Source organism: Phocoena phocoena, chromosome 1 (genome assembly GCF_963924675.1).
Source record: "Phocoena phocoena chromosome 1, mPhoPho1.1, whole genome shotgun sequence".
NCBI lineage: Eukaryota > Metazoa > Chordata > Mammalia > Artiodactyla > Phocoenidae > Phocoena > Phocoena phocoena.
In genome coordinates this window covers 103,000,879-103,072,306 of record NC_089219.1, presented here as the reverse complement: position 1 = coordinate 103,072,306, position 71,428 = coordinate 103,000,879, and the positions used below count along the sequence as shown (strand labels likewise).

Sequence of the window (71,428 nt, the reverse complement as noted above, 5' to 3'; positions counted from 1 at the left end):
GTAACTCTCTCAAGTTCTGTTTTTTTTTTTTAACTACAGATCCTATGACACACTCTCTAAGTCTCCATTCCAGATGTTGATTAGCTTAGGGCCAGGAGGGCAGTGCCAAGAGACCCTCTCTAGTTCAAGATAATCGTGCCAAAACTCATCCACTCCAGCCTTTAAAAAACAAATCTTAAATTACTTATAAACTCCTTATATGTAAAGCCACAAATTGAGCTTCTAACAACCATCTGTTAGCTCCACACCACGATCTGAGTACTGGATCAGTTCTTTGGCGGCAAACTGCCTCCATTTCCTCACCTCGAATAAGACTGGTCATTCCAGCGTCGCAGCATTGCTGTGAAGATGATGGAGAAATGGGTAACAGTGCCTCCTGCAGTCCTTGGCAGGTAGATGGCTCTCAGTACACATTCATTCATTCAAGCCCGCTTCTCCTCCTTCTTCATTCAGCAGGTTGGGAATGTGGACGCAGAGCTGAACCAGCCCTGAGCCCTGCCCACCCTGTGGGGAGCTACTGGTTACTGTGGAAACCTCAGCAGGGAAGAAGAGCCCAGATTTGAGCGCTTTCAGCACCTGATTTTTCTATCAAAAAAGGCAGGCTCCTTTATACCCTGCAAGTCAAGGAGGGAGGCACGGGTGAGAGATAAAGGAAGTGGTGAAGAAAGAAGTGCTATCCTGATGAAGAGAATATCTTGTCCTGTATGGTGATTTTTGGCTTTGAGTTAGTCAATAACTTTTTTTTTTGGTAGGGATGGGAAAATGATCTTTATTGAATATATGTACTTCAAAGGCAAGGAGTGTTTTACAATTCAAATTAATAGTCCTTTTTAAGAGTAATTACTGCCCGTGGAGACTTAGAACATGCTAAGATCACAATCTCTTCAGCAGTTATATTTTTTGAAAAACGGAGTGGGTTGTTTCCTAAAGGAAGATGCTCTTGTACCCATGTAGGTAAATTCTTCTTCCAGTGGTACCCCCTCCTTCCCCGCTTCTTGCCACCAACACCCCTGAGTAATACTTACTGTCCTTGAAGTGGTTGGAGGGACAGGGACAAAGCAGAATCCCTAGAGGTGGTGTCTTAAGGAAATGCCAGAATCACTCATTCACTCAACAGAGACCTTGAAGGTAGACACTTTTCTTTGTCTTAGAGAGCTTTGTCTTTGTCTTAATGAACAACACCACCTATAACCTCGCACTCACTGGGAACCCACCTTCCGGTGGGAAGAGGCCGACAACTAACACATGATAAAGAGGACAATTTCAGAAGGTCAAAAACGCCATGAAGGGGAGAAAATGAGGCTTTGATGGATTAAATAATGTGCTCAAGTTCATGTATTAGTAGGGGACAAAGTCAGGACACAACTTCATATTTGTACCAAAATTCACGTTTCTGATTCTGTGCTACACAGGCTGTCCTGCATAGCTAGTCCTTCCATCACAACTGAACGAGGATTAGAGCTCACCTTTGCATAGCATTTTATCCTCCTCCAAGCTATTTCTAGCACATCACCTCATTTCACCTTGGGACATTATTATTTCCAGCTTCTCCTCTGAGGCCTGCCACGAATGCAAAGGAAAATGGCAGGAGCCGATCCTCTAGCAGAGGAGCCAATTAAGCTTCCCGCAAATGTAGAACAGTGAAATTCCCATGATGTGTAGGACCAAGAAAAGCCTTGAGTTGGCCATGTGTAGAGCAAACCCTTGTGGACCTGGATTTAAATAGGAGAAGGCCTTTCCTTTCTCCTCCTGCAATTCACAGAAACTGGATCTTATGCAGTCTCCTCAATGTTGAAAGAAGGTGCTCATGGGAAGTTTGGGCAGAGGTTCTCAGGTGCTGTGGGAACAGGAGACAATGGCAGACATGCTCCACTTTTCCCTGCATCTCCGGGGAATTACACCTTCCACTCTCAGAGCTGTGCTTATTCCTTCAAGCTCCCAGTCTTAGCAATAAGGTCAGCAGTTGACTGTTTACAAAGTACTTGATCTTGATTGGGGTTCACACGAACCCTCCTGGGTGGGTTCTAATATTCCTCTTAATTACAAAGGAGGAAAGTGAGGGCCAGAGAAGGCAACTGATTCCGTGTGTTTCGGTGAGGTGGGCCTTGAGACTTCTGATGCCACTTGTTCCACTGTGCCGCCACTTGCTTCGGTGAAGGCTTTGGAAGGAACTCTTTCTAAAACGTATTACATACTTGCCTGCCTTTTGAAGCAGAGGATGCTGGGGGTGGGGAATGTGTGCTGTGGTGTAACATTTTCTTGATGAATAAAGGTACCTTGGTGAGCACATGTCTTTCTGTTCCGCTCAGTAATGGACCTGTGTTATCAGTTTTTCTTACTCTGCCTTTTGATGTCACTGGGCCTTCTCATTGCAGTCCTTGTCTTCTTTTTGTATCTTGAAGCTTCCAATCAGAAGTCAAGCTTATTACAAGTTGCTGTAGGCAAACCTAGTAGTAAGCTGATATAACCCTCCTGAGGGACAATTATGCAGCGAGTTAAAGAAGCTATTAAAATGTTCATAATTTTTGATCCTTTCTAGACATGTAGCCTAAGAAAATATTCAGGAATGTGCAAAAATATTTCTGTACAAGATTATTTATCATGGAATTCCCTGGTGGTCCAGTGGTTAGGCCTCAGCGTTTTCACTGTGGAGGGCCCTGGGTTCCATCCCTGGTCGGGGAACTAAGATCCCACAAGCTGCATGTCGCGTCCAAAAAAAAAAAAATTATTTATCATGACACCATTTTATAAATTTACAAATTGAAAGTAGTTGATAGAAGGAAGAATTGGGCGTTAATTAAATAAAATATATTAAGTCCATGTGATAGACTATTATACGTACAAGCCATTGAAATTGCAAAAAATTATCTCATGGCATTATGATATATTCATAACATGTTGAGCAGGTTGTAAAACAACATGTACATTGTGACGACAATCTTGAAAAAAGTAATAAACATAAACAGAAAAATAGGAGGAGAATATATATCAACATTTCTCAGGAGTTACTTACTTCTGTGTGTGGGTTATATATGGGTTTTTTATTTCTGTATGATTTTCTTATTTTCTACATTGAGCAAGTGTTGTTTTTAAAATAAAACACTTAAATCCTATTTCCGCCTGAAATATTGGCTACATGTTAAATATCCAGGGAGGCCCTGAGTAAGGGCCAGGCTTGTGGATATGATATTAGACATGACCATGATTTCATAAGGCAGAGAAAATATTTCTGCTGATTTCTGAATCGTGGGCTGTGTTCTGAAGGTTTCAGGAAAGCTGTTATGGAAAAATACTCTCTTCCTCAAGCATTTTCATCTGACTGGGGAGAAAAGACCACATCGAAGCATGAGAGAACAGGGAAAAAGGAGGGCGTGTCGGCGTGAGTCCAACAGTGATGAGGTGGCAAGATGCCGCCAGTGGGCAGCTGGGCCTTGAAGCGTAGTCAGAAAGCCGGGGGAGGCAGGAAGGGGTGAGCAAATAGCCTAGGTGGGAAGAGGTGTTTCCTCCTGCTTCTGTCCTAGATAGCCAAGCCGCCTGTTGTAACTCTGCTCAGACCAGTGAACCCTGTACAGCTGTGTCCTTGGTTGTGAGACCACCTGTGAGAAACCTGACCTGGGTGGGCGTGCTATCGGGGCACCCTGCAGGAGAGCACGGCCCTGCCTAGCACCAGCTGGGAGGGCACCTGCCCACTGCCCTTAACGAATCTGGGTTATACCTGCCAAAGCATTTGGCCCTGTACTTGTGCTGTTGGCTGAGCTGCCCAGTGTCAGCCAGGGCAAGAGCGTGGGTGGTGCACGAGGTATGGGTGGAGGCGGAGGCCTCAGACGCTGAGGCATCTGACATCAGGATGAGAGCTCCAAATCCCTGCGTGGCTCTTTATTACCGATAATACACTCGGGTTACGGGCAACATGTTCATTGGAATACTAAGTGCACATGGGATGCATGAGCCCCAGGCTACCACCCCACACCTGCCTGCCCCCCAATACATTTACATTCAGGCCCTGTACTCCTCACTGCCGAGCATCCCTTAGATTGATGTGTCAATGGAATGCAGCCCCTCTCCCCTCCCACCCCCCCGGTTGGTTCTGCAGCCGAGCTCACAGGAGCCGTCCTTGTGAGGCCCCATCTTGTCTGATGGGCTCCTGGCAGCTCCATCTTCTGGAGTGAGTCAGCCAGACTGTAGGGCCTTCACTGCTCTGAGAATCTACAGAGTCAAGATAAGCCTTTTTTTCTTGGATGACTTGGGGAGGCGCACACTCATTCTGTCCACCCACCCCAGCTTCCTCAGCTTCCCAGGAAGGTTGGGGCAGGTGAGCTGATGGACCCTACGCTTACCTCAACCTAAATAAGCCACTAAGAGAACTGTGGTCAGGTTTAACTGCCAGTAGTGGTTGTTAAATTTGGTGTATTTTGAGGTAACCCGGAAAACACCTTCTAAGAAAATGAGATGCTTTTATTCATTCAATTTTTCAACAAATATTCATTCATTCAACAGATATTTATTCATTTTAGTTGCTAGGAGAAATGGAGATGAATAGTAAAAGATTTAGCCATTTCACATCTTGGTATGTACCCAAGATAATTGAAAACACACATCCATACAAAAAGTTGTATGTGAGCGCTCACAGAAGCCTTATTCATCATAGCCCAAAAGTTGTAACAAACCAAATGTCCTACATGTGTTGAATGTATAGATAAAATGGGGTATATCTGTAATGGAATATTATTGGGCCATAAAAAAGGAATGAAGTACTGATAATACTACAGAATGGATGAACCTTGAAGATATTATGCTAAGTGAAAGAATGAGACAAAATGTCTCACTCATTGCATGACTCCATTTACATGTGATGCCCAGCCAGGCAAATCTCTAAAGATTTCTATAGGCAGAAAGTAGATTAGTGGTTGCCTAGGGTTGAAGAGGTAATAGGAAGGGCTGGAAGGTGACGGCTAAGGGGAGCAGAATTTCTTTTGGGGCGTGATAAAATGTTCTAAACTCAATCATGGTGCAGAGGTGAATGGGGTTCTACCTCTAAGAACCCAGCTCCAGATTGGGGGTGAGGAGGGGGAGGTAGTAGGAGCGTCACTCGGTTGGCTGGGCTCTGACTTTATTGTTCCCTTTGGTGGTCCACGGGGTGGCCTGACTCCAAGCAGGTCCATTGCAGTGGTTGCTAGACCACAACAAAACCTTAGTTCCTGAAGACGAAGGCTAAAACTTAAGGTCAGACCACACACAGGGCAACGATTCCTCTAATTGTTAGAAAACCAGGCTACAACAGGCATTCGTTCCTCCCTCTGCAGGGTCCTTGAAGTATGGGACTAGAGGCAAGGACAGATGATGTGACCTGATAGGATATCCCTCTGCTTCACAGCTACCCAGAGTCCACAGTGCTGCAGCAACATCTGGGCCCCCATCTCAACCCAGCCCCAGCCTCCCTTTTTCTAGCACTATAATTCCAAGCAACTCACCCTTCCTCCAAACACCCCGTTATTTTCTGGTCTTCATCCATTTGTTCATACTCTTTCCTCTGCCCTGATGCCCCTTCTCCATCATTTCCTGTTAAGACCCCACTCCTCCTTCAAGATGGGGACCAAATGCATCTTCCTCCACCTACTGTGTGTTCCTACACTGTTTGCTTCCCTCCTCACGTCAAGCATCAGAACGTATCTCCCCCTCTTTTATGACTCCCACCCAACCCCATGATCCTCTGTGGCTGGGTGACAGCACCACCCCATCTGCCTGTCATGGACATTTCAGGAAGGTGATGCCAATCTGTATCCTCCCTGGTGCCCAATGCAATGTCTTGCCCATAGTATGCCTTCAGGAAACGTCTGCTGGTATGGCATTTTTCTAACTGGATGGGCTGTGCTCTGCAGAAACTCAGTGTACAGGAATTCACTGTTAGCGAGTCTGACACTCAGGGAACTGATTTCACAGATGGAAACTGTTTGCAGAATTTTCAGCTCCCTCGGCCCATGTGTTGACTTAGGGCTATGTTCAGTGGTCACTTCTGCATCTCCGTATCTCCCTGTACCTTCCCTCAGATCAGCAAGTACGTTGCCAAATGCCAGCAGCTTCTGCAGAGCGCCCTGGGAACAGGGTTTGAAACTGTTGTTTTTCCTCTGTGTGATTTTCAAAGGTCTGTTGTCCTTTTGCACAGAATTTTATCATGTGTTGGTGCCAATTTGTTTTCCAGAGGAGCCCATCTCCAAATTTATAATGGAAGTCAAGCAAAGTGGGACTTCACGGCCTTGGCTGGACACCAAGTATTTGCTAATTTTTGCAGCAAGGAAGACAAAACAACAAGTCCCTGAATTGCGATTTGAGTTTCTCCTTCTGTTCCCAAACAAAATGGTTTAAATAACAAACGCCTGCCTTAATCATGCTGATTAGTTAATGAAAGTATGTCTGTATTTCAAAAGTATAGTTTTGTTTTTTAGATCTTAAATGCCATCCTGAGATGGGCAAATCCTTGGGGGCTGTTACCTTTGATTAAGGCAGAGGACTCTGGTTAAATGAATTAACAGTTCATTTAACTTAATGGGCTGGAAGAGCAAACAGATACCCAGTTTACTAATTTTCACTCTTTACGGTTGATATCAGCTGTCGTTCAGCCTTTAGCCAGTACACAAAAATGACAGTATGTCCATTTTATAGAAGGAAGGAGTAAGATTTATGCTTGAAACTATATATTTTATACGTACTTGATTACTTACAGACTCTGAAATAAGGAATGTCATTGTAACACAAACCCTATGAATCATTTTGGAATCTTATTTGCTTCTAAGAACAAATGAAGATATTAATTTACTTAATTTCTTATGTCAGGGTAGAAACTTTATATAGCCCTAGAGAACCCCTCCGTGCCCCCATCCCCTTGCCTCTCATGGTTGTTCTTGGTTGCTCAGGCCCCTCTGCATACTGTGGAGACTACCTTGCACACACACGTACACACACAGGTGCACACACATGCACACAAACTCCTATTTATACACACAGAGTCTTTCCTGTTCTTCTCTCCCTTGACTAAGTTCCTCTCTGAAGTGGTCTATTCTTTGTGCATTCTGATCTCTGCTTCAGCCTCCAAGAGGACTAATGGCCTAATTTATTTTGCATCTTCCAAGTCCCATACCATATTTGCTCAAATCTAAGATGTCATCGATTGCAAGATGCTCCATTTGTTTGTGTGCCGTTAAGAAAAAACAATCATACTTGCAAGACTCTAGAGATCTGAAGTTATGTCCTGATTTTAAAGATGTTTAAATATGGCACTATCTGAGCCTTAGACTCCATGATATATGGTAATTGAATTTTTTTTTTTTTGGCCCCGTTGGGTCTTTGTTGCTGCGCACGGGCTTTCTCTAGTTGCGGCGAGCGGGGGCTACTCTTTGTTGTGGTGCACGGGCTTCTCATTGCGGTGGCTTCTCTTGTTGCGGAGCACAGAATCTAGGCGCACAGGCTTCAGTAGCTGTGGCTCGCGGACTCTAGAGCACGGGCTCAGTAGTTGTGGCGCACAGGCTTAGCTGCTCCGCGGCATCTGGGATCTTCCCGGACGAGGGATCGAACCTGTGTCCCCTGCGTTGGCAGGTGGATTCTTAACCGCTGCGCTACCAGAGAAACCCCTGGTAATTGAATTTTGAAGGGAGCCTTCCTGAGGCAATGCCGTGGTGACTCCCATGGTGGAGTGTCAGGCTCCTTGGCAGGTGGGGGGAGAAAGGTTGGAGTCAGTTGGTACTTTTGTTGCCCACATGAATCACACCATGTAGTAAGCTGCCTGTCCCATGTACAGGGGGGCCATGAGTGAGAAGACCCGGTACATAACAACAAAAGAAAACATGAACCAAACTATGAAAATAAAGAGGTAGATCTGCCTGTAGGAAATTCACAGATGTTCTGCTACATAAATCTCATTGATTGGAGGCAGCAGGGAAAGTCTGTCCATACGGAATATTCTTAGAAGGGCTCACAGTAAATTTCTCTGCTTAGACTTCAGACCTGAGTTCTTGTTTTTGCTTTGCTGCTCTCAGGGGCCCAGTGACCTAGGTCTGTGGCTTCCAAACTTCATCCTCATTTCTGGAGCCCCTCAGGTGAGGGGAAAGAAAAGGAACCTTGGACTTCAATCAGAACAGCTCCACTTTTACCTGACTTGGATATTAAATGTCATTATTTCCTACTTGAGAAAAGAAGAGTTCCTCTGATAAAAGCAAGCTTGAAAATGATTAAGAGAGATGAACCCTACACTCTCCTCTACTGCTAAAGTTCTCAGATTTCGTATTTCACTCCAAGAAGTAGGTTATAGAGAAATACTAAAATCTCTCTCATTGGATAATAGTACCAAGACAAGAACGCTGTCTTAATCAGTTTGGGCTGCTATAACAAAGTACCATAAACTGGGTGGCGTGGCTTTATTTCTTACAGTTTTGGAGGCTGGAAGTTCAAGGTCAGGGTACCAGCATGGTCAGGTTCTGGTGAGACTTGCTGACTGCCATCTTCTCATACATTCACATGGCAGGAAGAGGATGAGGGATCTCTCTGGAATCTCTTTTATAAGAACACTAATCCCATTCATGAGGGCTCTACCTTCGTGGTCTAATAACCTCCCAAAGGCCCCACGTCCAAAGCTTCCCTGGTGGCGCAGTGGTTGAGTCTGCCTGCCGATGCAGGGGACACGGGTTCGTGCCCCGGTCCGGAAGATCCCACATGCCGCGGAGCAGCTGGGCCCGTGAGCCATGGCCGCTGAGCCTGCGCGTATGGAGCCTGTGCTCGGCAACGGCAGAGGCCACAACAGTGAGAGGCCCGCGTACCGCAAAAAAACAAACAAACAAACAAAAAAAACCCCAAAGGCCCCATGTCCAAATACCATCACATTGGAGCTTAGGATTTCAACATATGAATGGGGGGTGGGAGGGACACAAACATTCAATCTATAAGAAGGACCAAGGGTAATTCCTGTGAGAATTGTACCAGCTGCTTTCTTCTCATTGGTCCTGCTGAGGCCTCCTTCCCCTATAAGTGACCCCTTGGGATCACTAAAGAAATGGAATTGCTTAGTGTGTTAGTTTCCCATTGTTGCTGTACAAATTACAGCAAGTGTAATGGCTTTTACAGCAAAGTACAAATTGATTATTTGACCGTTTTATAGGCTGGAAATCTGACCCAGGCTTCACTGGGCTAAAAATAAGGTACGGCAGGGCTGGATTCCTTTCAGGAGGCTCTATGGGAGAAGCCATTTGCTTACCTTTTCCAGTTTCTGGAGGCCATCTGTATTCCTGGGCTTGCAGCCCCTTCCTTCATCTTCAGAGCCAGCTATGGTGAATAGAGTACTTCTCAAATTGCATCTTTCTGACCCTCTTCTGTAGTCATATCTCACTCTGACTCTCTTCTTCTGCCTCCCTATTCTACTTGAAAGGATCCTTGTGATTACATTAAGCCCAGTATAATTTTCATGTTTTTAGATCACCTAATTATCAACCTTAATTCCATCTGCAATCTTAATTCCCCTTTGCTATGTAATTAACATATTCACAGGTCCTAGGTATTAGCACACAGACATCTTTGGGGGCCATTATTCTGTCTACCATACCTAGAAACAGGTATCACAACGTGGCAGGTCATGGGAGAAAAGAGAAGTGACACAAAAGAAGCTACAGAGACATAAATAAGCCTATTTTGATTTATGACTTATCCTCATATTATTTCTAGATAATGTTAACTGAAGAGGGACCTAGAGAGTAGTAAGTGAATATTTCATGTGGGATTCGGTCACAGGTTGGATTCCCCCAGATGATGGTGATTTCCATGCAGGATATTTATTAGGTAGCACTCTTGGGATCAGCCTTTGGAAGGGACGGGAAAAGAGAAAGGTGGTTTGGGCAGTGAACGATGTTGGACTACAAAGCAATCTCAACAAAGGCCACAGCTGATCCCCTGGAGAGCTCTGAAGCTGAGGTAAGGGTACCAGAGCTTTATACCCACGTTGGGTGTGGACTGCCCTAGGAAGAGGGTGTGACCTTGAAGAGGCCTCTCGCTCTGCAGAGAGACTTCCTAGAGAACACTGACAACCTAGGGCTATCTGCTAGGCACCCCCAGTAGCTAGGGGGTAAATCCATCAGTTCTGGAGTGGTGCATTCTTCCCATGCAAAGCCATGTGGCAAGAATACTGAAAAAGCCCTTACAAACGTTCATACCCTCTGACCTAGTAATTCTACTCCTGTGTATATAACCTAAGAAAATTGGTCTAAATACTGAGAGGACTTTGTTCACAAGAACGTTTATCACAAAAGAATTCATAATGGTGTAACTCTGGAAACCACTTGAATGTTAAACGTTTGGAAAACGCTCAGGTAAATACTAGCATATGCACCCAATGAAAAAATATCCTGTCGTTAAATATTATAGTTAGCGTCTGTAATAATATAACAAAAACATTTGTTATAAAAGTGAAAACAAGCCTTGATTCACATTAGTAGGTGCATTATCACAGCTGTGTAAAAATAAATCCATATACATAGGATGAAGCGAAAATATATGTAAACGGCAACAGTGATTTGCTTAGTGGTAGAATTAGGTGAGCTCGTAAAATCATTTTATTGTTCTCAGTATTTTCCAAGATGTGATGAGTGGAATGCTTCTGTGCCGCACTATGGTTTTAAGCCTGGTGCATAAGCACACAGAACTCTCCCGCCAGTGGGTTCCCAGCACGACTCCTGGAGCGGGTAACAGATTCTCTAGGGGGAGGCGACCAAAGTCAAGTGGCGGCCGTGGGCGCAGGAGCCCTGGCGAGGGATCTGAGGGCCCGGAGCGGGGACAAAGGACCCTTTGCATTCCCCGCTGGCCGAGGCCGGGGTGGCTTTGGAGACCTAGGTCGGCGTTCCCGCGGCCATGGCCAGGGCCGGAGGAGCCGCCGCGAAGCTCTGGGCTCTGCGGCAGGACCCTCGGCGGCCGCCGTAGCGCGGAGCCGACCCCGCGCATCCCGAGCGCTGCTGTTGCTACGCTGTCGGACCGACCCGGGGAACTCGGGCGCATCGTTAGAGCCTAGGGACCTTGCTTTCCTCACCTGCAAAATGGCTTCCTACTTCCTGGGCCGTGTGAGGACCGAATGAGGTAATGCATATGCAGTAGTAAAGTGCTTTTCACAGTGCCCAAGCCCGATGTGGGCAGCCAGCCTAAAGAGGAGCTTCCAGATGCACCCCTGTTAGGGACACTCCCGGCACTAGCCCAGGGGATAGTGTGGGCTCTCCAAAGAAACACCAAATTCCTTTACCCTAGAATAAGGATGATACTTCTGGAGTGTGAAAAGGAATAAACGAGATTATATCTAAAGGGGTTAGCCCCGTGGCTGATGCTAAAATAAATCATTTTCTCTGCTGCCACTGCCGCTTACAACTGGACGTCTGCAACAGCCTCCTGGTGAGTCTCCTCATTTGTAAGCTGGAGTCAATAGATGTGCTGTGAAAATTAAGTGAGAAAATACACATACAGAACCTGCATTTAATTAGGCCTTAGGAAATGGTAGCAGTTCTTTTTTCACTACACAAGCGGCACCATTGGAAACACCCACCCTTAGCAGCTGCTTCTCGTGAGTTGGGAGCTGGGGCAGAGAGAAGGCAGATGCTGTGAGAATTGAGAGAGCCAGAGGGGAGACAGGCACGCCCAGGCAGCCAGCAGTGAGTCTGCTCTCTGCCGGGCCCTGCCTGCTGTTTGCATGTTCCCACACCTGTTCTCTGAGGCAGGGAGCACGAGGGAGTGTAGCACACACCCACGGCAGTATCCCTCAAAGTCAGCAGGTGAAGGTCCTGTAAGCTCCAGGTCAGTGAGGCCCTCCAGGTTAGCTACTTGGAAATACGCAGCTCAGGGGCCTGCCAAGGTCAGTCCCTCCTTTTCTGCAGTAAATCAGACTTTACAGGGTACTGGAGAAAAGAAAATCGGCATGCCTTTATTCCACTGTCCAAAGGAAAGACGTTTCACTTGCCTTTAAAGTGAACTGTAGTACCAGCTACTTTCATAGAACCCTTTCTCTTTGTAGTCATTGTACTAAGTGCTCTGTAATCTCATTTGACTCTCATAACCACCCTCACAATGTCCTATCCAGTTTACATATTGGAAAACTAAGACTCAGAGATCGAGAGACTTGTTGAAGGTCACAGCTGGCAAATAGCAGAGCCAGAATGTGAATTGGGCTGATTTATAAACAGTGTGTTCTTAACAACTACACTACTCTAAATGTATACCCATATTCTCCACTTTAAATAAAATGCTTTCGGTATCTTCATTTTCGGGGCCTCTAATAAAGTCTTTTGCAGAACACATTTTCTAGATTCTCCTTCACCCGCTGAAACCAGGCTTCCTTCACTAACCTTTTGTTCATTGTAAGCACATAATACACGCATGCTGAATCGGTAAGCCTAGCACCATGATTGATCACCCATGCTAAGCAGGGTTTGGTTAGGGAATTCAGCTGCAAACCACCGGCTGCCCAGCCGAGTCCTCAGAGCGAAATCCAGGGGTACAAGGCCCCTCGGCTCCGCGGTTGCAATGACACCCTGATATGGCCTCCCTGGGTCCTGCCTCAGAGGTCCCTCCATCCACCTGTTAAGTGAATGCACTTCCCCTTCCCCACCAGTTATTGGGACAAAATGTCCTATGCTTTCACCTTTATGTGGCTCCAGATGTTAGATTTAATTTTTTAAAAAATTCTGCAGCAGAAGTGTGGTGGTGAGCCTGGGATGCGTGCGTATGTGTGTGCTCCTCTGTGTGTGAAGCCAGTCTCTCAGCAGCAGCTAAAAATGTGAAGCAGCCAGTCTGTGCTGGGAATTGAGGACACCGTATGCTTGCATTTCTAGGTCTTCCTAAGGGTTATATAACTGCCCCCCGAAGCCAGGGGGCAGGAGCAGGGCCAGCTGTGGGAGATATCTCCAAAGAGGAATGCTGAGGAAGGACTGACCTTGAGAAGATGGGGAGTTGGCCAAGCCATGGAATGTTCCCAGCCTTGGGGCTTAAACAAAAACTGTATTCAGATAGTGAGGGCTCTGTTGAGAACAAACCCTGTCTGTCTCCCTGCTTTGTCTTGGGGGCTTATCAAGGTGAACCCTTACCCTGTGGGGCACTGGATATTGAATTTAGAGCTGGGCACAGCTGCCAGAACAGAGCCCTGGTAATCCTCCCAGCCATCTCTAATTAGCGGGCTTCAGGGCATCTTGAGGGCCCCACAGAAGTGAGATAAGAGCTCCAGCCTCATCTATTCACAGAATTCTTGGGGGAGGAGAGCCGTGGGAGGGAACACAGCTAATGAGCAAAGGCTTATCAAGGGCTCACTCTGTGGTCATCCTTCGGGGAGGGAGGTATCTGATTGGCCCCTTCCCCTTGGGGGCCTTGTAGAAAAAACTCTGTCTGCCACTCTCCCTGCCCACTGTCTTACTTGACTAATGCTTATTTTTCAGGTCTCAGCTCAGAGGGCTGAGACCTAGAGCAGCGTTTTTCAATCTGTGGGTCGCTTATGTAATCAATTTAGTGGGTCACACCCAGCATTAAAAGGACTAGCATAGACCATCTGAGCACATCAGATGTAATAAGGATACCTGTTGTTTCAGTTACGCGTATGAAATGAATTCTCATTGGTCATTTCAAAAAATTGAAAGCCTTTGGCTTAGAGGCTATATCTGTCCGTATCCTTCTCACTACAGGCATCAGAAACCCTGGCTCAATCTAGTTTGGACAAGAAGGATATTCATTATTTCACTTAAAAGGAAGTCAAAGGTGGGGCAGGCCTCAGGATACAGGATCCACTTTGATTCGGGCTCCTCTATGCCACCAAGGATGGCGAGCCTTCATGAGGGGTTGGTTGTCCTCAGGCTGGTAGCAACATGGCTACGGAAGCTTCATGTCGCATCACGAGAACATCACGGAAAGCAGAGACTGGCTCTTGTGGCTCTGAAGAGTGAGGAAATCTGGCTGACTTCTCTAGCTCAGTGGGGAATTGGTCACAACCGTATTCCTAAATGTATCACTGACAAGAAGTATATGACTCCCATGAAGAGAGAGACTGAGCAGGATATCACCCTGGAGCTGGAGATGGGAGGGAAGGGGGGCTACCTAATCAAAGTAGCATTCTGATCATGGACCAGAGGACAGAATGGGTGAAGATGCTTGCAATATCGAAACTGATTTCTAGGATATATAAGAAATTCCTACACACCCAGGAAAAAAGAGAGCAAGAGAAAAATGAGCAAAAGATATGAACAGGGCTTCCCCGGTGGCACAGTGGTTGACAGTCTGCCTGCCGATGCAGGGGACACGGGTTCGTGCCCTGGTCCAGGAAGATCCCACATGCCATGGAGCGGCTGGGCCCGTGAGTCATGGCCGCTGAGTCTGCACGTCCGGAGCCTATGCTCCGCAGCAGGAGAGGCCACAGCAGTGAGAGGCCCGTGTAACGCAAAAAAAAAAAAAAAAAAGATATGAACATGCAATTTTCAGAAGAGGTAACAGAGGAAACAGATGACAAGATATTCAAAATCATTGCTAATCACCAAAGAAATGAATTCAAATGAATTTTTATATACATTAGATTAACAATTAAAAAGCTGGGCAATTCCAGTTGTTGATGTGGGGACATGGGAACCCATACACGCTGCCTGTACGAGTGTGGACCGGTGCAGCCATTCTGGAGGGCAGTCTGGTCTTCTTGGTCAAATTATGTAAATGTACATACCACGTGACCAGCAATTCCACTCCCAGGCAAGTTCTCACAAAGGCCACTTTGCAAGAGGGGACATGTGAGGGTATTCCCTGCAGCTTTACTTGTGGTGGAGGGACATTGTCCACAACCCCATGTCCATCACTGAGAGAAGGAAGAGGTCAAATGTGGGTGCACCAACAAGGCCCTAGGCAGCAGTTAGAAGTGATGGACCAGAGGTACCCATGGAACATGCGTGGATCTTAAAAACAATGTATTTTGGGGGAAAAAAATCTACTTGGTGGCTGTGAGCTTTTTAAAAGGTCATTTTCTGTTTGAGATGCCTACTGAAGTATATCTGGATGAAATGACACGATGTCTGGAATTTGTCTTAAAATACTCCTCAAAGAAAAAAGTGAGCATGGAGCGGGGTAAAGAGATGAAACAAACTTGGCAAAATATTGGTAGTTGTTCAAACTAGGTCATGGCTATGTGGAGCTTTGTTATATTATCTCTACTTTTGCGTGTCTTGGAGATTTTTCATAATTAAAGTTTAAAACGACACACATAAAACAATACCCACGTTGTGGGAAGACATTGAAATAAAAAGATACACATTAAAATGGTACCTATAAGGCAGAAGAAAGGAATGGGAGTTGGAGATGGTGAATAAAAGGGAAAGGAAAATAGAGACACTACTTGGTGTTCCATCAGGAAGGCCCAGAAAACTCAGGGTGCCCCCAGTGGAGCCTGGGATGCATAAGGGCAAAAGGGGGCGGGAGGGGGCGGATGTATGTTTGCAGGCAAACAGGATCTGCACAGTGCCCATGTTGATTTCCTCACGGAGCCTTCTTCCAACCGCCAAGGCTTGGTCAGGCTCCTCCTGTGAGTTTCTGCAGCAAGTGGGTCGGTGGCAAGGGCGCAGGAGTGGGGAGGGGTCTTTGTTGGCACTTCACAACATCTTAAGATCTGCTGACTGCATGGTCTTCCCCGGCAGACTGGGAGTTACAGGGTGTGGGGCTGTGTGTTGTGTTTTGCACAGTAATGCATCCCTGGCACGTGATACAGGGTCCACCACACCAGTGTACCCTACAACTTCCGTTTATTGAAAAACAATAGCCAAGGCTTGTTGAGCATTGTCTCATTTTATGTTCACAAACAACGCTACGAAGTAGGAAATAGCACTTTCCCCATTTGGTCAACAAGGACATGGAGGCTCAGAGAGGTTAAGAAACGTGTTCAAAGTCACACAGCTAAAGCTCGGCAGAGCAGGGCCCAGTTGGACCATCTGCCGTTGGAACCAATACCCTCAATCACTGTACCACACTGTCTTGAGGGAGAGAGTGAGGCCACTTGTGTTACAAGAAGCAAACACACCTGCAGCACTTTGCAAGCACCAGAAGACACTCCCAAACCAAGAGCTAAAGGTGGTGGTAAGGCTCTGGGGTCCAGGCATGGTTGAGAAGGAAAGAGCCTGATTAGGGAGATGGGAAACCAAGGGAAAGAGCTTGCTAAAGACAGCGGTGGGAGACCAGCACGGGATTGCAATTGAACCCAAGAGCATCTTCTTCAAATTGCTGTGGGGCTGAGATGGTAGGCTGAGCCCAGCCCTCCCCCTTGGTGTGTCTCTTCCCTTCTAGGTAGTTCTTAATCAGCGCTTCTGAACTGGGGGTGGCTTTGCCTTCCAGGAGACATTTGGCGATACCTGGGGGGAGAGTGTGTGACTAATGGCATCTAGCGGGTAGAGGCCAGGGGTGCTGCTAAACATGCAATGGTGCCCAGAGCAGAGGACAGTCCCCACAAGCAAGAATGACCTGACCCGACATGTCAACGGCGCCAAGGTTGGGAAACCCTGCCCTGAATCTATCAATCACTCTTAACCTGTAAGAAAGTTCTGACAACTCACCTCCTCTGCTTCCTACAGTCCCCCTCTCTCAGCTTCCAGAAGCTCTAAATACAAGGACTTGGCCAAGACAGGGTTTGTCAGAAAAGCCTGAGAGCGGGCTGGGTCTAGGGAGCTTCACACGTTGGTGGCATTTCTCTTGATGGTTCATTACAGCCCAGCGTTGGCGTACCGTGCTGCCTTCTCATGCTGAAACTTGGGCCTAACAGTGTGCTGGTTAATGTTTAACAGCCGGCACTCTGCGAAAACAAGCCATGGTTTGCGGCATTCGACGACTTCCACGGTGTAAATATTCTAGCCTCCGCCAATTTCAAGCTTCTGTTAGACTTGCAAAATTCCCGAAAATGGATCAATCAAGTGAGCTGGTAGGAGCCAGCTCTCACATGCCACTGCTTGGTCCCACCTTCAGGTCTTCCATTTTCTCTATTAAGCTACGCAAACACTGACCTACTGAACCAGTGGCTTAACAAATCAAAGTTTATTTCTCACTCAGACTCCAATACGGGTATTCCTGATACAGCAGCTCAGGACCCAGGCTCCTTCGGTCTTGCGGCTACCTTCCTCTAGGGCAGTGGCTCTCAAACTTCAGTGGGCATCAGAATCGCTGCAGAGGTGAAAACGTGATTCCCCAGAGTTCTGACTCAGCAGGTCTAGGATGGGGCCTGAGGATGTGCATTTTCTTATAAGTTCCCAGGTGATGCTGATGCTGCCGGACAGGGTACACACGCTGAGAACCACCGCTCTAGGGCAATACTTCTTAACTTGGCTGCAGAGAGAGGGATCACCCAGCTCCTGATGGCTGGGTTCCACTTCCTGAGCTCCCGATTTAACGTGTCTAGGAGGCAGCCCGGTCCTGGAGATCATTAAAGCTCTCCAGGTAATTTCATTGTGCCGCCAAGGATGAGAACCACTGCTTTAGGGCCTTACTGTCACTTCCTCCATTCACAGGTGGATGTGGAAAGAGAGTGAGGACTTTACACGGAAGCGTTTATGGGCCAGGCCTGGAAGTGATCTATCGGAGCCTGGCTGCATCTCACAAGGCAGGCTGGGAAGTGTGGTCTCACTGGGAGCTCAGGAGGTAAGGGGGCATGGTTTGCTGAAAAACTAGTGAGCTGCTGCTGTAACTACTTCCTACCTGCTGCTTTGGAACAAGTATACCTGGAGGGATGCCCACACATGTGGATCCATGAGTCTCTGTGAGCCGACATGAGCGTGTAGGAGTCCCTGGCTTTAGGGTACGTCCGGATAAAATCTACCAGTGGCAACATGGGGCGCTTTTATGTCCTTAGAGGAAGGCAGCCTGATGTGGTAGAAAGAATCAAGGCTTACACACCTGTGCTCCCTTCCTCAACCACCTTTCACAAGTGACAAATCTCTCTGAGCCTCAGAGTCCCTTCTCTGTGAAGTGGGAACAGTATCTATCCATCTGCTTCAGAGGATTAAGTGAAATTAGTATAAAGCCCAAAGAGTGCTGTAGGCATATAGTATCTGTTCCATAAACATCAGTTCCCTTTCCTTTAGAAAATACTGCCCTGTTAGCACCAGAGATAAGAGAACTGAAACAGGTGACCTGCCGAGACTCTGGGTCTCTCCCCCAGCACACACATGTGTAGTGAAGCACTGGCTGTGAGTGTTTCGCTCTCTGTTCTTTGGGAGAGAAACCCTCACAGAACTCATTATAGTAAAGGATGAAACTACATTTCTGGGACAGTATTTTGTTGGCAATAATGTCCTCACATGTCTGTCATTTTAGGAAAAAATTAAAACCCTGCAACTAGTTTTAAAGGGAGCAATTATTTACACTACAAAAAGATTCTTTGCGTTACTCAACAACCTCTTCAAACAGCTTTGCTTTCCTGCACACAAACTAAGCACACCAGGGCAGCCAGGAATGCTGGAAGGGAGGGATCCTTCCTTTCTCTAGAAGGCAGAGCTGGGAAGGGCAGTCATCAATGCAGAGCCTGCAGGACGTAGGGGACCCGCCATCCTTCAGCTCACAGTTCTGCCACAGCCTGGGAAGCAGATCTGCCACTAGCCTAACGGGAGAGGCAGCACAGAGCTGGCCGGGATTAGAGCTGCCTGCCTGCATGCTGCCCAGTTACGCAAACTGCAGGTTTAGTCACCCAGCACCTCCTGGGGGCAAATCCATTTGAGTAACTGTTCAACAGTGTGTGCTTAATTTCCAAGAAACTTTCCACGATCTTATGTTTTAGCACCAACTCTAACCTTCCCTATTCTTTGTTTTCCATAAAAACTGCCCTTCTCCAGTTCTTGGCCCCGGCACTAGCCTTCTGTCACAACGCCAACACATCCGTCGCACTTGCTAAATATGGGCCAGGTACAGAGTCTTAGGAGTCTGGGCTCCGAGCTCAACCGCCTGGGTTCAAGGCAGACTCGCCCACCTCTGCCACTTCTTAGCTGTGTGACTTCAGGCAAGTTACTCCACTTCTCTGAGCCTCAGTTTTCTCATTTGTAAAATGGTTGTAGTTCGGGCCATTGCCTAGCCCATGTAGCTATTTCTATTCTGGGAACACCAAGTCTGCTCTCCTAGGTTTGTCTTCAGGGGACACTTGGGGCACAGTGCCAGTGTGCCGGTGGGCGAATGTGGGAAGTGAGTTCCCCTTTAATGAAGAGTTGGGCTCTTTTCATTTAATCTTCACAGCACCCTCATATGGTAGGAGAGGCAGTTGCCTCCACTGTGCAGGCAGAAAGAGAGGTTTGGAGAAAGTCCGTTACTTGTCCAGATCTCCCATTTAACAAGCTGAGGAAACAGACTTCCCAAACCACTGCTGAGACCCCTTCTTTCTAGGCACACAGACTGAGAGGGACAAGGAATAAAAAAGAAACCCGGGCTTCCCTGGTGGCACAATGGTTAAGAATTTGCCTGCCAATGCAGGGGACATGGGTTTGAGCCCTGGTCCGGGAAGATCCCACGTGCCGCGGAGCAACTAAGCCCGTGCGCCACAACTACTGAAACCTGTGAGCCACAGCTACTGAGCCCGAGTGCCACAACTACTGAAGCCCATGTGCCTAGAGCCCGTGCTCCACAACAAGAAAAGCCACCGCTCGCCGCAACTAGAGAAAGACTACACGCAGCAACAAAGACAGCCAAAAATAAAATTAATTAATTAAAAAACCCCCAAACAAACAAAACAGAAAAAAAAGAAAAGAAACCCACCTCCTGAAACTCTCTGAGCCCAGATGCCAGGCAGCCCCACAATCAAGCACAAGCCCACCCAGGAGGCTCTTCACTTCTGCAGCTCTGCACGCCCGGGTCGGCCTCCCAGAGGGCAGGGAGCAGGAGACCCACCAGCTAAGCCTTGCCTCTTCTTCTCAGCTACACGAGATCGTGGCAAGTCTCTCTGCCTCTCTGACCTTCTCTTTATTTATGATACATCAAATGATTTTATTTTATTTATTTTTTATTGAGGTATAATAAACATTATTAGTTTCAGGTGTACAACATAATGGTTCAGTATTTGTATGTATTGTGAAATGATCACCACAATAAGTCTAGTTTATTTAGACTTACATAGTTACAAATTCTTTTTTCTTGTGATGAGAACTTTTAAGATATATGATTAGCAACTTTCAAATATGGTCTACAATATTATTCACTGTAACTGCCATGACATTTCTTTTATAACTGGAAGTTCATATCTTTTGACCCCTTTCACCCATTTCACTGCCCCCCCCTCCCCCACCTCTGGCAACCACTAATCTATTCTCTATCTATGAGCTCTGTTAACTGTTTTGTTTTGGTTTGCAAATTCCACATTTAAGTGAGATCATTTGTCTTTGAGTCATTTCATGTAGCATAATGCCCTCAAGGTCCATGTATGTTGTTGCAAATGTCAAGATTCCACTCTTCTTTATGTCTGAGTCATATTCCATTATGTGTGTGTGTGTGTGTGTATGTGTGTGTGTGTGTGTGTGTGTGCGATCGTGCATGTGTATGTGTGTATATCAAAGGACGCTTAGGTTGTTTCCATATATTACCTACCAAGTTGATCCTTGAACAATATGGGTTTGAACTAACTGTGTGGGTCCACTGACATGTGGATTATTTTTGCTAAATATGTGTATGGTACTATACCATCTGTGGGTGGTTGAATCCATGGATGTAGAGCCTTGGATACAGAGGAGGAACTGTGAAGTTTTATTTGGGTTTTCAACTGTGTGGAGAGTTGTCACCCCAAACCCCATGTTGTTCAAGCGTCAAATGTGGTGCTGCAGTGAACAAGGTTATGCATTTATCTTTTCAAGTTAGTGTTTTCATTTTCTTTGGATAAATACCCAGGAGTGGAATCGCTGAATCATATGGTAGTTCTATTTTTAATTTTTCGAGGAAACTCCACACTGTTTTGCATAATGGCTACACTAATTTACATTCCCACCAACAATGCACAAGGGTTCCCTTTTCTCCACATCCTTACCAACACTTGATATTTCTTATCTTTTTGATAATAGCCATTCTAACAGGTGTGAGGTGATAACTTATTGTGGTTTTGATTTGCATTTCCTTGATGATGTTTCAGTGATGTTGAGTACCTTTAATAGTACATATTGGCCATCTCTATGTCTTCTTTGGAAAAACGTCTAGTCAGGTCCTCTGTCCATTTTATAATTGGATCATTTGTGTTTTTGCTATTGAGTTCTTTTTTTATTTTGTATATTAGCTTCTTATCAGATATATGATTTGTGAATATTTTCTCATTCAGTAGTTTCCCTTTTCCACTTTGTTGATGGTTTCCTTCACTGTGCAGAAGCTTTGATGTAGTCCCACTTGTTTATTTTGCTTTTGTTGCCTCTGCTTTTGGTGTCAAATCCAGTAAGTCAGATTGATGTCAAGGAGCTTACCACCTATGCTTTCTTTTAGGAGTTTTATGGTTTCAGGTCTTTTTCAAATATTTAATCCATTTTTAGTTAATTTTTGTGTGTAGTATAAAATAGTAGTCCAGTTCCATTCTCTTGCATGTGACCATTCAGTTTTCCCAACACCATTTGTTGAAGAGACTGTCCTTTCCCTACTGTATACCATTGGCTCCTTTGTTGCAAATTAATTGACCATATATGCATGGATTTATTTCTGGGCTCTCTATTCTGTTTCATTGATGTATATGTCTGTTTTTAATGACAATACCATACTGGTTTTATTACTATAGTTTTGTAATGTAGTTTGAAATCAGGACACATGATTCCTCCAACTTTGTTCTTCTTTCTCAAGATTCCTTTGGCTATACCAGGTCTTTTGTGGTTTCTTGCAAATTTTAGGATTATTTGTTCTATTTCTGCAAAAACTGCCATTGGAATTTTGATAGGGATTGCATTGAATCTATTCATTGCTTTGGGTACTATGGACATTTTAACAGTATTAATTCCTGCAATCCATGAGCATGGAATATTTTTTCATTTATTTGTGTCTTCTTCAATCTCTTTCATCAGTGTCTTATAGTTTTCCATGTACAGGTCTTTTACCTTCTTAGTTAATTTTATTCCTAAGTATTTTATTCTTTTTGATGCCCTTGTAAATGGAACTGTTTTCTTAATTTCTATTTCTGATAGTTTATTAGTGCATATAAACAACAAATTTTTTTTTTTTTTTTTTTTTTTGCGGTACGTGGGCCTCTCACTGTTGTGGCCTCTTCTGTTGCAGAGCACAGGCTCCGGGCGCGCAGGCTTACCGGCCATGGCTCACGGGTCTAGCTGCTCCACGGCATGTGGGATCTTCCCGGACCGGGGCACGAACCCGTGTCCCCTGCATCAGCAGGCGGACTCTCAACCACTGTGCCACCAGGGAAGCCCGTATTTTATGTTTTTGATGTCACATTTTACATCTTTTTATTTTGTCTATCCCTTAACTAATTTTTGTATTTATAGTCATTTTTTACTACTTTTACCTTTTAACCTTTATACTAGCTTTATAAGTGGTTAATCCACCATTTTTACATTAGATTATTCTAACTTTTACTATATGTTTACCTTTACTAGTGAGATTTATACTTTTTTATGTTTTCCTGTTATAATTAGTACCCTTTTCAGCTTAAAGAAGTTCCCTTAACATGTCTTGTAATCCAGTTTTGTGATGATGAACTCCTTTAGCTTTTTCTTGTCTAAAGAACTCTTCTTCAACTCTCCTTCAATTCTGAATGACAACTTTACTGGATAAGAGTATTCTTGTTTAGAAGTATTTCTTTCAGCAATTCAAATATATCATGCCACTCCCTTCTGGCCTGCAAAGTTTCTGCTGAAAAATCTGTTGGTAGCCTTATGGAGCTTCCCTTGTACCAACAAATTGTTTTTCTCCTGCTGCTTTTAAGATTCTCTCCCTGTCTTTAACTTTTGACATTTTAATTATAATGTGTCTTGGTGTGGGTCACTTTGGGTTCATCTTATTTAGAACTCTCTGGGCTTCCAGGATCTGGACGTCCATTTCCTAACACAGGTTAGGGAAGTTTTCAACCATTATTTCTTCAGATACATTCTCTGCCCCTTTCTCCCTTTCTTCTCCTTCTTGGACCTCTATAATGTGAGTATTAGTCCACTGGATGTTTTCCTATAAGTCCCTTAAGCCACTGTTGTTTTTGTTTCCTGTTTTTTTCTATTTGCTGCTCTGATTGGGTAGGTTCCACCGTCCTGTCTTTGAGTTCACTGATCCTTTCTTTACTTCGTCTAGTCTGCTGTTGAACCCCACTAGTGTTTTTTTCGGTTCAGTTATTGTATTCTTCAGCTCTGTGACTTCTATCTGGTACTTTCTTATATCTCTTTGTTGAAGTTCTCACTGTGCTCATCCATTCTTCTCCCAAGTTGGGTGAACATCTTTATGACCATTATTTTGAACTCTTTTCAGGTAAATCACTTATCTTTATTTCCTTAAGAACTTTTTCTGCGATTTTATCTTGTTCTTTCATTTGGAACATATTCCTCTGTTTCTTCATTTCCCTTGACTTTCTGTTGACTTTTATGCATTAGATAAAACAGCCACCTCTCCCAGTCTTGAAAGAGTGGCCTCGTGTAGGAGATGAACCTTATTGTTCAAACTTGCCCTAGCTCTCGGTTGTCTCTCAAACTTCTGTGATTGCCTAAGCAATCTATTTTTAGTGGCTCCCAGTAGTTAAAGGTATGCCAAGACCTGTCAGTGTCCCAAAGGAAAGGATCTCAGCACCTAGATTCAGGCTGACTGGAAGCCAGACCCTCAGGCAGCAGATTTTTTTTTTAATTTATTTATTTTTGGCTGCATTGGGTCTTCATTTCTGTGCGTGGGCTTTCTCTAGTTGTGGCAAGCGGGGGCCACTCTTCATCACAGTGCGCGGGCCTCTCACTATCGCGGCCTTTCTTGTTGCGGAGTACAGACTCCAGACGCGCAAGCTCAGTAGTCGTGGCTCACGGGCGTAGTTGCTCCGCGGCATGTGGGATCCTCCCAGACCAGGGCTCGTGTCCCCTGCATTAGCAGGCAGAGTCTCAACCACTGCGCCACCAGGGAAGCCCCAGGCAGCAGATTTTAAAGTATGCAAATACTATACAGTCCTGTGGGACTACAAACATAAGTCCCACTGGCCATTAGAGCCAGGCGATGTGGATATGTCCTCTGGGTAGCCGTTGCAAAACTGCGGATGCTAGATGATTGTATAAGTTCCTTTCTGGGAGAAACCAGTTACCTGGAACAAGGCAGAAGGAGAGCACAAAGATGGCCTCCATCGTCCCTCAAATTCACCTTAGTGAGCTCCTAGATGTGTGCCAGACCAGAAGTCTGCTCCTCAGGCTAAAGTTCCAGGACAAGAAAATAGGCCTCTTCCTCAGAGCGACTGGGTGTATATTTCAGTCTGCTGTTTGCGCTGTGCCGTGGGGTGGTAGCCAGCCAAACGCATTCTCTCTGATTGTTATAGGCCTGTGAAGCTCAAGGATGCAAGCCTTTCTGGCCATGAGAGCCAGGCAATCGAGGAGTGTCCCCTGGGCACCAGACCTAAAACCTGGGGCACCTGTCATGTGCAGAAGCTCCCCTCCAGGAGATACTGGTGCTGTAAAGTATGCAGATGGAGAGTGTAAAGCCAGGGCCCGTCTCCTGAGATCTCTGGAAAGGATTTCTGTAGGACCTTAGATGTGTGTCTAATTAGAACCCTCAGGCCACAGCCTATAGGCCTCTTTCATAGGAACACTGGGCTCCTTGGACTGTTGCCTCATGCCGTGCCCCGGAGGTGGTGGCTGTTTAAAAACTCTTTCTCCCTTGGTTAGAGTTTTGTGGGACCCTTGAGCATAAGTCTCAATGGCCACCAGAGCCAGGTGGTCTAAAGGTGTTCCTTGGGTGGCAGCCACAAAAATCAGGGTGTTGGAGGGGAGGGTACAGGTTCCTTCCCAGGAGATACTAGCAAGCTGGCAGAGGAAGAGCGCAGATGGTGCCTGCCAGCAGCCTTCATCCCTAGGAAGAACCCTGCAGGCCCTTAGGTGTGTGTTAAATTAGATGTCTGCCCTCAGGCTGATGCGTTAAGGCAAGCAAATAAGCCTCTTTCACATAAGGTCTGGACGAATCAGCTCCACGCTGTTATCTGGGGTAAGTGAGTCCAAACATCTGAGCCCTTTAAGAGCTGTTTCTCCATTCACTATAGCCTGTGAGTCTTGTGGACGCAAGCCCCGTTGGTTTTCCAAGCTAGACGTTTTGCGGGCTTGTCTCTCAGATGCAGGTCTTAAAGTTGGGGTGCCTTTGCTCCTCAGGGAGAAGCTCTGGATTTTAGATTCCTTCCTGATTGTGGGTCATCACACTGAGGGTAGAGTTTATGGCCAGATTGTGTCTCAGCCTTTCCTCTCTGCTTCAATGTGCTTTGCCTGATGTGTAGGAGTTGCTCAGCTAGTTTTTAGGGTTTTTTTTTTCAGAGGAAATTGTTCCATATGTAGCTGTAGGTTCGGCATGTCTGTGGGAGGAGGCGAATTCAGGATCTTCCTACGTCGTCCTCTTGAGCCGGAACCCGCCCTTCTCTTTAAATAGGGAGTGTTGGCCACTGTGCTAAGTGCCAACTTCTCTTTTTAAGGCGTTGAACTGAGCACCAGGGAAAAAATGGAAAAGAACAGACCAGCTCCCGGACCTCATAGGGCTTATAGGTTAGCAGGCAAAAATGGATGTTAGATTATTACATAAGTGAGTAATAAATAGTTAGAACTGTGAGTTCTATGAAGAAGCAGAGTACTAATCAACTACCTAATAGGAGATTCCAACCTAGTTGGAGGGTGGGAAGGGTTTCTTGTGAGATTATTTGAGGCTCAGGACAGGGATTTGAAAGCTCTGGAACCCAGGCAGGTCCGAGGACCTGTGTCTCCTTCAGTGTCTGTGTGTAGATCTCCTCACCTTGTTTACCTTCTTGTGTCACTTGCCGTGGTCTCCTAGTCCATTTCTGGCCATCCTAATTCCCTCCATGACTAAGGGTTATGTCATGAGGGTTAAATGCCACTGACAAACGGTAATTGGTATACATTTAAGCGCTCAATAAATCTGTCTTATCAGGAGGAGTTTGGACATGGAGATGGTAGATAGATTCAGAAGGGAAACGTGAGAATTCGTTTAGAATGAAGTTTCGAGGAAGATAACAACTGAAAGGGGTGTCCTCCTTCCCATTCAGCTGCTAGAAAAGGAGGTGGTTTTTTGTTTGTTTGTTTGTTTTTGTGGTATGGGGGCCTCTCACTGCTGTGGCCTCTCCCATTGCAGAGCACAGGCTCCGCACGCGCAGGCTCAGCGGCCATGGCTCACGGGCCCAGCCGCTCCGCGGCACGCGGGATCCTCCCGGACCGGGGCACGAACCCGCGTCCCCTGCATCGGCAGGCGGACTCTCAACCACTGCGCCACCAGGGAAGCCCCATGACTCATTCTTAATACTCTCTGATTTCCAACTTCAGAGTCTTGAGAGATGGAGAGAGACCCTAACTCATAGATCTCTGGCAAGCCTGGGCATGGATTTCCTTTGGGTGGTATCAATTCCGATCCAAAAACAGAGACTCAAGAGACGAGGGTGAAATGTTAAAAATATGGCTGCTTGGGCAGCAGGAAAAAAAAGCCTGGTAAAGAGCATGCTTTAATTCATTCAACAAGCATTGATTGTGCCAGATGTTGGGGTGGGTGTGGCCTGATCCACACACTCAGGAACTCTAGTTCCCTGATAAGGGAACAAACCAATAAACAGAGGCCTAGGGGCTAACAGTAAGGTGTGCAAAAACGAGGGCCCATTGAACCTTTCCCAGGGAACAAAGGCCTGAACAGTATCTGCAAAGGTGAGTCGATTAGCCAGGAGAATGCAGGTTGGGCCAAGGTTGGGTTGGAAGTGGGATGCCAAGGGGACTTGTAGGATGGCAGGGGAAGCAGTGTGGAGCACATTTGTACTGCCCAGGAGTTTGGATGGCTGAGCAGAGATGGGTTTCTGTGCTGAGGTCAAGGATGAAGACATGCATTGGTGAGAGGCAGCCAAGGGGAGTTTGGAAGATGGCACAGGGCAGTGGTTCTTAGATTTTGACGTGCGTCAGAATCACCTGGAAGGCTTATTAAAACAGATCACTCATTCTCTCCCCACTCCCCAGAGTTTCTGATTCAGGAGGTCTGAATTAGAATACACTTTCTAATAAGTTCCCAGGTGATGCTGACCTAGAAATGACACTTTGAGAGCTGCCGAATTAGAGGAAGGCAGAAAGTAAGGAGACCGGTCAGGAAGCTGTTCCTGATGCCCAGATGTGAAAGGCAGTGGTGGCAGAGACAAGGATTTATAGTGCCAGCCGCTGTGCTAATCCCTTTACATATAATCTCACATAATCCTTTTAACAACTCTGAAACACCACCCTTATTCTAGAGTAAATGAAGCACAAAGAGACTGTGGTCAGTCAGCGACAGGGCCACTGTGTCCAGGGTGTTAAGACGCAAAGCCCATGCTCTCAGCCACCAAACTGGAACCAGCAGTGGTTGGTGACCGGCAGGGTGGCAGGGCCACAGCAAGGTAGGGGAGAGAAGCCTCACATGACTTCCAGGGTTCTAAAGTGGCAACAGGGCGACAGATGTCTTTGCCTAGAGCATGTTCATTGTGAGGGACCTCAGACTTGGGTTTGTTACTGGGGTTAAGACTCTATAGTGTGCTGTGCTCTTTCTGAAAAAATACAGATGTCCAGGAGACAACTGGATTTATGGGTCTGGGGCTCAGGAGGGAGGACCAGATCGGAGAGTTGGGAAGCATCATGTAGGTGATCCGATGTGAAACCCCAGGAAGAATATGAGGCGGGAGTGGGTGAGGACCTGCCGAGCAGCCAAGGGGCAGGTGGAGATGAGGGGGAAGGTGAGCAGAGGGCAGAGGTGATGTCGGAAAGACACGGTGGCTGTTTCAGGAGGCGTGTGATGGAGTCACAGGTGCTGCAGAGGCCAAGGAAGGACCGGCGAGTGCCCAGTGGATTAACAGTCAGATCAGTGACGACCTCAACCAGGACAACTTCGGTGGACCAGTGTTAATGGGAGCCGGCAGGAGGCAGAGGGATGAAGTGATGGGCACTCTCCTTAGAAGCTTGTCCATCAAAGGAAGGAGGGTGAGAGCTAAAGAGATAAGGAAGCAGTAAGGATGTTGAAAATGGCAAGAGCTCAGATTATCGACGTGGCCAAAGGGGCAGGTGGTCGAAAGTGTCGGGAGGGCATCACAGAGTGTGACCAAGAGGGCATGACCCTGGGGGTGTCTGGAGGGCATTGCAGGGGAGGGGAGGGTGGGAGTCAAGGGGGCTCAGCTGCGTATTTGTGGGGTAGACCGTTTCCATTGTTCTGGAGCAAATTTTAGCTCCTCCGGACGGGGCTGAAGTTAGTGGGTGAATGTAAAGGCGTATGAGGAGGCCCGGGCACTTACTCTTGCCGCGTGCAGGAAGCTTGGGGAAATCTGGCCCTTTGGGAGGCCTGGCTTTGGTGCCAGCTTTGCCTGTTGCTCATCTGCGGCCTCTAGATCAAATGTTTGGCTCGTAAAACTTTTTATTCAAGGGATTGTCCAACAGAGAAAGGGCAGAGGTATCCTGGTGGAAAGACAGCGGGAGGTTCCGCTCTGCCCTCGTCCTGCTCTGCCTTCCCCGCCGTGTTCCCAGAAGTCCAGGGCTGCACAGAGGCCTGGCCAGAAAGCTATCCGGGGTCACCTCCAGAGTCTACGGTCTCAGGCTGCTTCAAATGCCTCTAGGTAGGGAATACCCATGACCTTCATCAGGGGTACAGACGTGTAGGGAGTAGAGGAGAGGCCAGCAAGCCTCTGACAAGGCTGTACCAGCCTAAGCACATGGGGCGGCCTCATTCTTGCCCTCAGAGCTATGTCCTCAGGGAGGACTCAGTAACCACCAGCCCTGAGCCTGAGATCTCCGTTGGTTCTTAGCTTTATCCTAGTTTCCTTATGTTCGGCTGAACGAGTGTCTCTTTAAGAATGACTTGCCTACAGGCACAGAGATCATCCTGGAAGAAAGCGCCCCGAGAAAGAAGGGAAGACTGGTGGGTTGGACTAAGGCGGCACTGACCACCTGGCCCTCCCAGTGCCCCTAGCAGGAGAGGCTGGGGGTAATGACTGGCTGGGATGTGGGCGTCAGCCGTTCCCTCCCCATCTGCACAGCTTGGAAGTGAGCACAAGAGGCATGAGCAATGAATTAAGCTTTTCAGAGAAAAAATACTCGAACCCAATCTATGACCACCTGGCAGGCCATGATCATTGGTGCCAGAAGTAAGGACTCCTCATTGCATTGGCCTGAAGCAAGGACAGCCTTCAAGTACAGGTAGTTAACAGCACGCAGGATGGATTACTGAGCGATGGGACTTGAGGGGGCCTTCTACACTCACTCTTTGAAAGCCGGAGGTATACTTGACCTTGAAGTAAACAGATCTTTCACCTTTTTTTCTTAAGTAGCTTCTGGAAAATAAGCACTCTCTGAAATGGAGCCATTCGACGCTAAATTAGGAACGAGTTACGAGGAAGGGAAGCACTTTGTGATGTCCTAACAGACTGTGCGTAATAGGTAGGTTTCTGCTTCTCAGACAGATCTTCGTCTAGAGACGCTTGAGGCTGTCGTGGTGGCGGTGACGATCTAAGAGACCACAGGTGGGGCTGTGACCAGGACGGGAAGAGGAGGCCCTCCCCTGAGGGTCTGAAAATCCTTCTCGTGACGGGTGTGTCCGTCAAGAAGCAGATGTGAAGGCAGCAGGGGGAGTTCCAGCCATACCACCCGCAGTGGCCCACGGGAAAATGGGGAGGTAAGCTCACCTACTCAAGACCACGAAAGCATGGGCAGAAAGTTTCCCCTTCATCTGTGGTCCTTAAACTTGAATGTGAAATCAGAATCACCTGGAGACTTATTAAACAGATTGCTACTTAGCTTCTGGTTCAGTGGCCCCGGCTTTGCTGTGCTAACAAGTTCCAAGTGATGCCGACGAAGCTCCTGGCCAGGGACTCGTGTGCTGGGAACCACGGCTCCAGACCGATCACGTAAGAAAATCTGGACCATGGAAGTGATGAGGGCATGAGACCAATTCCATTATAATAGCCATCTTTATTTGTAAAAATCCAGATATAAAATGTATTCTTTCAGTCTTTCCGAGTTTTCCTTTTTACAAAAACAACAAGGCACATAAAAACCTTCCCCGATGTTGTTCCCACAGACGGATGTTTCTCGGGCAGCCCTCCCCCCTCCCCCCCCATATAGCTACATGCTTCATTCCGGGACATCTCGCTTCTTCCCCACATGCTTCGGTGCTTTCCTACCAGGGTAGAATTCCGAATTCCGAGACTGAAGTACACAAAGAGGGGGTGGGTGCAGAGTGTGTGGCGTGATGCTCTCCGGCGTGCAGGAGGGGGTCTAGTAGTAGGTCTCCTTCTCTACCCAGCCTGGGGGGGGGCACAGAAAGAGAGAGAGAGGTGACAGTGGGTCTTCCTCCTCGGCAGGGGGCAGAGGGAAAGACAGAAAGAATGGACCTCAAGGGAACAAAGCCAACAGGGGGGGTGGGGTGGGGTGTTTGACCCAAATTCAATCTGGGCCCTCAACTGTATTTATTTAAATGCTTTCAAGAGTAACGTGTTAATTGGAAAGATGGTTTTGATTTCTGACCACGTTTCCACTGCATCCTATTTGGTTTGTATTTGGTCAGTTCTGAAACCTCAACTGCGATCTCCATTCTGAGGATGGGCTGTGCCTCAAGTCCGTTTACAGTTGGCTTCCAATGGACTTAGCCAAGCAGACTGATTGTGGAGGAGCCCAAACACTTCAAGGGAAACAGAGCAAAAGCCAGCGGCCCCGCAGGCGCCCCTCTGCAGCCCGCACCCCCAACTCAAAATGCCTGTTCTTACCGCCAGGGCGTCGCCTGATGATGAGCTTTCGGACTTCGTCATACACGAAGATGAGAAGAGAGTAGGGGAAGGCACAGAACCACCAGGTAGGTCTGGAAGTAGAAGCAAGTGACAATTTATACGTGTACGCGCAACTCAAAGGAAAAAGAAACCGCACGTCAGCATAGTGATAATGAACTCATCAGCCTGAAAGGAGAAGCCAAGTACAGTCCTGGGTAGCCGGCCGAGCATGAACACAGAACATAGGATGAACACAAACAGCCCGCTGCTGTGCGCTCGGGGCCCGGAGAGGCAGAAGAAAGCGGACTGCCACCTTCGGTTGGGTTTTCCATGAGAACTGGTTTGTAGGTCAGCTTAGATTTTTTTGTTGTTGACGATGCCAGAGCAACTGGACATTTTCTTTCTTCCGTTTCTAAAGTTATTTAAGAAGCTCGCTCAAGTTTATCTGTCTGATGTCCTGGCACCTGAAGATAAAGAACTGCCGGTGTGGGTCACAACCAGTTCAATCATCCCCCGAATGTGGTCTCTGACAGTGGGGGCTTGGGGCAGTCAGGAGTGCACTGAGTCCCAGACCTGGGGAACAAGAAGCTCAACCCCAGCAGAGATCCAAGGCCTTTGGGGGCCCAGGGGCTGCTGCCACAGCCCCGAGCCTGGAAACAGGCTCCCCAGGCGGCCTCCAAAGGAGGCTGACGCTTTCTTGACTACCAGCTTCCCGCAGCAACCACTGGAGGAAGGCTGTCCCAAGACAGAGCTCTGGCATCTCCTCCTCCTCTTCCTGTCTCGTGTGTCCTCCACATGCTAGAAGATGACCTCGTTTGACTTGGGGACCCTTGTAACTAAGCCACCTTCCACGCTGGGTAGAACCTATTGGGAACAAGTTCTCTTGTCATAGCAAAGGATGCCCTGAGGCACCACCAGCCTGTTGCAGGCTGAGATTGTGCAGAGATTTTCCATTTGGGCCTTTTAGAGAGCTCTGATCCTCCTGGCCTCCTCTTAACGAACAACGGCCCAAGATGACAGAATTCACCTTGGATAAGACTTGCCCCTGTTTTGTGCCAGCTCTGTGCAGGGGGCTGGAGACACAAAGTCAAAACAGATGTCGTGGTCCATGCTCTGAAAATAACAATCTATGCGAGAAGTGACGACAATGGCCAAGGAAGGCGGCTACTGCACACGCCCAGGAGGGTGAGATCACACGGGGACAAGCCCTGAGAAAACCAACCTTGAAGAACTATCGGGATTGACGGGGTGGGAAGGGAACAGCCTTCCCAAATATGTAGGCAGAAGAGAAGTACTGAATTCACCTAACATAAGCCTGGATGGGTATAAGGCTAGGAAGACAGGCTGGCACAGTAACAAGACCCTGGATGCCAGGATCCCCTTGCACCACAGATGGGCAGTCAGGGAAGCCAACAGGGTCTGGTTACTTTGGGGATGAGATCAGTGAGAGGAGGTGAAGGGCAACAGGCTGGTCGAGAGTCCATAGGGGTCTGAGCGAGCATGGGAAGACTGATGTTTAGATCAAAAGCTTGACTCGTAGGGCCCCATTTTCTGTGGTTTAGCATATTTTAATAGGTTGCAGCTGTCTAACCTCAACCAGTTGGCAGACACTCACAAGCACACTCAAGACTTCAAAACACTACTGGAGTTTGTGGCAAATCCTATATGTGGAAAGTCAGGTGTATCAAAAGTGCAGTCATTCACCATGTTTAAGGCCAGTCTGGTTCTGGCCTCCTCCACCCATGATCTCCTAACACTACCCGTGCTCGACTGTAAAGTAAAAGAACCTCGGATCTGCTCCACCATTGTCCTTCGAGAGCAGAAGAGTCAGAGGCCCACGGAGGTGAGGGGCTTGCCAGGCGACGCAGTGACAGGGTGGGCCAATCAAGACTGGAACCTGTGTCCCCAGACTCCAGCATATCCCCCACTGGCCTCAAGACGACAGGGCTGTGGCCATGGGGGACCTGAGCACTCAGTGCAGCTGGCTGGTGAGCAAGCCCAAGGGCCAGAGCCCGGCTGGCCCTAGTGACAGCAAATCCTAAGCACAGTCTGGGGATTTGCTGGTCTGCACTACTGAGTCAGCCTTTCCTCGTTTTCCAATCCAGAGGAACTCTTGTACACATCACCCAAAAGTTCCCAAAATAACAGCTACTAACGTGTGTCATGAGAGGAAAAGCCACACTTACTATTTCCCTCTTTCTGGAGCTAGAGGAGGATGGACTTACTTGAGGGGATACATCCTCAGGGCAACACCCATTCCAGGGCAGTAGGAAAGGAAAGCAGCAAGGGCCGTCTCTTCGAAGAGGCCAAATATTAAGATCTTGTTCCTAAAAAAACAAGGAGTGGGAAAAAGTTAAGAAACACAAACAGAAGTGTATCTTCTAATGCTACGTGTCAAATGGCAGGTCGATGTCTTTATGTATTATTAGTTGTACTTAGGAACTTGACTGAGGTCAGATGAAAAAACCTAGAAAACATTTTGCTTCCTCAATTTGCTCCGCAAATAAGTTTCCAGAAACTCTGCCCTGTGTGTCAGGTGCTGGGCTTTTGGCAAAGGGTTTAGACGTCACCAGACCCCTTCTTTGAGCCAGGACCCCCGACTGTGCCCCACTCACTTCATCCCCTGCTGGAAGACAGAATTCCTCCTGGTCTTGCAGATGACCAAGTCGGCCCACTGCACCACCACGATGCTGACAAAGAAGGCTGTGTGGCAGGTGAACTCCACGATCTTCCTCTGTTCGTAGGTCTGAAATGCATAAGGCAGACAGATGAGCATGTGTGTCCAGAGGCCATGTGGTCCCACCCGGGGCTGGAGGAGCTCCGTCCAGCACTGGTCAGGTGGGCAGCCCTCACTCACCCACTGCTGCCCGTAGCTATCTTCCACGTCGTTGATCCAGCGGTCATCCCAGTCTACTCGGACGCCCAGCAGGTGAGTCGGGAGGAAGCCGTTCTCAGCCATAATCACAAAGTAGGTGAAGAAGCCCCCCAGGGCCTGGATCATACCTGAGAGGTTGGAAAGACAACTTGAATGCCAGGGCCTGGAGGAAGGTCTTGGTTGAGGCTATGATCGGTGGCACGGACGACCCGGGACACACTCCTCGCTCACACCTGCTCCACTATGAGTCACTTTTTGGAGCTTAAAAGACGGTACCCGGGCCTTGCTCTTAAACACCCATCTCTATTACTCGATCATCTGCTTCTATAAGGGCACGACCCTTGGGGGTAAAAATCCATTTCCCTACATTTTAATTCTGAAAAATTATGACTTTCCCTCCCACGTCTCAACATTTTTACACATCGCCTTTTTGCCAGCCGCTGTGGAAATCATGAAAGTGGCACTTTCTGACCTAATCTTTCTCCTCCCTCACTTTCAGGGTCGTTCTCCCCAGGACCCAATCCAATCACTATGCCCTCAACTTCCTGGGGTGGGATTTCATCCCACGCTCTGAACACAGTCTTCCTTCTGCTCAAAATTAGGTCTTTCTGGCCATCAGCCAATTACTTTGTTGTCAGCAACTGTCAAATCAATCTTTTCCACATTTCCACAATGTACTCATCTGTCCCATTTTACCCGAGTGTTCGCAGTGATGTAACCCATTACTCCAGAAGAACAAGTTGCTAATGGTGGCTTCACCAAGTTCTCCTAAAGGCAGAGGATTTAGGATCAAAGGGTATTTCCGCTGCCCACCGCCTAGACCACCTGTTAGCTGGTCATGCGCCACTGGTGGAACAGAAATCAAGCCCTGGGGGTGGGGAGAGTGGGTGTGCAGAGAGCCACTTGGCGGTGACCCATTAGCCAAACCTGCAAACTCTGGACGGTGAGTTAGGGTTTGCAGAGTCAAATGAGTGACAGATACTAGGTTTCCCCAGGAAAAGCCGCCTTCGGGTTAATAGCGCAGCTCCCAGGAACTGTGCCTGGCACTGGGAAGGCTCTGTGAGCAGGGGCGTCCTTAGTCCTAGGGCAGATGAGCTCAGTCGCAGGGGCCCAGTCTAGAGAACTATGGGTTCTCGGCAGACAGCAGAAGATTTATTCTCACTTGGAAAGGAACCTAAAAAGAAATCCCCAGTCTCAGCCTAGGTCATGGCTCACCCTAGATTTGAAAGTCACCCAACACTTGAAGTCTCAGAAGGCAGACACCACCCCTACAGATACTTTAAATCCGCCGGCTCACCAATCTGTCCGTAGGCCATGCTGATCAACCGCTCGTTCACGAGTTTGTCCGTTTGGGGGTTTCTGGGCTGTCTCTTCATGATGTCGCTCTCAGCCTGCTCGTAAGCCAGGGAGATGGCAGGAACCTGGGGAGGAGGGGCGAGAAGGGATTTCAAAATGATCAGAAACCAGCAAGCTGATGCTGTGAACCTTTTGTTTTAAAATTCTTGCCCTCCCTTTAAAAAATGTTTTTCATGGGCTTCCCTGGTGGCGCAGTGGTTGAGAGTCCGCCTGCCGATGCAGGGGACACGAGTTCGTGCCCCGGTCCGGGAGGATCCCACATGCCGCAGAGCAGCTGGGCCCGTGAGCCATGGCCGCTGAGCCTGCGCGTCCGGAGCCTGTGCTCCGCAACGGGAGAGGCCACAGCAGTGAGAGGCCCGCGTACCGCAAAAAAAAAAAAAAAAAAAAAAAAAAAAAGTTTTTCATAACATGAGATATTACGAGTCCCACTTTCAAAAAAAAGGGGGGGGGCAAAATTATACAAAAGGGAAGATTTCTATCTGATAAATGGATGTTGTCAGCTGTCTTGAGGAATGACAACTGAGTCAGTCTTTGATGCTGAGGCTGCCACACATTGCAAATGTCACTACCGAGAATTTCTTTTCCTTCCAGCGGCCACGGGGACCCAGAGAGCACAGCGGTGAATGCTAATGCCACACCTTAACACGATGATGTGTGGAAGCCGTGACAGTCACTCACCATGTCTGTTCCCAAGTCGATGCAGAGGATGGTGACAGTCCCCAGGGGTAGTGGAATGTTGGCAATAATAAATATCAGGAAGGGGGTGATCTCTGGAATGTTACTGGTGAGGGTGTAGGCAATGGATTTCTTCAAGTTATCAAAAATCAGACGACCTATGAAAGCAAAAGGTTGTTTTCACTGTGGAGCTTAATGAGAGGGACCAGATACTGCACACATCCCTTAAGCGTACAGAAAAGGACACGGCTCGGCAGCATCTGGATAAGGTTTTGGTGGTGGCTTTACGTGCAGCACTCCCACCTTCCTCTACTCCAGTCACAATTGAGGCAAAGTTGTCATCCAGGAGGATCATGTCGGCAGCTTGCTTAGACACGTCTGAGCCAGCTATCCCCATGGCAACCCCGATGTCAGCCTTCTTCAAAGCCGGAGAGTCATTGACACCGTCGCCAGTTACAGCCACAATGGCGCCCTGCCAGAAAACGGAGGGATGCGGGTTAGGAATCGCGTAGTCTAGCGATGGGTACAAGGGAGGTGGCAGCCTCCAGTCGCATCTCGAGACGGACACTGCTCCTTTCCCACTGAGACCCTACAGAGACGCGGAACCGTCTCAGCCAGTAATGCACACAGCCAGAGTCCAGGAGTGACAGCAAATGTGTCCCTCACCTGGTTCACAAGGGCTACTCAAAGTCATGACTTGGGTGAGCGGCGCTTTGGAAAGCCCCCCCACCCCCACCCCCACCCCCACCCCCAGGTCCTTGCCAGGTATGGGATGCGAGTCTCCTGGACATGCACATCTCCAGTGTACACATTAGGACCCTGCTCTGCTATTCCAGGCGAGTGCCGAAGCTCCGACTGTGGGCCACGGCGAAGACCTGTACAGTGGAGTACGTGTCTCGGCTGAACCGTGATCCAGTCACCACCCTTCTCTCTATGCCTGGAGCGTCTTACTGGCACGTGTATACTGAGGCCGAGAGAAACTGGCTCATGTTTCCACCACTGTTGCTTTGTTTTTTGTTTTTACTGGAACTGCCATCACTGAGGTCAGTGGCGCCTGAAAGAGCCCGGCCCCGGCTGTGCGCTGACCTGTCTCTGGCAGCCTTCCACAATGATGAGCTTCTGCTGCGGAGAGGTCCTGGCAAACACGATCTCCGTGTGGTACTTCAGAATGTCATCCAGCTGCTCGGCAGTCATGTCCTTCAGATCACTTCCATGTACCACGCAGGCCTTGGCATCCCTACCATTAGGACCGAAAGACAAGTCACCCGTCACTTCACCAGCATGGTGCTCACCCCCAAGAAGGCATGTTGCCACACTACGCAGAACACTTCATAAACACCACAAAGCCAGAGGGAACTGTCCCCATTATGTATTATCTGTGCAGTGTTTTAGAGGTTACAGAGCATTTTCATATATGTTATCTCATTCAAGACCCACAATAATCACTGGGCAGGCCTGTCTCTCACCTTCCTTTCCCCATCTTTATAAGACGCATTGAAATAACATAACTAAGTTTTCGGCGGTGACAGAGCTGACGGAAAACCAAACCCAAAGTAGGGTTTGTTTGGCTGGGCGTGAGTGGCGGTGGCCCTAAACCTTAACAAAACATTAAAAACAAAGTTGTCTCAAGTTATCTATTCTACTTTATTACCAAAATCTCCTTTTCTGGCCTGAGCTACCCGGACAATTGTGCCTTGCCCATTTTATTTTGCTAGTGTGGACCTGAAAATGACAAGGTGCTGGGTGCAGGGCCGTATGTGCAGCGGTTAGCAGTGTGAACTCAGAAGCTAGACTGCCGAGTGTACTGCATGACTCAGCCTCAGCCTCCCTGCTCCGCAAGGTGGGAGTATCACCTACCTTCGTGGGTACCGTAGCAAGTGCTTAGAACGGCAGGCACCATCTAAGTGTTGCTTACGGTGACCGCTCTTATTGAAAACCCTCCCCAGGAACAAGGCTGTTTTCTGGCACTGGAGGGGCATCCCTAACCCGGAGCAAGCCTAGAAGAAAACTGTGTAGAACCAAGCTGAAGATGCCCAACTTCCAGCACCTGCACGTTCAAGGCAACAGTGGTCTGACCTTCCCGCCTTACCTGGGGTTCACCTGGCTCACTGGAATGTTGAGGCGGGCAGCGATGTCTTCTACGGTCTCGTTTCCTTCCGAGATGATGCCCACACCTTTGGCAATGGCTTTGGCTGTGATTGGATGGTCTCCGGTGACCATGATGACCTGTGACGAGGAAGAGGACAATTTATCGAACGCAGCTGCCTAGCAAATGACCTTGAGAAGTCTTACAAGTACGCAAGAATAAACGTCAAGGATGATTCGGCTTGTAACATCAAGGGGAAAGAAATGCAAATATAAAACCGATAAACACGAGCTAGCCCAAAATACAGATGTGAGTTCACACAAGACACAAAGCAATACCCAGTTTTTATCTTGGTACACACAATCACACGGAATAAACAGTATCTTTGTCCTTTTACACCATCACAGAGAAATACTCAAATTTACTGAAACCAACAACAACAACAAAAAAACCGATAAAAACCTGATGCTGGTGAGTAAAGGGTCAGCATTCTGAAACTGGCCCAATTTGGAGGGAAGGCAGTAAGTAACAAGAATTCAAATCAGTCACTGCTCTTTCTGACCCCAGATTTTATTTAGCATACAGTCGAGGTGGCAGGAGAATAATTTTTACAAAGCTTTTCAGGGCAGTAGTACTCCTGATTATGAGAAAGTGGAGAATCAAACAGCCAGCAAGACAGACCGCACGGGCTGCACCGAGCCACGCTGTGTCGCGGCACACCTGAACAATGCTCTGCGACTTAAGACCAATACAGAGCACACCGGACACTCCTTCCAAACCAGCACCTGAAGACACACGACACGCGCCATTCACCGCATGAAGTGCGTTAACTTAGAACAAGGCAAATATTTCAAAAGAACACTCTATGACATAAATCACAGCGAGATCCCTTTTTGACCCACTTCTTAAAAGAAATCGAAATAAAACCAAAAAGAAACAAATGGGACCTAATGAAACTTAAAAAGCTTTTGCACAGCAAAGGAAACCATAAACAAGACCAAAAGACAACCCTCAGAATGGGAGAAAATAGTTGCAGACGAAGCAACTGACAGAGGATTAATCTCCAAAATTTACAAGCAGCTCATGCAGCTCAATAACAAAAAAACAAACAATCCAATCCCAAGATGGGCAGAAGACCTAAATAGACATTTCTCCAAAGAAGATATACAGATTGCCAACAAACACATGAAAGAATGCTCAACATCATTAATCATTAGAGAAATGCAAATCAAATCTACCATGAGGTATCACCTCACACCAGTCAGAATGGCCATCATCAAAAAATCTAGAAACAATAAATGCTGGAGAGGGTATCGAGAAAAGGGAACATTCTTGCACTGTTGGTGGGAATGTAAATTGATAGAGCCACTATGGAGAACAGTATGGAGGTTCCTTAAAGAACTACAAATAGAACTGCTATACGACCCAGCAATCCCACTACTGGGCATATACCCTGAGAAAATCATAATTCAAGAAAAGTCATGTACCACAATGTTCACTGCAGCACTGTTTACAATAGCCAGGACATGGAAGCAACCTAAGTGTCCATCGACAGATGAATGGATAAAGAACATGTGGCACATATACACAATGGAATGTTACTCAGCCATGAAAAGAAACGAAATTGAGTTATTTGTAGTGAGGTGGATGGACCTAGAGACTGTCATACAGAGTGAAGTAAGTCAGAAAGAGAAAAACAAATACCGTATGCTAACACATACATATGGAATCTAAAAAAAAAAAAAAAAAAAAAAAGGTTCTTTAGAACCTAGGGGCAGGACAGGAATAAAGACACAGACGTAGAGAATGGACTTGAGGACACGGGGAGGGGGAAGGGTAGGCTGAGACAAAGTGAGAGAGTGGCATGGACATATATACACTACCAAACATAAAACAGACAGCTAGTGGGAAGCAGCCGCATAGCACAGGGAGATCAGCTCAGCGCTTTGTGACCACTTAGAGGGGTGGGATAGGGAGGGTGGGAGGGAGACGCAAGAGGGAGGGGATATGGGGATATATGTATACGTATAGCTGATTCACTTTGTTATACAGCAGAAACTAACACACCATTGTAAAGCAATTATACTCCAATAAAGATGTCAAAGAAAAAAAAAAGTGCCAATGTAACTTTGTTAAATATGTTAAACCATACTACTTTTAAAATAAATTTATTTTATTAAAAAAAAAACTTACCAAGTCTTCTGCTCTTTTTAATTTGCTACATTACATTTCCCTTAAAAAGCTGATTTTTTTTTTTTTTAATCCCTCATCTGCAGTTTACACCAACATTTTAATACCACTGTGGTCTTCTCTGGTGGTAACTAAAAAGCTTTGGAGATGAGAAATTGATACTCCAGGTGAGAAACACCAGCTGCCACATGGACCCCACAAGGCAATGTCACTAAGTAAGGTGCCCCGAGCTGCTGAGAGGTGATGCCAAAAAGGGGGGCGGGGCGTTACCTTAATTCCAGCACTTCGACATTTGCCCACGGCATCAGGGACGGCAGCCCGTGGTGGGTCGATCATGGAGATGAGCCCCACGAAGCAGAGATTATCAACAGGGAAATTCACATCATCGGTGTCAAACTGGAAGCCTTCGGGAAACTGGTCATCTGGCAGGAAAAGGTGGCAGAAACCTGCAGGAGGGCAGGGAGCCTGTGAGGACCTCTAGTGACAGAGGCAGCAGCAGGACAGAGGCTTATTATTCACTTAGTTTGGAAGGTTTTTTAAAGTCTACTTTTATAACCAAGTGAGTTTTATCGATCGTTTATGAATGGCACAGAATGCCTAGAAGAAGAACTGTGCAAAAGACAGAGTCCATCACTAAGCCTCAGGGGAAGAGGTTTTGTTCAACGTAGAGCAGACTGACTCTGGCACCAGGGTTTCCGGCTCCTAGACCTGCCCACTCAGTTACTGAGACGTGGCACATCATGCCATTATTTGTCTCCACTTCCGTCTCTGGGAAAAAAATCAAGGCCACATCTCTGGCTCACTGTTCGTCTAACCAAAGTATACCGCTGAGCACCCACGTGGGCCATCGTGCCAGCTTCTTTGAGGATAAATGCAGATCAGACACGTTCTGCCCAAGGGGTTTATGTCTAGTATTACTGTTCATACAAGAATCATAATATTCAAGATATTTCTTTCAATGTTGTGTGAAGGCTACAGTGTACTTTAAAGTGGTATCAAGTGGAGTTCATATAAGAGAGGCTGCTTCTACTCTGGGGTGGGAGGTGCAGAAACAAAAACCACTTAAGAGCGACCTTTCAGTTGGATAGAGACCTAAGACACCTCAAGTTAGACGAGAGCAGGTAAGAACATGAGTAAGGGACCAGTTCTAAGTTACCCAAACTAAGAACAGAAGAAGTACATCAATAATGCATTTTTATCTGTCAACCTACAAGATTATAAATGTCACTTTCTCAATGACACAGTGGGTGAATGTACTTCTGATCCGAGGTGGCTGACAGAGCAGGAAGGACAGGTGGCATCCTGGGCCCCGAGTTTACCGTTCATCTAATTTATGAGCTGGCGGCACAAGCGCCCGTGTAAATTCGCAGCCATTCCGTGGCAGTCAGGAAGTGGCTTTATTCTAGATGCCCTAGGGAACTCCTTTTCATTTCGTTAAGTTTACAGATCACGGGCACAGCAACAAATGCCAGATCATAAAACTCTTTTCCCCTCTTTTTTTGAGCAAACAGAACTGACCAGCATGAGACCAAAGGTCAAAGTCCGAGTCAGAAGCAAACCAGCAGCATTTTGCTACCCAGTGTCTCCGGCGCTTATTGTTTTCAAAACAATAGGGGGCAAGTAAAGGGAAGTTAACGAGAAACAGAGGTTAACCCAGTAACTTGCAATCCTCTCCTGGACTTGTTTGCGGCCCTGTTGCCAGGCTATCTGCATACCCAGCACGCGCTCTCCAAGACCACCCAGCTCCAGGTAGGCGTTCTGAAAGGCGTCCTTCAGCTCCTCGTCCAGGGGCTGCTCCTTGCCGTGGATGAGGATGGAGCTGCAGCGGTCCAGGATCCTTTCCGGGGCACCTTTCATCACCAGCAGGTGCCGGGGCTCAGCCGTGTTGGGGTTCTTGTGGATGGACAACTGTGAAGGATGGTGGAGATACAAACGATGGACGGCTGGGCCGGACAGCCCAGGGAGGGAATTTTTTTCTTTTTTTGGCCGCGTCGCGCAGCTTGTGGGATCTTAGTTCCCCGACCAGGGATGGAACCCAGGCCCCTGTTAGTGAAAGGGTGGAGTCCTAACCACTGGACCACCAGGTAAGTCCCTAGTAGTTGTTTTCAAAAATATCCAAGATGCCCTATTTCTGAACTTTGAAGTGTCTCGCACCTTGTAACACACTTTGAATGCGACAGAAGAATCAAACGTGGCGAGGTGCTCATACATCCCTGACACGTGTTCATGTACACAATTTTCCCGAAGAAAATTCAGAAGAGGGACTGGCACACGCGTGTGCACCTGCAGCCCTACCCAGCCCCCTCTCCAACCGACAAATGAGAATTCAAGAAGGGCCCGGACAACGTATTAGAAGAGGCTTCATTTATCCTACTCATACTCAAATAAGTTAGGATTTCCTATACGGAGGAGTCAGGGTAAGATGTAAAGTTAAAGCATTCATAAAGACTGTGACTCATTCGTTTCTAGAAAGCATTTCAGCGTGGAAAATTCCAAAAGGGATGATGGATCTTTTTCCAGCGTATGTCCTCCTCTTCTGTCCCCTCGGGCCCCCCACAAGCTCCCCAGACCCTCAGACCTGGTACTTGTTGGTGGAGTTGAAGGGTATCTCAACGATCTTCGTGTATCTCTCTCTCATCTCCTTCACAGAACCGCAGCACAGCTCAATGCACTTCAGGAGCGCGGACTCGGACGCATCGCCTGCAACGGCCCGCTGTGAACAGAGACGCCTCTGTCAGTCACCCTGAAAGCGCTCTACCCAGGCATCCCTGAAAGCCAGAGAAGACTCAGAATGTCTTCCCATCCGTCAGGAGGAGAGGGGAGCTGGCAAGGAGGGGCACAGTTGTGGTGAGTGACCACGGCGACAAAGCCCCTAAACTCCAGCCTCCTCCTTGCCAGCCTCCTGGCCTCCCGCCCCACCCAGAGGCCCCCCTGCCCCATACCGGCGCAAGAAGGTGTCACCTACGCTTGGGAAAAGCACAACACACTCTTCCAGCCTGCTCCGGCCTTTTTTTACCTTTCCTGGGCCTGCTGAGAAGTCTCAAAGCCAACCATTCCCAACCACCTATTTCTAGTTATGAATCTGAAAATACAGAGTGAGAATGTAAATATTTACGGTACCCTTCACTGCCCTGCAATTTAAAAAAGAAAACGCCTTGGGTTCTCAGGACGGAGGGCAAGCTGTCTGTGTCAAGGGCAAAACAGGACTTCACATTCTGAACTAATTCAACTGTGCAGGATTGTCTGGGCCTGAATGATGCGAACTGAAAGCTATTATTAGCTTCAACGGCGATGTAATGAGCCACCGTTTTAGTTAATGCACACATGTTGGGTAACACACGTATTTTGTGTGATACACTGTAACACTTGTATTTTGACATACTGAGAACATTTTCGGCTACAGCAAACTTACACAGATAAACATTTTAGAACTCTGGCATGCCAGGCCGCACGTGCAGATAGCAAGTTAATGCTCACTTACAAATATGGTAGCCCTGTTTAACGAGAAATGTGGTGAAGTTTGGTAAGAAGCATGAAATAAGTGGGATCACTTTAGTAAAGGCCAGTTACTGAAGCAGAATAGGGCTGCATGTTTTTTTTTTTTGATAACGCCACTAAGATAACATGGCCCCAACCCCCTGAAATAACTTAGAAATAACATCTCATGCTACCTTTCTGGAGCTTTTAAATGAGCAAAGACTGGATATTTATGAGTCCCTGTGCTCAAAGACTAGGAAATTTCCACTCTGAGGTAAGAAAAACGATGAAGCTGGCATCTCAAGTTTTATCCCAAGATCAACAACATCCTCCTCAAAACAACATCAATTCAACGCCAAGAGAATCTCCTTTAAAGAATAAAGGAGTCCTATCTTCACAACAGAAGCCATCTCGGTTCCGTCGGAGCCACAGTCTCTTTGACAACCCAGTTTCGACCCAGAAGCACCACAGGCAGCTTTGGGGAGAGGGAGCCGCCCAGAGGGCCCCACGCAGCTCGTCTTGTCCGCAAGGACCTTGTGCAGCTTGTGACCTTTCTGGGACCAAGTCTTTACTGGGCCACACAGAAAAAATCTCTCAAGTCATTTCAAATTTCATGCAAATTCCACGGGGCTACGCTTAGCTTATTTCTGCAACATTAGTAGCCAGCTAAGAACAAATAAGATAAGAGAAATAACTGAGCTATTTTAAGAAAATAAATGGCTTAAGGGATTGACTGGAATCTGCTGTATCCTAATATGCAAATACAATTCTTAAGTCACAAAAGTAGCCCTCACTGTCTGCTAGGTTAGGTGATCATCACATAAACTCAGGAATAGTAAAGCTGGATTTTACTAATTAGGTTTTTCACCAGTAAAGATTGCCTCCCAACTCCCCCAACTCCTCTTTGGTCAGGTTTTACTGTATATTCCACTTTTACTGACCTATACTGACCACAGGGTACCGAAAGTGTTTGGGGTCTACAAGCAACACAACTCAAGTTACACATAGCAAAGCATCCCATGGACCATTCCAAGTGTCCCAATCACTCTACAGCCCCCAAAGGTCCCGTGCTCTTCAAACAGAACCCTCAGGTGGTGGTTCTTGGGTGGCATCTGCACACCTCAAAGGCAACCTTAACAGAACTGCTGAGCCGACCTTCAGGATAGGCAGGTTCTCCTGGTTAGCCTGAAACACGGCCCTGTTACAAAGCCCTGCAATTCTGGACAGAGCGAGCCAGGTGGCCGAGGTCTTGTCGAATGAGACACCTGGTGGAAGCAAAAAGAGAGGAAAATAATGCACTGGCTTTGTACTAAGGGCCCACAGAAATGTGAGGTGACACGTCTCATTTCCCAATGAACAAAACTAGTCAGGTTTTAGGCATTTTCCAACCATGTTTGTACTGACATGCAAACAAAACCCCAGAAGACAAAATCCTAAACCATCTAAAACCCTGACTCTTTACCAAATGATAAAAAGCAAGCAAGCAGGTGAGGCTCAGGTGTGGGCCGGGCCCCAGTCTTACCACTCTGATTCTCCGTCGTGTCGGCCTCGTGGATCTGATTGTCGAACCACATGTGGGCCACCGTCATCCGGTTCTGGGTCAGAGTTCCAGTTTTGTCTGAGCAGATGGTGGACGTGGACCCCAAGGTCTCCACAGCCTCCAGGTTCTTCACTAAGCAGTTCTTCCTGGCCATGCGCTTGGCGGTCAGGGTCAGGCACACCTAAAGCGTTGGAGCCAGATTATTTCTAACTCGACCAGGCGGCCATTCCATACTAACTCTGGCTACCCCCTAACATGGGAGAAATTTGCCTAAAACTAAATCTCTCCAAGCGTCCTCTGAAGTTGGAGGAAATAATAATGGTAATGTGTATGTGGGGCGTCCCCCACTCCCCTCCAAAAAGCAGACTATTAAGAAAAGTGAAAATAGCCAGGATGTACCATAGTCTGTTTTCCCTACTTTCCCCCAAGTTCTTCTCCTTTCTGTGCTACACTGTTCTGGATCACGTGATAAAATTCAAGGAAAAAAAAAGTATGCTTCTGGGTTACTATCTTCCGTATAAAAACATGCTGAGATCTTTTCACTGTCTAACCCCACCAGGTGGCTCTGAAGAAAACCCACATACAAACACATGCAAAAAAAACCCTAAGTCGGCAGCCCCCGCAGTCCCTGAGGAAAGGGTAGCGGATGACTCTCACACTCAGGCAGGCCGTCAGAGCCAGCGAGCATCGCCTTCCCCAAGCCTCTTACCGTGACGGTGGCCAGCAAACCTTCTGGCACGTTTGCTACAATGATGCCGATGAGGAAGATGACGGCCTCAAGCCAGGTGTATTCAAGGATCAGAGAAAGGATGAAGAACGACACGCCCAGGAACACGGCCACACCCGTGATGATGTGGATAAAATGTTCAATTTCCGCAGCAATGGGAGTCTGGCCCCCTTCCAGCCCAGAAGCGAGCGTGGCGATTCTGCCCATCACGGTGCGATCCCCCGTGTACACGACAATGCCACGTGCAGTACCTTAAGAGGAGGAGGAGGGGGAATTGTACTAAGTTTTACCAATGAAGCCGCAGAATCTGCACAATTACCTGGCAGGTTTTAAAAAAAAGAGACAGAAACACACACGTTTTTAAGGGCCAGCTCCTGGGCGGCACACACCGTCCGTTTTAAACTATAGCGACTGTGGCAAAGGGATTTCTCTCCATTAGCAGGACAGCGGCTCCAAACCCCACGCTAGCTTAGCCCTGCCAACAGAAGAGGCACGCAGAGGTGGAGGGAAGAGGGAAAAAATAGCCCCGAGGCCTCCTGGGTCTTCCTGCCAGCAAGTCAATTGCTTCTGCTCTGTGCCTAACTGAAGTGGTCAGAAATGGGGCCAATAAGACAAAAAGAGAAACTGTGGCCGGGGGTTTATTTTGGTGGTGGTTGTTAATGCCCAAAATAAATACCACGCCGTGCTGAAGAGTGCTTGAAAATGGTCTACCTTCAACGCAGTTGGTTGAAAAAAAGGCAATGTTCCGTGTCTCCAGGGGGTTTTCATTGGTGAAATCCGGAGACCTGGTCTGGGGTTCTGATTCTCCAGTGAGTGAGGAGTTATCCACCTGCCCGTGAGAAAAGTAAGACGCGTCATGCGAGCAACACGAGCCTCATCCCGGGCTACTGGCCCACTCAACTCACTCTGTCCGGAACTATGGAGACTCTGTTTAAACCTACCTTGCAGCCGTTTGCAGAGATGATTCTGAGATCAGCAGGGATTCGATCCCCTCCTTTCACTTCCACCAGATCCCCAACGACAACTTCTTCTGCATTTATGCTCATTTTTTCACCATTTCGAATCACGAGGGCTTGCTTTTGGAAGGAGAATACAGTTTACACCATTCCATCGGATAAAAACCAATACCAGCAAGAAGGTAGTGTCAAAATTACAAAATGATCTGTAATCCTAATTAGCTGAATGTATAGCAAAGATATCAATCTGTTTACTTATACAAGTTACAAACGCTTGCTCAAGTTATGTATGAGGCAGCCCGCATGTTGCCATCGTGCGGTGTACATTCAGAGGGAAGACACTCACTTTTTGGGGTATAAGAAAAACAGGTCTGGTTTTGGGTGTGGGGAGAAGGCATCCCCCTCTCTCTGATGGAGCCACTGAATATCTGGAAAACCTTAACTTCACACCAGCTCCAATTCTTGGGGCTGTCAAGTCACCTGATGGAGAAGGACAAAGCAGCAGGTACCTGAGGAACCATGTTTTTGAAGGACTCCATGATCTTTGAGCTTTTAGCTTCTTGATAGTAGGAGAAACACCCAGTTATGATGACGACGGCAGACAGCACCACTCCAAGATACAGCTGGGACAGAACAAACAAGTTAGGATGCATGGCTCTTGGTAAAGAATTGGGAACATTCAGTTAATTTTCGACTGAATAAAAACCAGACTTTTCACAGAGATCAAGGCTTCAGAAATACAGAACTCATGTCTTCATGTTTATCTTCCGCGAGACGGTGTACAAGAGTGTCAGAAATGGAGTCACACTGACGCTTGGTCACTAGCTTGACAGACTTTGGGAAATATTCTCCGTGAATCAGTTTCTCCTGCTTTATTAAAGAAAGATATTTTCAAAACAACTTGTGACTTCTGAAGAATGGCTACCAAACATTTCTGGACGTGTGTAATGTTCCAATATTAAAAGCTGTGCTCTGCCGCTCAGTGGCAGCAAGACCTGAGCCAGGGCCCGAGCAGAGCTGCTTGTTCACAGAAACAACATGCAGGGCAGAGGCCCAGCTTGGAAGAACATCTACACACAGGGCAGGAGATGGGAGAGAGAACTTGAAACGAAGAAGGAAGAACGGATGGCCTTGAAGGCAATCGTTGCTGATGCTACTTTTCCTCAGTGTTTAAAACCATCAAGTAACCAGTGGTAACTGAAAATAAGTAGGTGGCAAAGACAGAGGATACTTTATGCATACCTAATATAATCCAAATTAGAAACGACGGCACTCACATTATCATTTTGAGGTTCCTCTTCTGTAGCAGCTTGGATGCCATAGGCCAAGAAACAAAGAATTGCTCCAATCCACAGTAACATTGAGAACCCCCCGAACAGCTGCCGACAGAACTTGACCCATTCGGGGGTCGTGGGAGGGGGAGTGAGGGCGTTGGGACCGTCTCGGGCCAGGATCTCAGCAGCTCGGGCAGTTGTTAAGCCCTGAGAAATAGAGGAACATAAATAAGACAAACTGCTTCAGGACTTACAAGCTAATACAGCCACCTGACAGCTGGGAAGCTGCAATAAAAGAGTTGAGGAGAAAACTAAATGTCCCAGGGCAATGTAGAAGCTGGAAAATTCTGATGATTCCCCGCCTAACCCCTGCCCACGTCTGCAACGGTTCAGGCAGACAACAGCCCAAGTTTCCTGAGGAACCTACAACACCCAAACTAAAATTCTTTTAAAACTGATCCACGGACAGACTGGAATCTGGTCCGGTCTCTTCCGAGTCTTAGATAAGGGATTCATGCCAAACTGCATTTTTACCAAAAAGATATCAATCTTAACTAATCGATTCAGTTTTGCAAATTAAGAGCTTAAGAGTTTCCTATGTACTGAATCTGTCAGGGAAGCAGCGGCGGGGGGGGGGGGGCGAGTGGGGGGATCACTACTAATATCAAAGGAGGAAAAAAAATATCTGTCAGAATCCAACCTGTTATTGGGTTAACTTGCCAAGCTTCAGTATAGAACTTTATTCTTTGGACGGCAATTAAAATACTTGTCTGGGGCTTCCCTGGTGGCGCAGTGGTTGAGAGTCCGCCTGCCGATGCAGGGGATGCGGGTTCGTGGCCCGGTCCGGGAAGATCCCACATGCCGCGGAGCGGCTGGGCCCGGGAGCCATGGCCGCTGAGCCTGCGCGTCCGGAGCCTGTGCTCCGCAACGGGAGAGGCCACAACAGTGAGAGGCCCGTGTACCGAAAAAATAAAAATAAAAAAAACTTGTCTGGCAGGGAAGGGTTCACACATGTGCGTATTTGAGCTAAACCCCCGGACACCTGTCAGTTGAAAAGTATTCACCGGAAGAAGCAACCACTGTACTGAGGCCCTGCTGTTTTCTAATGGGCCTTAAAACCAAGATGCAATGACAGCAGACAAGAGACATGAGGCTTCCGGCCATGAGGGGAAAATGTGATTACTTTCATCATAGATACCAACTCATAAAAAAGACATAAAACACATTTTTGCCTGAAGTGTGTATACATATTTTGTTTTCATGTTATTTTTAATATTGGAGTTAACTAGGGAGTATAGGGAAAGGGATAAAGAACATGAAATGGTTCAAGGAAAACAAGGACTTACTTAGGACCCTCCCCTGCCTCAAGTTCGTGATGTGATCCCTGGACAGAATAACCACCACCACCACCAGCCATCTGAGCTGTCCCTACTTGTTGAGCACTGAGTCAATCCAGTGCTTCCAATTAATTGTTTAATTCTCACCACAACCCATTTTACAAGTAAGAAAACAGACCCTAAGTAACTTAGGGTCCCAAAGAACATGCTTCACAGGAATCTAATGAAAACTTCGGTGAGATAACCCATGTGATGTGCTCAGAGAGGAACTGCCTGCTGGGTCTTACAGTCAGGCCTCCTCTCAGAGCTTAAGGCCCCCAGACTTCTCAGAACTTCTTGATAATTTATTGAAACAATAGCTACATACTAGCTGGCACTCTAGTCATTCCTCAGACTTTCTAGTGATTGTCTAGAAAATAACAAACTCCACCCCTGCGCCTGACTGTTTACTTTTATATTGTTTGTGGCAAAGTTAATATCAAAATCCCCTCGATAACAAGGATACACAATACATACTTTATTTAAAGGTTTCTTTGAGCTGTTCAAAAAACAAGTTTCAAATAAATGCTAGAATAAACCAAAGGCTCTGACACACAGCAATGAGCTAGCTGATAAAAGTGCAAAAATCTGAATCGTTCAAGATTCAACTAGTTGAAATAACTCAATTTAACAAACGTAGAAGAATAAAGAGAAGGTTTGTAATCACAAGGTCAGGGTATGAGCACGGTTTTGGAGCTTTTCAGTTTCAAATCCTGGGACTCCCACCTATTGGCTGTCACCTGCTATATAAGATGGGGAAAGTAACATGCACTTCCAAAAAGTTTCAGGGGAAACAAAATAGTAAACAGCATATAAGAGCCCCGGTCCTGGGATTTCCCTGGTGGTCCAGTGGTTAAGACTTGGCTTTCCAATGCAGGGGGTATGGGTTTGAGCTCTGGTCAGAGAACTAAGATCCTACATGCCTCGCAGCCAAAAAACCAAAACGTAAAACAGAAGCAATGTTGTAACAAAAAAAAAGGGCCCAAGCTTTGTGCACGTCATGTAGCAGACACTCAGATGGTGGCTGTCGTCGTTCTCCTTGAGTCCCTAAGGTTAGGCCTGTGATACTGGGGAAAACGGGATAGGGAAAAATCAGGATTCTATACAACCAATTAGAACATACTCGGCTCAAGTCCGTTCCGTATTTGCGATGAAGCTCATCAAGGCTAAGTTTGTGGTCATCCTAAGGGAAAACAGAAGGAAAAGAATTCAACACTGTACCATTAAAAAAAAAAAAGATTTTAAAAAGCATCAATGTCATCACTCCTCACTACCATTAGGCTCAGAAGACAAGTTTTTCTTCAGTGCACAAGTTAGTATACTTTCACCATCGTTGCCCAATGGCTTGGCAACCATACAGCTACCTACTGAATAGTCTTCACTGGAGAACGGCCCAAGCTGTGGGATGGGAGCCCGACTGTCTGCCACCTATCGTCAGAGAAACCCAACAGTCTTAGAGACCTATGAGACCTCATCTACCTTCTCTGATGACCAGGCAGATTACAGACAGGTTGCATCTGTGGATGCCTCCGCAGCCTGCAGAGGTTGGAAGTTCTCCGTGTTCAGTATGATGCAGAAACACAAAAGCAGAGGCCCACGATAATATCATCCACGGTTCCTCTGTGGACCTTTGGTTATGCCGGAGCGTTGAGTAACTTGTCCAACCCTCTAACGGCTTTTATAATGAAATTTTTCCATAGCAACCTCTACAATTCAGTAAAATCTGTACAACTGCTGTAATCTCTTTACTTTGAAAATAAAGCAAGTCTCTGACTGAAGGATGACTGGGGGGAGGGGTACCGTAACACTCAAAGGAGGTAAGATGCAATCAATTTTTAAGACGAACCAAGAGCAGCCTTCCTCCTAGTACCTTACCATAGAAACTTCCTTCTTCAGCTCATCCATATCCCTCTCTTTCTTGGCCTTCTTTTTGTCGCCATGCTCTGAAACAGCTGCGGGTTCATATTTATCACGTCCAACCTACAGAGGGATGTGGGAAACGTGTGGTTGTGAATTCAGAACAGCATTTCGAAACTCGAGACGGCGGAGAAAGGAGTTTCGGCAGTTTTAGGAGAGCCATCATTTTGAAGAGTCACCGGGCTAATATCCACGGAAATACACGTTCTAAGGCTGCATACTCAACAACAGTCTAGGACTGATACTGCCATCACTAGCTCAGGTCAGGCCATCTGCACCCTAGGGCATTAAGACCAGTGGGAAAGTCCTGTCAGGCCTCAGAATGGCCCTGCCAGTTGCTTCCATTTGGGGTAAATGGGGGGAGAGGGATGTGCTGTCAACATCTCCACGCCTTGGCCCTCCATCTTCCCCAATGAAAGATGAAACTATCCTCACATCACTAACTTACTTAAGCACTTGGATTCTGAATCAGACAGGTTCATACCCTGGGCTCCACCACTTCATAGCTGTGTGTCCTTGGGCAAGTCACTAATTCTGAAATTCTTCTGTTCTCTTCCCTAGAATGGAGCTAAGGCGCCTACCTCCTTAGAGGTTTGAGAGGATTAACTGATACATACACCTAAATGTGAATGACTTTTATTGTGACGTTTGAATTCTTATCTTTGCAAAGAAGTCATTTCGGATCAACATTAAATATCTTTAGGGTTTGCCTTAAGAGCACTGACCTTTTCATCTTATTAAAAAAAAGTCAGCCCAAGGATCCTTCAAATTCTTCAAGTGAAAGACAAACAAAGGGAGTCCCCACCCCAATCTGCAGCCCGAGAATAAAGCCCCCAAGTGAAAGTCCCTGGAAATATTTGGACACAAGCAGGATGTAGGAAAAGCATGTGCAGGATCCACCCACGCCTCCTGAAAACTGGAACAAGTTTTAGAGAAAACGTTGATTCCACAGTTTAAATCTAGATTGTTCCACTCCCCCACCTCCTGTTGAAAATGCGCTCAGCTACACAAAGCCTGAACTTGGTGTTCCCAAGACTAGTAGTCCCTGGAGAGAAGGCGCCCCTCACTCCAGAGGCCCCCCAGCCCACAAACTGATACTATCGCCTAAGAAGGGCAAAGAAAGGCAATTACATTAGCAATTTTCTTACAATGGATGCTACGCGGTGCTATCTGTATTCATTTGTGGCTCTCCCTTAATCACTTCTGATTTTCAGGAGTACCTCACCAGCTACTAAAGCAACAAGTAGAAACACTGTCTAGATTAAAACTGTCCTGTGCTGAATATAAAGTAAATTTAAAAAAATCAAAGCATATAGGTGTCTTTCAGTCATAGCTGATATGGTTGCAAATAAATACAATGTTCACTTGAATTTGCAAATACCTTCTTAAGACTCTAAAGAGATCCTGGCCCCAGGTTAGTTAGTGTTGCCAAAACACAGAGACACGTACAGTATTCACATTGCTCAACTTGTGTGGTCACATTTACAGTGTTCCCTGCCCATTAACTCTTTCAGAGTGTTCTTTAGTTTCTGCGTCTGATCTGTTAAGAATGAAGCAAGTCTAAAGACAGTCAACATTCTCCACATTCTCTCCACTACAGAGCAACCACACGTTGCCGGGAGCCTCTCTGGGAGAGCCCCGGGGCCAGAGTTAAAATGAAACATCACACACACACTGGAAGCAAACAGACAAAACAAAGGACGGGGCTCCCACCAGAGAGGAACTGAAGTGGGACTTCCTTCATATATTTAATAAGGAAGCACAACACTGAAAAAGCACGACAAAGGCATCGACTAGGGATCTCTAAAAGACTCACGTGGCCCGTTTGTATTGATTTCTTAAATCCAGTTCACAAATTCTCATTAAGCAAGTTAAGTATCATTAAAACGTATCTAATTTCAAGATATGAAAATCAGAGTTAAAAGCCCTCTGCCTCACCATCTGTAGGCTTTGATTATTCTCCGACTTCCAATATTTTCCACTCCGAAAGACGGGGAGAGAATTATTGGAGCAGCTAGACCTTGGACATGTTCCAGAGTGTTATCCCCATTTATAAAACAGATCTCCTGCCTGAAGCTTCTCAGTTATCAGTGGTTCAGGTAGCTGGAAATCAAGATTCCCTAATAACCCTCCCCATTCTTCATCCCTTCACGGCATATAAGGGGTGGTGGTTTAAAACAGGATATCTGTGAAAGAGACAGGGGAAGTGCTAACAAGTGAGATTTCTTCTCCTTCAAGCTTCAACTGTTTCACTAGGCAATGTCCAGAAGACTAGGCAGCTTATGCAACTCAGTGCTTCCCTACGAGTAAAACAAAAATACTAGCTTATCTTGATGCGAACCAAATATTACTCGAGTCCCTACCAATCTCAAATACTAATTTCAAAGCAGAAAAAAAATCTGTGTGTGTGTGTTTGGGGTGGGGTGCAGTGGTGCAGGGTAGGACAGGGAACAGCCTAAAATTAGGTAGACAGCATTTTCTTTATTATTTCTTTTAAAAGCATTTGGGAAAAACAAAGGTCACGAAAAGGGGAATGATAATATGGTCTCCCGCATCTACTGCGATGACCTGCCCACTCCTCTGGGCACTGGGCACACAATTCCCACTGTTTCCATTAGGGAATGCAGGTCAGTTCTCCTTCCTCCACGGAAGACAGGCAGTGACCGGGCTCCCTTCAAGAGCACCCTTGGGCACCGCTGTGCCGTCTCTGAGAAAGGGGAAGGGTACACAATGGAGGCTCAAGGCCACTATCATACCACCCCCCCAAAAGGGCCACTTGTGAACATTTGTTTTTCCCATTCTAATTTAGGAAGTGGGAGGTCACAACAAGGGCAGGGGCTTGCCCAGTGTGACACAGCCTAAAATAAAGTGTCATTACTTCGCCCTGTGCTTCCTGGGGATTTCATCCTCTCAACGGTTCACTATCAGTTTTGCCACCAGTTGATCTGGGTAGAGGGAAAGGGTGCTCAGGAGATGGGGTGAGAAAATTCTTGACAGGAGAAACCAAGGTTGAAACCTGGAGCAAGGTGCGCTTGTTTATTATTATTTTTTTTTTTTAGTTGTTTCAAACTAGTTTCTTTAGGGGTTCCATTTTCACTCCTCAATGGATTTTATGCGTTTCTCAGATGCTTCTTCACTCATTAGTTCATCTAGTTCTGAAGGGTTACTGAGTGTCACCTTGATCAGCCAACCATCTTCAAAACAAGATCTGTTGACAAGCCGTGGATTTTCTGCAAAAGCTTCATTAATTTCAGTCACTTCTCCTGATAGAGGAGAAGAGAGTTCACTAGCAGCTTTTCCACTTTGCAAAGCACCAAACTCCTCATTTGTTCAATTCTGTCCCAACTTCAGGGAGACTACAGACAGTAAACATCTCCCAAAGCTTCCTGTGCAAAATTGCTGATTCCCGCCATTATAACACTATTTTCTGTTGTCATCCATTCACGTCTGTCTGTGAATTTACGCACAGAGTGGGGCTGGTGTGCAACGCTGGGAAGGTGCCCACCCTCAGCCCCGAGGGCTGAGGCCCCAACGTTCACTTTTTTAAAAACACAGACCAAATCCTTACAATGAGCAAGGCCTGCTAGGGCTGGAGATGCTCCTTCCTCTTCTTCAGTAATTAACAATTTAAAGGGGGTGGAGTGGGAAGCGGATATGACAGGTACAGAGAAACATCCCAAAAATTTTTACAAAGGCACACAAAGAAGGTGCAATGAGTTTAGGAGACAAGCTTCCATCCTAGACGTGAGTCACTTGACGTCTACGTAAGCTGAAACTGCCCCGAGGCCTTCGGACCCATCTCAACCGGCCCCCATCAGGCCTTAGAGGCTTTCTCAACTGTGCAGTGTGATGTCTGGCCACAGCTCCCACCACATCAGCACAATGCCCTGTGGCCAGCCGGGAGGTCAGAGGTCTTCAGACTTCCAAAATTGCTGCTGATAAAGTCTGGAGGGTACTTGGAAGCAGAGATGTCCACGCCCCTTGGACAGGACTATGGATGGTACTTTTAAGTCAGTCCCAAGTCATTCTAGCTCTGCCATGTGCCAGCTAGACAACCCTGAACAGTCAGCCTCAGTTTCCTTGTTGCCTAAAATGGGAATAACACTTGGTATAACTACTAAAGACTCTAGAGAGGCGTTCTGATAGATGAATCAAGGGGCTGCCATCAAATCCAAAAACAAAACACCTAAAAACAGCACTGTTTCCAAAACTGACAAAGCTTTGGACTATCAAGAGGGGCCAGAGGAGGGTAAAAGTAATTGCCCCAAACGCAGCACATTTCAAAGCTGGCCAAGAGGGTTGTAGAAAGGATACCTCTGAACCCAATTTGGCAAATTCCACCTTAGCAGGAAGTTGGAAGGATGGTCTCCGATCCTCACTGGTTACCTAGAGGCACTGCCTAGTCTGGGCTACATCTTTCCTTTATGTAAAAAGCGGGGCGCGGTAGGCTTTCCAGTCTCCCTGGGATGATATATGATTAATCATTATCAAATACAAATGTGTATGTGAAGGTACTCTGCAAAGCACTACACAAAGGTTATTATAACTTGGTTTTAATGAACATGTAAATCACTGCCACTCGTCACTGTGAAAAGTCTTTATGAATTTAAAAAAAAACACCTCATTTGGGGCATTTTTTATTTCATCATCAATTGAAACTTATAAAGATATAAGACATGACCAATCGCAGTTCATCACACCACCGATGGCTCCTAAATGATTAAGTAGTTTAGTTTATGTACAAGGATTTTCCATCCAGGGAGCTGAGGGTGCAGACGGCTGGGGCTGAAAGAGGATGGCACTGCAGGGCTCTGCAGCCCAGAGCAGCGTTTAGGGCAGAGAAGGAAGAGGACGTGACCCAAGGGACACCTGGCCTTCCCAGTCCTTCTCTCACTCACCTAAACCTTCCGCGAGGTGGGGAATATCAAGTAGCCAGGCCAAAGCAGTGGGTCTCTTTGTGAGCCCAGCTCAGTCCCTCCAAACTTGGGCTGCAGCCCATCAGCCAGCAGGGGGCAAAGAAAACAGCTCCAGCTCTAGCCAGTGGGTTCCCTCAGCCCAAAATGAACAAGGCTTAACCTTCCTCCCCAATCTGCCTGCATGTGAAATTTCAACGAGACTGCCAGTCCACCCTACCTGCAATAGTCAGTATACATCCATGATCATTCAAAACGATTCTATGGGGCTCTTCCCTGGTGGCTCAGTGGTTGAGAGTCCGCCTGCCAATGCAGGGGACACGGGTTCGTGCCCCGGTCCGAGAAGACCCCATATGCCGCGGAGCGGCTGGGCCCGTGAGCCATGGCCGCTGAGCCTGCGCGTCCGGAGCCTGTGCTCCGCAACGGGAGAGGCCACAACAGTGAGAGGCCCGCATACCGCAAAAAAAGAAAAAAAAAAAAAATCCTAAAACTCTAAATAATCAATATACTTTAGATTTATGACCTCTTTAAAAAAACTTGTTTTTTCAATGGGGTTTTCTACCTCTACATTAGGTACCTGGGTAATGAGGGGTTAAAACGTTCTGCCTGTTTCCACCCATTTGCTGCCCTCCTCATGCCTTTTTTCATTTTGTCAGGCCACTCTTTAGCTGGTGCTACTCAAAAGAAGTTGTTGGTTTGAGAGACCCTGGCTTAATAACCAGCACAAGCATTAAAAGGGGACTGAATCAATTTCCAGTAACTCCTGATCACTCCTCAACTGGTACCTTGAAGCCTAGGGTGGGAAGTAAAACAGCTGCAGGGCTGAAGAGGACAAAGGCAGTGACAGGCCCTAGAGAAACAGGGAAATAGAACTCTCCAGAAATAACTTGAGAGTTCTGCGTATCAGGCAATGTCAGGGAGTGAGTGAGTTTTCAGGCTGGGAGACCACGGGCTGTTCACGAATCAGGAACGTCTGGTGTGTCACTAGAGAAACGCCACCTGAGTTGAAACCAATAAACCAATACGGCACCACGGAAGCACCATGGGGAGGATAAAGGAAAAACACAAGAAGATGACACCCCAAGTGCGTGAGGCCCTGCCCTCACCATGACGACAAACCGGAAGGATAAACCAAGCACTAAGTCTCAACGATGCACAAAACCCCGTAACACACTGATTATCAGGCCCCCAAACAATACAGGTCCCAAAGACAGAAACACAAGCCATCAAGGATCAACTTTTCAGATCACCAACCAAAAACATCTAACGGCTGTTACTGAACAGGGTTTGAATAAAACCAGGTACAGAGATAATTAATGCTCAGATATAATCCACTGTAAAGTCACAAAGGAACTAAGGAATGGGGTCCACTGGCCAAAATCCCCTTGGCTCAAGATCCAAATGAAACCAGAGAGAAAAACTGCAGGGTGGGTTGGGGGGGGGTAGAGTGGGGTGCTTCTATTCTCACTGACAGAATCTGCTATCTGAAACATTAGTCAAATAAATGTGAAGAACTGCTTGTGGATTCCTGACGACAGATTTAAACACAACTAAGGAGGTGACTCATAGGCAAAGAACAGTCTCTCTATGACTACAGCCAAAGAATACACTTCCTCTCACACACACTGGATTCATAGCAACGTGAGAAAGTTCAGACCTGACTTGGTTATGGCTCCTTTTCCAAAAATATATAAACGAAGGAGAGTTTTAAAAAAGTAGTGGATTTTAAAATTCTCTGTCCTTCACATTATCACTTACTGGACACGTAATTTCAGCGGAATCCAAAATTGGACAGCTCTGGCAGGGATGGGGAAACATTCTGCCCAGTGCTTTGCTGGCCAAAAGCAGCAACTCTGATTACTGTGAGCCCATCTGATCTGACACTCGTGTTTCTTCTTCTGGCCTGCTGGCTGGCAGAGCGCCCTGGGCGTCTAGAAGAAGGCACCACAGCACAAATGTTCACCCTCCTGTCCCTCACAGAGGGCTGAAAAGCCCATTTTATTTCACAAGACTTTGACCAAGGCTCTAAAAATGTAAAGCCTTTTACTTGGAAAGTGAAAGTAAATGAGAACCCGAAGATGCCGTTCAATAGCATCCCAGCAGTGTCCAATGACACCTCCCCTCAGCTGCCCTTTGGAGGGTAATTCATAGTATTCAATATTTCCTATTCTTTTCAATTTTCAGTAGTTTTTTTTCAGCTGAAAGAAAAACCATTTTCTAGTTTTGAAAAGACTTAAGACTGACAAACAGCAAAAACTCAGTTTATAAAGATTAGATCTCTCAACGCCAAATGCTTTAAAATCCCAACAACAGCTGCCACTCACACTTCCCCTGTACCCTCTCTAAACGGAACACAGGTGACTTTCACTTGGGTGAGTATTCTACCTAAGGGCCAGATGAGAAACTGACACTTCAGGGCTTTAAAAAACTTTGTTTTAAATAAAGAAACTAATTTTACTTACTTTTCCAGACAAAATCCTTCGAAAACTATTTTCCTTAAAGCCTCTTTCATTCTTAAGTTTGTGTATGCTATGTGAAAGAACATAGCCTGGACTTCCCTGGTGGCGCAGTAGTTAAGAATCCACCTGGGGACACGGGTTCAAGCCCTGGTCCGGGAAGATCCCACATGCCACGGAGCAACTAAGCCCCGTGCACCACAACAACTGAGCCTGTGCTCTATAGAGCCCGCGAGCCACAACTACTGAGCCCGTGCGCCACAACTACTGAAGCCCGCATGCCTAGAGCCCGTGCTCCACAAGAGAAGCCACTGCAATGAGAAGCCCACGCACCGCAACAAAGAGTAGCCCTCACTCGCCGCAACTAGAGAAAGCCTGCGCGCAGCAACGAAGACCCAATGCAACCCCCCCAAAAAAGTAACATAGCCTGACAGAACAGAAAGTCACTTATCTGTTCATTTGTTGCTAAAATAATCAGAAAACAACGCTTTAGAAGGGTTCTGGGATGGAGAATGGATGGGTACCCAGTCTATTAGGCTTTACAATGTTGAATTCACTTTTTTTTTTTTTTTTGCAGTACATGGGCCTCTCACTGCTGTGGCCTCTCCCTTTGCAGAGCACAGGCTCCGGACGCGCAGGCTCAGCGGCCATGGCTCACGGGCCCAGCCGCTCCGCGGCATGTGGGATCTTCCCGGACCGGGGCACGAACCCGTGTCCCCTGCATCGGCAGGCGGACTCTCAACCACTGCACCACCAGGGAAGCCCGAACTCACTTTTTTTAAGTGCAATTTAGGAATAACGCTTCCAGGGGTCTGGATATTTTAAGTTTTATTCCTCACCTGAATAAACATTTTACTGGATTTTAAAAAATGCCTCGCCCCCTTTTGGGGACAGGGGTTGTCAGGCTTAGCCTACTCTCAATCTCCTCTGACTTATGATGCAGACCTCCCCCTTTCCTACCCTCCCACCCAAAGGTGAGTCACCAGAGTGTTACAAACTTACTGGCAGAGAAAACTACAAATTAACAAACAGTAAGTTACCCAAAGAGAATACACCCTCAGAGCAGGGTACAGAAAGGCGAGGGGGGTGGGGGCTGTTCGTCACTTATATACTTAACACTTGACAGGGGCAAACGGTGTGATGCATCCCCGACCTTCTTCTATGTCCCTGCGGCTAGTTAACCAGTTCCTCCAGTAACCACTCCACTTGCTCGGGCCAGGCCTGGGCAACCTTCCACTCTGAGGACTCTGCCGTGCGATGTTTTCAGTCTAAAGTACTAGCTTTATAGCAGCCAGAGGGAATTTAGTCACACTTTCAAGCTGAGCTCCCAAAGGGCAGCTGATAGTGCTACCATACAACCACGATTTCTGCTGACATCTGTATCCCTTGTGCAACCTTCACCTGGACCTTTTTCCAGGCTCCTCTTTAAATCACTACCCATAAACCATGGTTTCTTTTCTAGGTAACTAAGTTAATGTTCAAACAATGGAGAACTGCAGTGAAGGAGCAGGTGACACCTCCCCTCCCCTCATTTTTTGTAAACTTGAGAAAAAAGAAAGTTTCTTACGTACCTTTGGTGAGCTAAAGGATTGGTAGGCCTAGCTGTGGATTTAAGCCAAGTGACTGGCAAAAACACCCAGTATGAAAAAAAGGACAAAATCCTATTTCATCCAGGAATGATTCAGCAGGAGCTGTTCTTCCATTTCTTTACCAAAAGCTTAGGAGATCAATTTTTAAGGAGAAATAAAATCACCTGAAATATCATCAAAACCTGGGCTCCCAACAGTAATGGGAAGGGGAGGGGAAGAAATTAACAATGACCTTAAAAATTAGCTACCAGCACTGGCTTCCTAGTTAACCAATTATCAGCAGGGCTTTAGTCACCACTCCACCCACATTCTAATCCCCATGTGGAAAAATCCCAACATTTGAGCATAAAATATCCTTCTGAACATTTGGACTATCACCGTAAGTCACTGGGGACAAAGGGGTAACTTTATCCCAGGGGAATCACCCCCACACACACACACCACCCCCCCGTGTTTAATTTATCAGAGTACCCAAAATACTAACTACAACCCAGCAGACAAGCAGCGTATCAGCCTGTGTTAACCAGTTACAATTCAATTTTGTGTTTGCCAGCCACTAGGCATTTTATTAAAGATCCATAAGACATCTAGGTTGAACTTCCACGACCCAGGTATGTTGCTTTCTTTACCACCACTGTGCATGTGTGTGGTTACGAAAGGGACATATAGATCTATGGACATAACTTAGTTATTCAAACATCTCTCTGGTCCATTAATCCAGCCTCACAAACACCCAGTTTCATCTGAAAAATAACTTGAGAGTTCTGCATATCAGGCAATGTTAAGGAGTGAGTGAGTTTTCAGGCTGGGAGACCACCGGCTGTTCACGAATCAGGAACGTCTGGTGTGTCACTAACCAACCATTTGACCTTGAGCAAATCACTTCACCTTCCTAGGCCCCGGGTACATATCTACGATCTCTACAGCCCCCCAGTCAGTAATGTGAGGCTCAAGAAATAAACTTTTTTTTCAGGGGAAAGAGACAAAGAAATGAGCTTTAAAGAGCTTGTTTACTGGAATGACTTAGGGTTTGACAGTGTGGTACAAGCACAGGCCACTAACCCAGTTTTCATCCTGGAAGTACAGAGGCTGCCAGTCAGCTCTTTCCAGCTGCTTGACCTGAGCCAGCCCTCCACATTTTGTGCTTTTAGAAGATGTCACTTGTGCATTCCCACCTCTCCTTACTTTCTCGACCAGGTCCAAGCCTTTCAATGACCTCCTTCAAAATCCATTTAGAGTCCCCAAAGAATGCACCGTCCCTCTTCGCCCATCACTCACTCCATACCGAGGAACCCTCAGAACCTTCAAAGACCTACTAACCGCCAAGGCACTGTGCAAGCCCTGGACACAATGGAGCGGATCCTCTCCTACCAGTATTCTCTTGACCTGGTCATTTTATCCCATCAACTGATACTTCTGATTGTTCTTTTGTATAAACTTTTCTCGACTGGACTTTGGCCCCGTTGGGGTCTGCCACCCAGTCTCTTGCCGTGGCTACGGGTTATCACAGCTCCAAGTTACAGAAATGCAGGAACCAGCCGTCGTTCTGGTATCCCCACAGCGCTCGCCTCTCCTGCCCAGGGGACCCCCCTCGTTCCTTCGGGAACACCCCTCTTCCGCAGGTCGGCACTCCTACTGCGTACTGCCCCGACTTCCCGTCCTTTTTCGTGTTTACAGTACCCGGAGACCCTGGTGGATCAGCCTGTGCTCCTTCCTGGATCATCCCTCAAAAATATCTACACACATCCTCCCCACCATTAAGATAACCATTCCAGTTGCTCCAGCTGCCCCGGGCGCATCCCATGTTTATGGAAAGGGGCCCATTAAAGCTCTCAAAAGTATACCTTAAAGGCCATCCTAGGGCAAAGACACACCCTTTCTGGCACCAGCCTGCCCGACCGGCTCCACAGTAAGGGGAAGCCAGTTTTTTCCTTTAGGGGAGGGCGGCCGCCTCTGCGGGCAACTGGCTAAGCCCGAAGCCTCCAGAAGGAGCCTGGGACCCTAAGGCCGCCCCCGCGTCGCAAGCCCCCCAGCGCCGGGCCGGAGCCGCGGCGGGAACAGCAGCCCGGGAAGTGGCCGAGCAGAGCGCCCCAGGATAAGGGGAGGAGCACGCCTTTCCTCGGGGCAAGAAAGGCGGAGAAAAAAGGAAGGCGAGAGACGCGAGGTGAGGGCGGGCGGAGGGAGGGAGGGAGGGAGGGAAGGAGCGGGTTGGGGATGCCGCCGGCGGCCCGCTCCTTGCCGGGGCCGCCCAGCAGCCGTCCCTCCCTCGTCCTCCTGGGCCCGCGGCTCCCGAGCGCCGCCTCCAGGAGCCCGGACCCCGGGCGCGCTCGGACTCGAGGGCCCGCAGCCCCTCTCCAGGGTGTGAGCGCTGCCCGGCGCTGCCGCCCTCCGTCCCCCCGGCGCTCCCTTCCCCCGCCCGCCCCTCATTACTGCGCTTCCTCCATTTCCAAAGTGCGTCGTCTTTTAAGCCTCACCGCTCTGCCAACCCATTCCGCGCCCCGCCGCTTCCTCCTCCTCCGCCTCCCGCTGGCTGTGGTCGCCCTCCTGACTTCCTCCTCTTCCTCCTCCTCCCCTCCAGGGCTCCCCGTGCCCCTCCCCTGGCTCCCCGGACACTCACCCCCTTCCCCATACTGGCGGTGGTCTGTGCCCCGCGCCGGGTCCTGTTGCTTGAAAATCAGAAAGAAACGAAGAGAGCGGCTCCCGGCCGAGCAAGCGCGACCGGGGGAGCGGAGAGAAGGGAGCTAGGGCTGCCGCGGGCCGGGAAGGAGGGAAGACGGCCGGCGGCTCGGGCCGATGCCTTTTCTGCCGCCGCTGCCGGGGCTGCTACCGCTGCTGCTGCCACGTGTCCGCCTCCTCCCGCCGCAGCTCTGCGCCCCAGACCCAGCCGCAGCTCAAGCCCGCGCCTCCTCCTCACTTCCTAAAATATGCAACCTGCGTGTTAGCCCCGCCCACGCCGCGGCACGTCACCGTTACCGGAGCAACCTGACACCGGCCGCGGACCTGGCTCCGCCCCCGCCCCAAGCCCCACCCCCTAGGCCGGGGCGCGCCGGCTGCGGCCGGTCCGGGCTCCCGGCAGGAGGGCGCCGGGCCCTGGGGCGCGTGTGCCCACGCCCCGGGAGGCCGCGGCCGCGCCACTCCCGGGCGCGCCGGCTGGCTGGGCAGCGGGGACTCGGCGGCCATGCAGCTCCCGCGCCCCCCTCCCGCCGCCCTGCGTGACGGGCCTGCTTTGGAGGGCACGCAAGGTCCTCGGTGGGTGCGGGGACGTCCACGGAACTGGGTCCCCGAACCTCCGCAGAAAGGAGGCAGAAACCTTGCGCGAAGGGGCCTTTCTGGGCATCGGAAAGCTCCTCTGGGACTAAGGGAAGTACCGGGATGGGGGTGAGGGGTCGGATGTGCCTGCAGCCAGCGCCCGCAGGAGGGACTGCGCCCCCTCTGCGGAGTCCAGGCCCCCGCGCCCACCTGCGATGGCCTCCCCGGCCAGCCTCTTGGTGCCCCCCCGAATGTCTCCTGTGGTCTTGGTATCCCCGTTATCCATATCCCCCCAGGGCCTGAGCTGGCCTTGCCGGAGGTCCCAAGTGCCTTCTCCCTCCTTTGCTTCAAGACCCCCAAATGATAATCCAAAGGGCCTGCTGTTAATTTATTCACGCTACTGTGTGAATGAAAGCTGCTTTTCCAGTTTGGGGATTCATTTTGTGGGGGAGGAATAACTGAAACCTAAGGGAATGCATATCCTTAGCAAAAGGGGCTCCTCCGAGGAGGAGAGGTTTGAGGGCCTGTCTCATGCCTCTCCTTGCCCCCAACCTGGCACAGCAGGGCCTCTTTCACCGCAGCCTTTGGTGCTGTGAGGGACCTGGGCCTGGAGTGTGGTGAGTCCAGGAACCCCCCAGAGGGCCCTGGCCTGGCTGCGCTGTGTGGCTTTCTCCCATTACAGCTTCTGCAGAGGCTGCAATGGCTGAAGGTCTCCTACAGTTAAAAAGCGAAGTATTATTAACAATGTTTTGGGGAAGTCAGGCATACTCTGGGAAAGCTCGATTTGCAGGAGAAAGTCACTCCATGTCTCTGGGAATTCCGACTAGAAACAAGGAAAACATTAACTTCCTAAGCAAGTTAAAACCGGCCCTATCAACTCCAAGTATTAATTTAACGTGAGTAAAGATGTGAAACTTGAAAGAAACGGGGAAGGGGGGAAGGAAGAAAGAAAAACAAAGGGGGGAAAAAGTAGCAACTGTGTTATCAGACCATTAGCATAAGTCTTGTTCCTTAGAAGAAACTGTTTCTTTCCTCTTGCCCAAGAATGCATTAAGGGCTGGTGCCTCCTCCAGCGACCTTCAACCTTGGTTAAATCAGTGGGGGCCCTGAAGAGCAGAGGAATTGCCAACTGAATTCAAATTCGTGACTGCTGGGGAAAGAACCCCCAAATCCAGAACAGAGTTCCAAATGCTGCTAATTCAACAGAAGGAATTTATGAAGAGTTATCAGGGTTCTGTCTCCAAGGGTCTAGGAAATGCTTTATTTACATGCCCTACATCTACCATTACCGCTAACCTGTAGGAAGCTTTTGCTTGCTAAAGATCTCTCAGCTTGTTTGAGATTCATTATCCCTTGGGCCCTGGTCTGCATGGAAAAAACACAGCAAGAACAGCAACAAAACGTAGAAAGCAAAAGTCTGAACAATGTAGGTTTCTCCTGCTAGCGGATCACCTTTTCCTCCCTTCATAAGTAAAATTATCATTTTTTCCCCTCATTCAACAGCATAAACCTGATAAATCAAGGCATTTCCCTTGGTCTCTACAGCTGTTCATTTGGTAGCTGAAGATTACCGAAGGTCCTTTCAGGAGGACCTCAAAGTTCTAGCTATATGCCAGAGAGGGGAAAAGGCATAAAAATAAGAAATATTAAAATCCAAAACTTGTCATCACCTCCACATAGCACTTTTACATACAAAATCCGCTAGAATTCTCACAAGTCCAAAAGGTAAAGGGCTTTAGCCGCACTTTCCAGCGTGGGAAACTGGAGGTTTGAGGACTTCCTTCTAACAAGGCCACTCAGCTAGCAATGGGGGAGCCTGGCCTCAAAATTGCAAGATGGGAACCCATCTTCCTGCTTGTAAAATGTGGTCTCTGAGCATAGCACCAAGGAAGTTTTGGTGGAAGAATACTAATTGCTTTCAACATGGCTGTCCTCACAAATACAGAGAGAGGGTTTCCACGTGCCTCTCCTCTCGGCAAGAGCCTTTTCTGCAAATTTCTACTCTTCATCAGTCTACTGTGTGCATCACCGTGAGGCAGAGAACCATTTCTTTTATAAAAATGACTGATATAGATCAACAAACACTCCTCCACCACAGTTCTGACCCACCTGATCCCACCTCTAGAGGCAAATCCCATTCCATTTTCAAGTCATTTGATAATCCATTTTTCATTGCAGTCCTGTTGAAAGAAACATAATTCGACAAAAACAGGTCAGAATATCAGAAAGGGCCTTGCTATTACTCCTCTAAAGTTGATGTTTCTACAAACGCTACAGCCAAGTGTTATGGTCTCGGCAGTTCTGGGCAATTTTCAGGGGTGTTTTTAGGGGTAAAGTTTATTGCCAGGTGTTGAGGACAAATTTTAAGAGGTGAAGGGAAGAAACATGATAAGGAAGCAGGAGCTGAAAACTTTTTATGGGAAAGAATGTTGGAATGAATGCCTGCCAGGTTGTACTATGGAGCCCTGAACACGCCTATAAAATTAAGACAAAGGGACATTGTGGCCAGAATTGAGGTGCAGAAATCTCAGATGTGAGAGAGATGCTTTGGAACAGAGGTGACCAAAGGGGGAAATATCCTTTTTGGGGGACAGGCTTCTTTCCTCCTCTTGGGAGAGGTTTCTGAATGGAACCTTGGAGAGCAAACATTCCCCTCATTTTACACGAAGAAACTGAGGCCCAGGGAGTGATTGGAACTGGACAGTCCCAGGACACTGGCAACACTACTGTGGATCTTTTCAAACTCCCAGAGCAATGCTGAGGATAAAAGAAACTTCCAGAAGAGAAGGTAGGGCAAATTCTGCCTCTCTATTCTCTCTACCTCTTATTCTATCAGCTCTTATTAAACTCCTAGCTTGGGAAACAATTAAACTGATCGGTCCAGAGACTCAGCATTTGCAGCCCTCAAGGCTGCCAAGTGTGGATGGCTTTGAGGAGGATTTGACACACCATGGAGGGTTGGCCCAGTCATTGTGAATAGTCAGCAGATGTCTGAAAAAATATGATGCAAGTCAGTGTTTTGAGCCAAGTGTGCTAGCACTTTGAGTAAGTACTTGCTGAAATGAATAAACATGCCATTGCAATTAAGGGCTTTAGAATGAGAGTTGGAACCTACGTGAAGTTAGCATTTTCCATTGGAAGCAAACATTTGCGAGATCAATGAGCTAGGGATCTGGAAGGACAGAAGTCTCTTTGGCCCAGCTTGCACTAAAGGTTGCACGGAAACAATCTTAAGCGTGCATCTTTATCTTTTACCGTTCCCTTGGTACCCCAGAAAGCCACTTAGCTGCCGCTATCACTGTATTAAAGCCAACCCTTGTCACCATCCCAAAGTTCCTCCTAGCCAATGTCTATCTCGCCATTGCAAATCTCTTTTTTCCTGTCTAGCAGCAGACATCTTACCTCCTGCTTTAAAAGCACAGTTCTAGGCAGACCACTGACCATCAGAAATCTGTCAGCTAAAGAATTCTGACCCCTGAAACTTTTCCTCCCTGACTCTGTTTTCCAGTCGTCTCTTAACTCCCTATCAAAGCTCTTTAGTATGCTTGTAAACATATTTTCTTCTGTTAATGATTTTTGAAGCCCTTAGGTTTGCCTCTGGTTATTTATAAAAGTCAACGTTTTCTTGGTCCCTGTCTTGGAGGCTGTTATTAAACACACAGAGTCAAGTCCTCATCAGTCTTTTCCTCAGCATTCCTTTAATACAACTGCCACTTAAATAATTTGCTCTTATTAATAGCAGTCTTTGTAAATGAAACAATTATGAAGTTGTTCCCCAGGTGTTCTACACTGAGTCCTGAAATTCAGAGTCAGGTTGAGTCTTCTTTTCTAGCACTCTCCCCACAGTCCACTGCTACTCCCCTCACCCCAGTTCAAAACATTATTAAATTTTACAATATCCTGGAATGTAAAAACTCATCCCTTGTAAAACTCATGTAAAAACTCATCCCTTGTTCTCTATAAATCAACAACCACTGGGGCATTGCAAACAAAAATTAAATGGCAACAAACAAGGGATCTGGAGCTTAAAATAGTCTATTGCCAGAGTCGTATCTGTGTCCAGGCAGTAGAGACGTGGCTTCAGGCAGGCTTGCGAGCCAGCACGGGCAAGCCGAAGGCAGAGAAGAGGCAGCAGATAAGTGTCATCGAACCCTTCTTGTTCTCAGGGGAATACAGCATGAGCACTAAGGAAATGAGTGCTGCCATTGGGGTAGATAGATTTGCTATTCTTGGCCTTTAAATCCTGCATGGAAAAACAATCGAGAAAGTTCTGTGAAAGCTGGTTCCACTGAGAACAGCACTCTTCCCTAGATGACTTTGCACTAAAATTGGGTTTCAGGGACTGTGCAGATTTTCCCTTCAGCGGAGTGAAAAGCCACCATAATAGGAGAGAATACAAAACCATCCAAAAGTGGTTTGGTTCATTTACAAGAGTCTGGGAGTTTTTGTAGAAAGTAACCCAAAAATAGGTCAGGTACAAAAATAGTAACCAGCTCAATTCATTTCTAACAGCTTAGGTTTTACTCTGGAGTCTGCCATTTGGTTGATGGGTAACCTCTACATGTGAACTCTTACTGATAAGCCCCTAAGAAAGTCCCCTCTCTTTCTTCCCTTCTGCAACCCCTAACTCTGGCACTCTACACTGTTTAACAGAAGTAAGAGCTAGTTCGTGCAAAAAACAAACAAAACAAAACAAAACAGAAAAACCCCAAGAATAGCCATTACTGGGCATCTACTCTGAGCCTAACATGGTGTTTGCTGCTGGCATAAAACGACAACTAAGACGCATTCTCTACCCTCAGAGAGTCCACCATTTGGCATAGAGAAAGACATGCAAAGAGATATTAGCAGCACAGTGAGAGGTGCTATATCTATGCAGCGTATCATGGGGGCATAAAGGAGGAAGTGGTCAGTTCTGCCTGCAGAGCTGGAAAGGCTCCCTTGGCTGGATCTTGAAAGATGGGTGGGAGTTCATTAAGTGGAGCCTCGTGCGGGTGCACGTGTGTATGTGTTTGTGTAGCAGGGGTTGGTTGCAAGCAAAAGCAGCAGCATGGGTAAGACCCTCAGCACCTAAACAAACTTAGTCTGTTGGAAGACTGGCTGGTAGTTTAAAATCGCTAGAGCGTAGGCTGTGAGAGAGAATGCAGCAGGAGATGAGCCTGGAGAGGTGAGCAGGGTCCAGATTGTGGAGGACTGGGATGTCCATTCTAAGGGCTTGGACTTTATCCTGTAGCCCACAGGGAGACACTGCAGGATCTTAAGCAGGGAGGTGGCATGATCAGATTTGTGCTTTGGAAATATTCCGCTGGTAGTACCAGAACCGTGGGATAAGCTTTCACAATCAGTGCGTTTACCAAAGCTCTTCTGATGGTATTACTGAATTCAGAATCTCAAGACATCCATGCTTCCCCATATAGCTTTTTTTTTTTTTTTTTTTTTTTTTTATTTAAATGTATTTTGGACGCACAGGCTCAGTGGCCATGGCTCACGGGCCAAGCCGCTCTGCGGCATGTGGGATCTCCCCGGACCAGGGCACGAACCCGTGTCTCCTGCATCGGCAGGCGGACTCTCAACCACTGCGCCACCAAGGAAGCCCCCCCATATAGCTTTGAGATGGCATGCTAATTTTATTTTCTTCCTTTTTTGTGTACACACATGCATGTCTTGATCCCCATTATAATCCCAATCATTCACCGCTTCTCCCAAACAGAGGATTTCAAGTTGCCAGACACAGTGGAAAACTGGGATTTGGACATAATTTTAACAATCTGTTAGTATACAAGTCTCTGACCTTGGAAGATGGTTCAATCTGCAGGGACAGTACCAGCAGTTTACCTAGTTTACCTAATATTTTTTTGCTATGCCAAATTCCAAATAGACCGAGGACTTGGTTGGCTTCCACTTCTCCCAGAGACCAGTTCTTTTTTTTTTTTTTTAACATCTTTATTGGAGTATAATTGCTTTACAATGGTGTGTTAGTTTCTGCTTTATAACAAAGTGAATCAGTTATACATATACATATGTTTCCATATCTCGTACCTCTTGCGTCTCCCTCAGAGACCAGTTCTTGATGCAGTTCCACTGACTAAAGAAAATTTAAGCTGCCTGGCTCCCCATCTCACATATAAGGACCAGCAATCTAAAGGATAGTGATGATAGAGTAAGAGGCCAAATGAATGAACAATTTGGCTTCCGTGGTCGAGACAGTTCAAATAAAAGATGTCCCCGTGTCAACAAATTTCAGCTCTTTATTTCTTTGACAACTCTCTGTCGCTTTGACACTTTGCATCTGGTAGTGGGCATGGCAGTAGAGGCAGGGTGGAGATGCTGGTGGGGTGGTGATGACGGAGGTGGTGGGTAGGGGCTGCAACGATGCTAAAGGGGGTGGACCCAAAACAGCTGATCCAATAACAGGCTCCCAATCGAATAATTCCTTCAAGCAATTGCATCTTCCTCCTCACATGAAGCTTTTGAGTCTATTTTATCTGTAACCATATCACCGGGCTGCCGTGAGAGTCAAGTGACATGATACTCTTAAGGAAACATCGGGCCTGTCGCCTAGTAACTGTTCAAAAAGTGTAAGGAATGATCTTGTCTTGATTTCAAATTCCTATTCAGCCTGGGAGAAACAAGGTTCAAGGAAGGATGAAAGCATCCATGAAAATTTGTCTAGAGGAGGAGGGAGTGAGAACAGAATCTGCTTTTTGCTGGCTTTCCTCTCCCCCCACCAGCCTCTTGTATCCAACAGCGGGCCTGTCTGCGGACACACAGCCAGCTTGTAGCAGAAACCAGAGTACAGAGCGCAGGAGCTAGGTAAGCAAGGTTAGGGCAACACTCCACCTATCTGAATTGGTCTAGTTATCACCAAACCACAGGTGAGGACCAGGGAAATAAGCCCTGCACTAAAGCATTGCAGCACTGGCCTCATGGAGAAATTTTCACCTTCAGAATAAGAAGCTTGACTATCCATGTTCTGGACTGCAGGGGTTGATACAGCACAACCTCCTTGGGAAAAAGAAAGCATTTAAGAAAGCACTTGGAAGTGCAACTTAAAACCATCAAAGCCTTTTCTTATTTTTTCCTTTTTACTTAAAAAAACAAAACGAAAGAAAAGAAAGAAAGAAAGAGAAAGAGAAAGAGAGAGAGAGAGAAAGAAAGAAAAAGGGAGAAAGAGAGAGAGAGAGAAAGAAAGAAAGAAAAAGAAAAGAAAGAAAGAAAAAGGAAGGAGGGTCCCATCTGCTTAATGCAGTTGCTAATCGGCAAGGGAGAGTTCTTCCTCTTCCTAAGAACAGGCCCTGCTGTGTTTCGGGGCCATCACTCCCGATCCTGGAAAAAGCAGCTGAGTCTTCCAGGCACCATGCTGCAGACTGGAGCTGCAGGGAGCTAGGTGGGCCCAGGGATCCACTTCCCTCTCATGCCTTTAACCTTATCAACCAGAGTGCTCAAACTCAATGTATTCTCTTTCCCCTTTGCTTTTTTTCATAATGGAAGAAAAAAAAAAAGGTGATGTTAAAGTTTTGAATTAAGAAACAGTCGCCATCTGGGTAATTGACTTCTGCTTGAAACAGCCCACCTGGTCCTCATCAGTGGCTCCTGACAGGTATGCAAGTGTCAGCTGAAGTCTTGCATTGACTTCTAAGCGCAAGCTTGTGGTCCATGCACAATACAGAAACCTTAATTCCTGAATAGCGAAAGCAGTTTTCCCTCAGGTTACCTCAATGCATGGTAGATTTCTTAGGTAGATTCTAAATGCAGACATTTAGAACGAAGGCAGTCATGTTGGTCTCATCCATTCCTGGTCATACGCTGCCTTAAGAAAACAAAAAATGAAAAGCCAGTTTTCTTTGTCTTCCTGTTTGGACATCCACGTGATAGAAACA

At 47.3% G+C, this 71,428-nt stretch overlaps 1 protein-coding gene across 1 annotated transcript; it reads right to left on the bottom strand.

The window, feature by feature from the left end:
• Positions 1-30,078: 30,078 nt before the first annotated feature.
• Positions 30,079-63,197, bottom strand: ATP1A1 (ATPase Na+/K+ transporting subunit alpha 1). Its single transcript, XM_065892472.1, has 23 exons — positions 62,917-63,197; positions 51,300-51,404; positions 50,548-50,607; positions 48,052-48,255; positions 47,284-47,397; positions 46,760-46,894; positions 46,530-46,647; positions 45,801-46,069; positions 45,074-45,272; positions 44,707-44,816; positions 42,653-42,787; positions 41,790-41,982; positions 40,345-40,520; positions 37,888-38,024; positions 36,885-37,035; positions 36,102-36,270; positions 35,802-35,956; positions 35,065-35,188; positions 33,750-33,895; positions 33,508-33,638; positions 33,118-33,219; positions 30,893-30,984; positions 30,079-30,433 (listed from the first exon to the last, which is right to left on the bottom strand). Exons 1-23 carry the CDS (start codon positions 62,926-62,928, stop codon positions 30,405-30,407), a joined length of 3,066 nt encoding a protein of 1,021 aa, XP_065748544.1. The 5' UTR covers positions 62,929-63,197; the 3' UTR covers positions 30,079-30,404.
• Positions 63,198-71,428: the final 8,231 nt, after the last annotated feature.

Excerpts from the sequence above, each read along its gene's own strand:
- ATP1A1 (XM_065892472.1), bottom strand. Across the intron at positions 44,817-45,073 it reads CACGACGGAGAATCAGAGTG|GTGTCTCATTCGACAAGACC; the intron begins GTAAGACTGGGG and ends TGCTTCCACCAG. Across the intron at positions 42,788-44,706 it reads AGAACCTGCCTATCCTGAAG|CGGGCCGTTGCAGGCGATGC; the intron begins GTCGGCTCAGCA and ends CTCTGTTCACAG.